The 60,948-nt window shown below is 41.2% G+C and overlaps 1 protein-coding gene across 1 annotated transcript; it reads left to right on the top strand.

The window, feature by feature from the left end:
• Window positions 1–24,620: 24,620 nt before the first annotated feature.
• slc2a15b (solute carrier family 2 member 15b) lies at window positions 24,621–39,367 on the top strand. Its single transcript, XM_044029173.1, has 12 exons — window positions 24,621–24,716; window positions 26,022–26,120; window positions 29,616–29,776; window positions 29,860–29,984; window positions 30,155–30,300; window positions 30,583–30,715; window positions 31,335–31,522; window positions 33,511–33,621; window positions 34,785–34,886; window positions 35,533–35,608; window positions 36,954–37,081; window positions 38,129–39,367. Exons 1-12 carry the CDS (start codon window positions 24,672–24,674, stop codon window positions 38,366–38,368), a joined length of 1,554 nt encoding a protein of 517 aa, XP_043885108.1. The 5' UTR covers window positions 24,621–24,671; the 3' UTR covers window positions 38,369–39,367.
• The last annotated feature ends 21,581 nt before the right edge of the window (window positions 39,368–60,948 follow it).

Here is a 60,948-nt window from a genome sequence, read left to right as displayed (position 1 = left end):
GTGATATTACCGTAATAACCACACGTTGGCTTTGACGTGCAACTTCTCAGCTTTCACACACGGCAAAGTGAGTCATCTGCGATACGCTCGGTGTGAAAGGGTTAAGTCTGCGCATACGACACAGCAGCACGTCACAAAGTACGAAAAACAAGTGCAGAGAAAAGTAAAACTGTTAATAATATTTACAGCTCATATTTCCGGTCCCTGTTCTCCCCCAGATTTGCATGCGTTTGAGCTCCACATTTGTCTTTGCCAGTGAACACAATTTAATATTAGTATAAATTACAAATGGAAGACTGATGTCCGGGACAGATTTTTCTTGCGGGAAGTTCAGACTCCGCCAACATTAATGTCCCCTGCCACTGTTGGAGGCATAAATCTCTTTTTCCCTCTTTTTGCCTTGAATCATATAGGGATATTGAATTACTCCCCTGCTCCGCACACATAGAGGCATTGTGCATTACATTGACTGATAAGCTGTCACCAGCAGTTTAACTTAGAGACATTCAAAGAGTAATACACCAGTTGAGGATAAACTAACCCCAGTCCCCTTAGAGTAAGCTATGGTGCTGTCACCGTGAAAAATACGACGGGGGCATTTCATATAACATGCAGCATCTGGCATCTGAAAATTGAGGAAAATACCTCTGAACAATGCTTGGTTTATGGCCGTTTTCACACCAGACGACAGTTTTACCCTTGATCATCAGGGGAACCCGGGGATCAGAGAACCACGGCACCATAAAACGCTGACATACAGTACAAGCGTCACTGTAATCTTTTAGCTGTGGAAACTTAAGTCATTAATGTATTTTGTTTTATTGTCAACACTAATTCTGCGCACACGTGATGGATGACATCCTTGCCATATTTACGAGAGCAGCTAAAGGGGCTCTTTTCAAGCTACAATCTGGGGGACGACCATTAACGGTCGAAGTTGGACCAATGGAAGCGGGCTGTCGCTCACTTGTCGTAGTTGGCCGGGGAGCGCGCCGATCCATCACAGCAGGTTTGGCAGCAGTGTGGCTCGTGGTGCTGTGAGCCACAGCGCTTCAGGGTGGTCTGTCCAATACAACATCTGCATGAGACACTCGGGCAGAGCAGCTGTGCACGGGCCTGCCTCTGTTTGTGTGTTAAAGTGCTGCATTGTTATTGTCTGGCCTCTGAATGAGACTGGAGACAATATTGCCCCATTAATAAAGCATTGCTTAGATTAAAGCACGAGGGGGGGAGAAAGTATAGTGAACACTTATGTGGGGATCGAAAATTCTCTTATCATTTTTTTATTCAAGTATCTTCCAATTTTCTTTTTGTCCTCTTGGAACTTGATGGTTGCATAAGAGCAAAGGCTTCTGAAGCCTGCGTGAATATATTTCCAAGCTGTGCCAACTTAACTCGCGCGGCACAGACACATCCTGCAAAGGATGGAGAACATTTAGAAGAAGTTATGTAAAAACAAGACTGCTCGAATTTGCCCCGTGTGTGATTTTATTTGCACAAACAGGGTCTCGATCTTCCGCGGCAAGCGGGGGTGGGAGCGACAAACCTTGACAAAGGTTGACAACTGTGCATATTAAGCAGAGATAGCAGGTTTTTGTCACGACGTCAGTGATAAGTCATGCACGTGGAGGACTTATCTTTTGAATATTTCTGCAAAGGATGAATTTGGTGTCCTTAAATCCAAGGCACAGTGTGACAAAGAGCCGCTTAAAGGTACGGCCATAAAAATGTGATATAGCAAAGGACTGCCACTGACTGAGAGGCTGAGGGAGGACATAAACAAGACGGATGCCCGTCCCCTTTAATATAACATAAAGACTGAGCTGGAGAAAATAAAACACCCCATTGTAATGAAATGCATTTACTGCAGCGCAGGCTTGAAATCAGGCAGAAGTGAGCGCAAACGTCAAAAGAGCTCTCCTGTTGAGCAGAGCGGCAGAATTAAGAGGCCTGATATCTAATCCATTTCCTGTGAAACCGGCGGTGTAGGGGACATCAAAGAGAGTTAAAGGGGATTCAGTGAGAGCTATTGGAGTGGCAAGACGGTGAAATATGGCACATTTGGTTTCTTCTCTCCCCCGGCACTGGGCCTTTGGAATAATTAGAGCCTAATTCTGTCTAATTAACGGACTCAATTACTCCTGAAGAAAGCTCATCAAAAAGATGGCGGGAAAGCAGAGAGGAGAATGGTAGTGTTTTTTCTTTAATTAATGAACTGAGTTGAATAACGGCCATGGAATTAAACATTTCCCCCAATGTGTATGAATTGCAAATTGGAGCATCGTTTTTTTTTTCCCCGAGACAGGAGCCCAGGGGCTAACGCTGCTGTCAAGTAGCTCTGTAAAAAGTCAAAGCGCCGATGCAGCACTAACAAATTACTTAGGATTACCATCTTTAGCACATGCGGAGGTCCTAACGAATAGCGATGAATTAATATGCCGTCTGTGTTCCGGGGCTCCCATTGGCTGCGAGTTTCACTGATCCTGAAAGAGCCAATAAAGCAGGCACCAGCGTGAACTTTATGGAACACTTTTCTTCCTGTACAATTGGTTGTCTGTCGATTGCATATTTCACGTCCTTGAGACGTTGATGTAAGTCTTGTTAAATTGCTCAGCTGAGATGGAGCTGTGCATACACAACTGTTTTCAGGGGTTGAAAACTTTTTATGTGCTATCAGGGCCGTGTGTCTTGTGTGTGCGTGAGTGTGTGTGCTGTGCTGTGCTGTGCTCAGCAGCTTTAAAGGCCCAAGGGTCGGCTAAGCTAACTCACTGCCTCAGCACTCTTCAGCTCAGCTCCTCAACACATTCGCTGAGGCACCGGGAAACAAACTTAAAGGCCCAACATTATCGCCCATATGTAGACAAGGAGAGAAACACAACAGCACAGGAGACATTTGTTTTCATCCTTAATGTCTAATTGAGAGGATCTTCGTCTACACATTAGGTAGAAACGTACATCTGGCCAGGACAGTATTTTCAACATGTCATGCTTTTAAAAATATACATAGAATGTTTGTGTTGCTCTTTCGTGTCTGTATTCCTTTTTTCTTTTTTTTTGCTGAAATTGCCCGGAGAAACCTCTGTAGTTTAATTGTTCCCATAACTCAAGAAATGGAGGTAGTTGAGCCGAGTTGAATTTCTGCTGAATTTAAAAATGTATTCACGTCGACGCAAGCGTTTTAAACTCTGTTACAGTACAATCGAATCCCAGTCATCTTTCTTTGATTCTTGGCTGTTGTGCATAAAACTGAAGAGATTGAAGAAAATAAAAAAAAGGGAACCTCAGCAAATACACACAAAGAGCCAGAGTCTCAAACTATAATATAATATTGCTCATAATGTTGCCCACCTGGTAGTAAACTGATTAACTTTAAGTAACAGTTGGTATGAGTGGGATCCATAAAAGATTAAAGAATACTCTTTATTGTGTTGTGCGTTTAATGTAAATAGGATTAATTAACAAAGAGCAGAATATACAAATTCCCTTTTTTTTTATCTGTTAGTATAAAAAGTAAAATTTCAGTATAAGACTGCAGAAAACCAAACACAGACCTGTTACCGGTTCATCACCAGAAAGTCCCCAATAACAATGTGTGAAATAATTTAATTGCACAAAATAACAGAAAATTATTGTAAATTCATAATATGATGAGGTAGACTAAGTATGATCAGTATATCACCCTGTATAAATGTCACTATACATTCATATTTTTTACATTACACTTGGAGACACAATATGAGTAGATTTATAATTATTTACTTCAGTAAAAATAGTCACAGAATTGGTCGGTTGCTATTTATCTACCACAGTTATTACTATTATTCATTCACTAGTGTTAACACATTAAGTCAATTATTGAGTGAAACGTGTGTCACTTCCTTTTTACTTTAATATCACATATCTATTTATTTCTGAATTAAAAGTCCAAAGGAAATTACAGATATCACAAAAAAAGGAATTCTTGCATTGCATGCTTTCCCTTGTTTCTTTTATCCCAGAAAGATAAAATCTAACGCCTGAAATATTTATGACTTTAGAGTAACACTTAGCTCAGGATCTGAATAACAGAGTGAGGGGGTCCTGCCTCAGGATACTCTTTGCTCTACCACTTTCCAAACAAAATGAAACATAAATAGAGAGAAGGGAGAGAAAAAAAAAATGAAAAGCTGCCGTTAAACTTCTGAGAGGCATTTTCTTCATTTGGTGTTAGATGTGCCATGACATGCCTTGTTTACATTTGGAATTGGGAAAAGAGGACTTTCAGATCATCCAATTAAAGTTGTACCCCTCCAGAGACCCAATGCCCTTCCTCTCCTCAGCTTATTGGGCAGCACCCACTGAGAAAAAGCATTTGAGTGCATTAACAGTAAATGAGGCCAACTTTGTTTTGTTCATTAAAGCTCCATTCTGAAGATGGCAAAATTGATAATAGGCAGCCGTAAGTATTACCAAATTTGCACTCTTAATTTGAAATGTTTCATATTTTGGGGGGCGATTGGTGGTGGTAATTGAATACATCCATAAGAAGAAAAACAGATATTGTTACGGTTCGACTGGCAATATAAAAAAGACGTATGATAGCCTGCTATTTCAGCACTGTCTCCAATGATCATCGTTTAGGAGCACCTACTGTGTTTTTAATATCCTGTAAATCTAATTAAGAAGCAATACTGTGGTTTTGGGGTTGTGTGCAAACATGTATCGGCCCGAAACACAATTGTGAAGAAGAACTGAAATTAGAAAGAAACTAAAAACCAACATCTAAGCCCTCATAATTGTTAATGTCGAGATGATAAAATCAATAACAAGAGTGTTTATTCGTTTAATCACCTTCCGCTCACTTTGTTTGAAGTATGGACATCCCTCACGCCATTTTAAGGCAGCTGATGAATAGTTAGCAGGTAGATGGAGTATTCCTCAACCTAAACACATTTAATACACTTGAGACAATGCAGATGGCTCGGGCTTCCCATCTGTTAAAGAAATGGTGCAATCTCAATCCTGAGGGTTGTTTCACTTTTAGACTGAATAGCATGTGGCAGGGCATAAACAGTATCCTAGCTTATAAAAGGCTTCGCTGGTTTTACCATTTGTAATTAGCAAAAAATAAACACCAGTAATTCGCCCCCTTGTAATAGCCTACAAGAAGTCATTAGTTCATCACATTAGTTTGTAAAGTTCAACGATAATTCTGGACGGTGGAGAGAGCCAAACATAGCTCTGACTGATAATGAGGCTCAAGTTAACCGTGTGCGTGCGTGTGTCTGTGTGTGTGTGTGTGTGCACGTGCACGTGTGTGCAACTGTTGCCACTGAAAAATGTTATGACGTAGGAAGCGGTTTGTTGGCAAAAGTGCTTTAAGAAACTTTTTTTTTCTCCCCCTACCTTATTTACACTCGACGACACAGAAGCAAAGACACACTAACAAGCTCACAGATACTCACAAAAAACACAAACACACTCGTACACAAAAGGGGCAGGTTCCACTGGGGGGCATCCATCTTATGGTAAGCACAGCTGAACCATTAACCTCATTAGTATAATGGTCACACATGAGTGGAATGCAGCCTCCATGCTTCATGATGGCAAATTGATGCTGATACACTCCTAATGTCGCTTTGATAAATATAGGCAGGAACAGGGAACTCACACAATACTGGTATATATCATTGTTAATGAAAAGAAACAACTGCTGCCATTAAAGTCTCCTGGCTGCTGATGGAGGTCTGTTTACCCACAAAAAAAATTGGTGATTTTTGATCTGTCGAGAAGATAATGTACAAACAGAATGTGATTAAAACGTGCACATAATGTGCTAAAATGTACGTAAACAGTGAATCCTTTAACCCTATAGAGATTCTCTGCTGCATTTACAGCCTTTCAAAGCCAACCGTGGTCCAGAATATTGAGTCAACTAAGAGCCTTAGAAAGACAGTCAGTGTGTCCACGGTGTGGTGCACAGGCCGTCTGCCATGACGGGGAGTGCGTGGCTCAGGCTGCGTCCCAGTGTCCTGCAGGCACCCTGTTAAAAATGTCACTGCAGGGAACGAAATGGCCACCCCAGGGCATCATGGCCCCCTTTTTTTTTTTCACGGAGATGGAACACAAATTGCATCCTGGCAGTCACGATGGCGCTCCAAATGTTAGATTTCAGTATCATTTCCTCGGCGCAGTGGCCTCAGAGAAAATAAATAAAGAATATGTTTATAAATATAAATACATTCAGAGGCGGCAAAACGTGTCCGATAGGGCAGTAAATGATAACACAGCGGGGAGTCATGTGGAATGTGTGTTTATCCCTTTGGAAGGCAATGACCTCTATCCCTTCTGACATTTACCCGTCGCCCATCCCCAGTCAAACCCCAGTGTGTGTGTGTGTGTGTGTGCGTCTTACTACTTTACAAGAAGCTAACACAACATGCCCCCGAGTGGTACCTTTTCCAGCTCGAGCCATAAAAACCACCAGCTTCAGCAGAATTTGGAATCATTCAGGATGAAACATCGGCAGTTCGGTATTAAGTGTTTTTGATAAATCACTTTTATGAGGAATGCTTGGAAAACAAACCGTAGATAAACTGCAGTGGGCAACGGCAAGTGAATTGCAGGAGAAAAATGTCTCCAGCACATTTGGATCGACATGTTCATTAGTCTTGCTTACTAACATATGGCATGAGGAAGAAGCAGCGCTGCTGCTGCTGCTGCTGCTGCTCCAGTGAAATGTGTAGCTTAAAGATGCTAAAGCACTGGCTTCCTATAGGAAACTCAAAGCAGACAAACAAGACAAAACAATAACAGTGGAGCGTGACATGGTACGTTATAGGTACAGGAAGTTGTTGTAGCACATCTCCTATTTGGTCTTTTGCCAAAGCTCCAGTTTGGGTCGGATCCCTGAAGCGCTAGCTTCGCACGTTCAAGCTGTTCCAACAGCCTGAGCGCTAACGGGCTAATGGGCTAATGGCTAATGGAAAGACTGCATCATGGGCTCTGTCTCAACAAACCTGCACAGTAACACGACACATGGCAACATGGCAACACAAACAGCGCCATCATTAATGGATCTGCGGGAAAACCAGAACTGGACAAATAAACCTGTTCTTGCAAACATCTGTCCAGCTCATTTTAATTATGCTCCACACAGTCCATCAGAACGACACGGAAATGTGTCTGAGCTGAATTATTTACTTGTTTACAGTTCCACGGTTGATTTTGTTATCACTTCACAAGGTTCATGAACAACCTGGACACCTGTAAAAGGACCTGAACGCCACCGTTGTGGTGGTGAGAGGAGCTTTTGTGCGGATTTAATGTTTATTTTTGAGCACAAACGACGTTGCACTGTGAAGCACATTTAGAAAACTGGAAATACTGTTATGTTGGGGTTAAATGGAATGATTTCTTCATGATTTATTTCTCCACCATCAGGTTTTGGGCCAGCTTTTCTATAGCCTAAATGATGACACTATAACAGTAGAAAATAATTTACTGTTATCTTAGAAGCCATTACTTGTATGAGCATTTCACTATTTTGTGTCGACAGAGGGGAGACAACTTAAAAAATGTTTGTTATTCATAACCAGCAATGATACATTTACTGCAACTATAACTCCAGCAACACAGATTACCATAACCTAGTTCTAATTCATACATTTTTCATTTATTTAAAGGTAACGGCCGATGTTCGTGAGTAGGTATGACATCTCCTGAAATCTCGTCCAAATTCCTTCACTCATTCATCTTTTTCGTGGACTCAATCATTCACATATTCAGTGGCTCCATGAGATGAACACCGGTTCTCTGCACTCAGTGAGTGAGTGTCCTGGTTAAGTTGTCAGTGGTGTAAACTACTGCTATCTAGTGGTGTGAGGGTCCATTACACTGCAGGTGGAGGGTGTTTCTCCCACAGATGACCAGTCACCAGCGCTTCTCTTTGCTTTGCTTTTATCTTGTGTTGCATGAGTTGGAAAAATATATAGGGTAGAGTGTCTTTATCTTCTTAAAATATATGCTATCTGCTTTCTTTTCTTTTTCCAGTAACAGCTTTTGTCAAGCAATCACATACAGACAGAGGACAAACTGTATTTACATTTACTTGTTTGGGTTTATACCTTTTATCTAAAGAGATGTGTATTTTCATGACATAATAATCATTACTAAAAAAGATCCATTCATGTTTAAGACAGACTTCAGATATATTCTTTAAGTGTTTCACCAGGACAATCATGTTTTCATTCAAACGTTGCTAAAGGCCAGTGCTAATTAGGGCACAGAAATTGTGTTAATTTTTTTCTTCATTTGAGGTTGAAAGCAAAAATCTTTACAGTGAAATTACTAAAGGCTTTTTTTTGTGTTCATATGGATAAGTCATAAGTCAGCACTCTGCAGTGCCATTAAAGCACCAAATAAAGGGAATTTATATATATATATATATATATATATATATACATATATATTTTAAATATATTATTTATCCATTCATCAGATTTCAGATTATTGGAAAAATCCATGCCAAGGACTAGTGAAGCTGTTCCGGTAACTTGTAGCGAACAAACCTTCCTGCAACTCTTTATCTGCCCTTATCTATGTTTCATATCACTGTGGTCTAGTCTTTTTGATGAAACATCTGGGAAAGACACTTGATCCCTGATGTAATTTCACTCGCTCCTAACTCTTTAATCAAACACCGGTGCCAGTTATGCTGCAGGATAAATTAAATACTAGTTAGTTCGCTGGACGGCGGCATGTTTTGGATTTCATTACTCCTCTCATAACGCATGCAAAAAAAGGATTCTTTCAACAAAAACTCTGAAACCACCTCCACTATTTGATACCCTTCCGATCACCCAGGCACCACTACACCCCTCCGCAGGACATCTCTACTGTCGCCCTCCCATCCTGTGTCCCCCCCCCCTGCTCTCTAACTGAAGTGTGGCGGGAATGAGTGATGAGCCAGTGTTTGGGTTAACGACAGGGATGGGGTGTTAAACCTTAAGTGTTTAATTAACCCCACAATAGGCCTGCCTGTCAGCCTGTGCCCATTCCCTTTTGATGAAGACTTCATGTGCGCGCACACACACACACACACACGATCACAGGCAAGTGTGCATGCTTATACAAATTCACATGAACACACTCAGGCACATAGGCCCCCTTGGCAGGTGCACGCAAACACACACACACACATTCATATATATATATATGAATGCACACACCAGCCCGGGAGGGGAGAGGACGAGGGAAGGGGAGTAAAGTGATAATGCTCCGCCACAAACGCAAGATTGCTTTTTTTTTCTCCCTCTCCTTCTCTAAAGTCCATTTTCTGGGTCACTGCATTGCATTCATTACTGTCTTTGAAGACATTGGCCTGGGAAGGAATAATGCTTCCCTTTCACTCGCACTGAGAGAGAGAGAGAGAGAGCAGAGAGTTGTGAGCACCGGAGTCAGGGCCAGAGGCCTGGGAGGGCGGGGAGGAGGGCGGGGATGCGGTAATATGTGACATCTTTATCTGGTTTTAATTTCAGTCATAAATATTGAATGCTTTATTTGCTCATCTGCAGCTGCCTCCACTCAGTTAGTGTTTGTGTCTCTTGTCTTTTCTGCTCTGCCAGCACACGCCATGTTTCTTATACGTTGTAGCTCGGGGCGAGAGCAAAAGGATTAGGTAACGATTTTTCCATTTTCAAATGAACTCCAAAATGGACTTTGGCCGATTGAAACACTAAAAAAAATAAATAAGTAAATCCAGCCTGTGGATCCCCTCCAGAGTGAATGAATATGAATGAACCGTGATCTAAAATACTTTTGTCTCAGATCTACATCAACAGACAGGGAGGGGAAGAGGCTATCGGCCGTTCACTGAGAGGGTGACACTGACATAGCGAACATTATGGGAGTCATCTCATCCCTCGGGTGAATCAATAGGTGCCATATGACACTGGCTCACCCATCAAGTTGTGTGGTGACTGGGGGTCTTGCTGGAAATTTGCTTAAAGCCTAGGCCAATTAACTTCAACATGACAGATTCAGGCAGCCAATGAGTGAGCACTTTGCATTCTGCCGCCTGCCCAACTCTGACAGTACAGAAGGGAAACCTCAGCTGTTAGACGGATGGTGAGCTGCTTTTGTGTGTCGTCCTGCATGAGCACATGCATCAACCCTTGTACATTTGCGTGTGCGTGCCAAGAGGAGTTGTGTGTGTTTGTTGTGTGTGTGTGTGTGGGAAGGGAGGTGGTGGTGGGGAGTAAATCTGCAGTGATTCAGGCCCTGCTCTCGCTCCTTAATGATGATGTCAATCTGTGAAAATGCACGCACACATTGGAGCTGTCAGGGCCTCATCAATCAGAGAGGGGTTTGTCAAAGGAGCGCAGGCCCAGATTAACGAGGCGGGGACAATGACGACGGGCCATTTGCATAGAAAATTACCCTCATCTTTAGGAAAGTAATAGCGCCAAAGAACAGAGGCTGACAATGGGGATGTAAGCGGGCGTTGTCGCAGCAGTTATAACAGAAAGCAAGCACTTTGATCTCTGTTTTTGTATTTAACTCGAGTGCAGGAACATAATTACAACACTGATTATTTCATATTTCACCACGTTCAACTCTTGAATACAAAACAACAAACTTCGCCTTACAGTTCGCCTGAGAGTAAACTGATTTAATCGGCTGCAACAAACTGAGGTGCCTTTGTGCTCTTCACTGCAGACTCCATCCTCAGACCTCTCAACAGAGGTACAACTTTAGCACAGCGCATGCCCCCTGCTGTCCATTTGCTTTCCTGCCCAAATGAGACAGTGATGAATCAAGTGGGTTTTAGCTGCGTTTTTATGAACTCCTCCAAGAATACACGGCGAGTCCATCTTTAGCCGCAGTTCCAGTGAGAGCTCCTCCCCTCCCAGCTTGCTCCATTGTCAGGCAGGGGACACAATGGTTAAGGCTACATATTAACTCGCTCTGTTGTTCACAGCCATTTGACTCTGTAGCCATCTGGCTGAATTGGCTTCGCTCTCTCAGACAAACAGGACAGTAAGGGTCAGGTCACCTGCAGGGACAGGCCAGAGTACATTAAGGCATAATAGCTGCGCTCCAATGTGTGTGTATTGTGAGTGTGCATCAAAAGGAGAATTGTCTCTGTTGATCATGTAGAGAGTTTGTTGTGCGAAGCAGAGACTATGAGTTTGTGTGGGTATGTGTGCGTGCCTCAGTGCCTTTGTGTTTGTCTGTGTGTAAAGGAAGGAAATAAAATGGAGAATTGTCCCACAGAGCAGCTATTTCCAAAGTTGAAGACACTGCGGACAAAATTCCAATTCTGAAAATCTTCTGCAGCCCAACAAGATCTTCAATCACAACTTCAACCTAGATCAACTTTTTTCCTTTTTGCACCTGAAAGCTACGAGCGTTCCATATGATCTCCCACCAACTGTAAGAGATACGTAAGAGCCACAACAGAGCCCTAACAACCCAGAGAAACAGGACTTATACAACCAAGGTTCCGAAGGGTTAAGTAGTAACACAATATTCACTCTAATAACAATTTGGATCACTTTTTTGAAATCACTTGTAACTTATCTATATTTCCAGTAATTTAAGGACCACATGCAGTACCTTCAGGACCCAAAAGGAGACCACGGCCCACACTTTGAGAATCACTGATGTAAAGTCTGTTGTGTGACTCAGAAGTGTGTGTGTGTGTGTGTGTGTCTGTGTTGGCACTGCCCGAGTTTGTGTATAAGTGCACGCTGTAACTTTTGCACCTGTGTAAGAAAAGAAAGTGGCTGCACACAGTTTGTGTCATTGTGTTTGTCCTTTCAGCGCCACAAGAGAAAGTGTATGTGTGTGTGTGGTGGCAGGGGGCCTTCCTCAATGAGCGAGAACAGGACAGTTAAGGTGTCACCGCCATGATGGAGAGGGTCCTCCTTCACAGGAGGCCAGCAGCTGCCAGGTTTTCAGCAGCTTGCACCATGGACTCCACATAAGTTAGTGGTCAGAGGTTTGGGTAATGTGTGAAGGAAAAGGCATGGAAAACATGAGATTTACAGCGGAGGTCAGGGGTTGGAGGTCAAACTGTGGAAGGTCAGAAGGAGCACTTTCTCTCTTTCAGACACACACACGCACACAAACGGAAGCACTAATGAAAGCTCGTGTTGAACAGCGTTTTCGTGCGCGTGCTTCACATTTTCTCTTAATTCAAAATGATTTAGAGAAAATATCTATTTGCTACTTCTCATTTATATATTGCAAACACAATAATATTATTTATTTATATATATTTATATATATATATATATATATACAGAGAGAGAGAGAGATAGAGTCAACGTCAGCTTCAGTTAAATATTATTCATAGGTTTAAAACAAGCGAGTGTCGAGTACGACCACATGACATCAAAATACTAACACAAGGACTACAAGAACATTATCCAATATATACCTATAATTATTATCTGCTGATTATTTTCTTGTTTAGTCAATAAAGTATTTTGTAATTAAAATGCAGAAAATGTAAAATGTCGATTAGAGTTTCTGAAATTTTAATTCAAACTGATTAATAGATCATCAAAAGAGTTAATTAATTAAATAGCTAAGCATGCAATTCAGAAATAACAATTCCACTTTGGAACCCAAGTGCAATACAGCTCACTGGAGAGTGAAGCTAAAAGCCCGGTTCAGAAAACAAAAAGCAGCCACAAGAAAAGTTATCCAAAAAACAACAGACACACGGGTAAATTAAAACTAACAAACAAGGTAATCTGGCAGGGACTGACAGTCTGAAAGTGACCTGAGGAAACAAAGAAAAAAGTGTCACCAGTAAACAAACGGGGAGTAAAGACCGACCGAAAAACAAGACGCATTCACTGAAACGAGGAGGTTAAGTCAACAAAATGCAACGAGTGCAAATCCCAAACGCCAATAAACGCAAGACAAAAACAAATGTCTTGAAACAAATCAGAATAATGAAAGTGCAAATAAATCAAAGAACCAGAAATGAATCAAAAGGATGAGGTTCAGGGTTGTGACAATTGTTGCAGCACCAAATAAAATACAATTAAAAAAAATATCTGAATAAAATATACAACAATTAAATTGTAGCCTTTGAAATTTACTAATTGCATTTTTCCAAATTCTGATTTTGATAAAAAAAAAATTACTTATTCAGTCCCTGTCAGAATGTTTTAATTAAGAAATAAAGTCACCCTATGCTGACTTTATTTCTTAATTAATTAATGACACAGTTTTATTTGTAGTATTAATTTTAGTTTTAACAAAGTTTTAAAGGTAAAACAAACTAGTGTCACTGTTTCACTGAGGTCTGATTAGAAAACGACTCGTATGTAAAATAAAGTGGTCTGTTCCTGATTCAGTAAAATTCTGTATCTGAATCTTTATTTTATTGAGTTTAAAATAGTAGAATCACTTTAGACAAGTGTAACATTTTAAATGAGGATAACTCCAATTTTAGATCACTCCAAAAAGATAAACATTACAGGGAGCAAATCAGTGTCTGCTATTTGTTTTGACTTGTTTTGAAGTAAAAAAAAGTAAATCTAATATACTCCCTGCCACCTTTACAAGCCAAACCAAAAAAGGGCCATGCTACAGATTTCACCTCTGTGACCCTTTTTCTGTTCAAAAAAAAAACAGCAAGAATAGACTCTTGAATCCTTTTGTTCTAAATGTTCATGCTGACCTTTAAATCTACTCAGAGAAAAGTATCTCCACAAACTGTGTTTAAGGCCACTAAATAAATAAAGAGGCTCATTAATCACCTCTAGATCAGAGTAGACACTTTAACACCCTGACAGTCGACTTGGCATCCCTCCTTATTACACTGTCATGGACCAATAAACACCCGTGCCAGCACCACTCCACCAATCAAACATCTGGCATCTGCAGGTCGTTAGGGACGACGACGAATCAGATCCTTCGCTCGCACAAAGCAGGGGGAGTCGGCACAGTGCCCGGACCCTCCTAATCTCACCAATGGGAATGCAGCACTCCTTGTAATCCAATTAAAGGAGCGTAAGCGGTTTGTTAGACACTGTGTGTGTTAATGTAAGCACTATCCAATATACTCTGGGCTGGTAACAGCATGGCTGGGGATACACTTTGGTCCGTGGAACATAGGAGTAGTATACAGCTGCAGGGGCTGCTGTGGTAATATCAGCATCAGCACATTTCCATGGTATTTGCTTTGGCCTTTTGGAGTCTCATTTGTACCATCTCAAACCAGGCTTGTGAACACAGCAGAGGGAGGGGGAGAGAAGGGCCTATAGCTCTCAGAATGATAATACTGCTGACCTTTGGTTGTTCTTTCTCAGGCCTGATGACGAAGACAAAAGAGATGAAGTACGAAAAGGTCATCCCACAAAGTCACTGACCAAACCTGTGGCCGGCCTCCAAATGTGTGTTGTATATATTATCAGTACTTTCTGAAATGAGGATGCAAGTAGTGACCAAGTGGCAAACATTTATCAGACCGCGATCTCGTGTCGAGATTCTCGACTATGCCGATGCCATGTTGAGGTACCATATTGCACCAGCTGTCAGTTACACCGGTGCCCACTCACATGTGTATCATGGGCTATCAAAGAAAACCTATCATTTCCCCTGTGCCTAAATTACAGTATAAGACCTTTTTGCAACTTGTGGAGTAAAACGTTGATTAGAGTTTCTCCAAATTTTAAATTCAAACTGATTAATCGAGCATCAAAATAGTTAATGAATTAAATAGCTAAGCTAATATAAATAATAATAATAATAATAATTGACAAGTGCAAGGTTTAAAATGAGCATAAAGACATTTGCTGCTTTTGCTGTCACTCCAAATAATTTAAAAAATGATTCATTAAAATATGAATAAAAAAAAATACGGGGAGCAAATCAGGATGTGGACTGTGGAGTCGCCCCCTGGTGACTATTCAATAAAGTCTTACTTCCTGATTAGTTTCACCCGGGAAAACGGGAAGATCAGTCTATGGTGATATAAGGACAGTGATTTGATTGTTACTCACTGTGTGACTGTACAGCAATGCGTCTAAATTGCCATTTTACCAAGAGTCATTTAATCACTGTAAATTTGTACCATTTAGATGTAAAGATTAGTTTTTCACCCTCACTGGCACCTCCTATTTCCTCAGATCCAGCAGCTGCACGTGATCACTCTGCATCTGACATGCAGGAACTTAATCATATCTTCTTTTTCCCCCCCCTCTTTCCCAGATGCACTGGATTGAACTTAATTAGATGCTACATCACCTCAGTGAGGGGCTGCATGGCAAATCTTATTAAGAAAAAGCAGTGTGTTTCTCCGACGCTCACTGATTCTTTTACATCTTGGCGTCTGTGGGAGAAAACCCCGCCGAGGCGTATTCTCCAGCCCCTGTAACTAATGACAGCGTTGCCCAGATCTGACAGTGAGCTGTGTCTGTATATTGTGCTTAATATCATAATAATAATGAGAGCAAATTAGAACAATCAATTTCCATGGCCGGTTGTTGATTGGAGGAGGAGGTGGAAGTGACAGGCGGTGATCCATCATCCTATGCCAGTCACATTAAGGAGAGCGCAGAGGAGCAGATGGGCTGGGCCGGAGGCCAGCGGCAGCCAATGGGAACAGACAAGAGGGGAGGAGGGAGATCCATTACACCCAAATCAAGTGTTAATGTAGCTGTGAAGCGGGTAAAACACAGAGCAGAGAGGAGAGGAGAGAGGGGATGACGGGGCGTCGGTGAGACTTATGACTGGTTCAAGCCGACTCCTCAGTGAGTGTGTGTGTGTGTGACTGTATTTCAATGTTGTTTTTTTAGCTTGAATCACTAATGGGGTGGGGGGCGGGCGACCGTCTCACTGACATGCGATGTGCATTCATTTTTCGTGATTGTATCATTTCATTTTGGTTTAAGGAGGAAAAGAAAATCTAATTTATTAACACAATCGCATCACGACACTTGTAGAAGAACTGAAATTGAATTGAGATAAAAGTATATGATCCCAGCCATAATCCCTGATAATCTCATAACCACTAGTATAAACCAAACCTCACGCTAAATGCCCAGCATTTGATCCTTTGTCTCAGTCCATAATCACAGTCATAATCACAGGCATCCTGAAGTGAAGCTCACATCCCACAAGAGGTCGCTGAAATCTCACTTCCCTCTGCTCTTCCACGGGCACCGTCTCTAAAATATTCACCATCACAATGACAAACACTCATGCGTCGCAGTCATGCGACCACAGCGTATGAACCTAAATAAGCATGTGAAGGCGAAGAATCAAAGATTTTCTGCCATCAGCTGCTGACCTCACTGCAAACACAGGGAAGATCATTATCGCCGTGGTAACAATTGTGGAAATAATTAGCACAGAAGTGAGGCTCGTTTGATGAGAGTCACTCCACCTCATGCTTCTTAAATGTGTCGGTGACGCGTGACCTCACACACGTCTACACAGATACACACTTCATTTCCCCTGACATGTGTTCATCACACACACTCACTAACACAGTCATCACTCAGCAGTTAATGTCCCAGGCTCCTGTTGGAGTTGCTCAGCTACACAGCCAACTGTTCAATTATAAAAAATCGGAGGAATCAACACTGAGCACATTTCCGCCTTTTATCAGTTCAAGTTGGACTCTTTCTCTGTAATCCTATTTCTGCTAAACGATGGCATGGGGCGAGTATATTAGATTTCATCAGCAGCCATCAATCATGGCTGCACTTAACACGATCAGCTCCCCAGTTTATTCAGGGCGAACAATGGGGGACAGGCACGTCCCGCCTGCAACCGAGTAAATGAGGAATTTAAATACTGCACAAGAGACTACGGCGGCTCGGAGGGAGCTGACTGATTAAAGGCCACAATATCTGCCTATCTACGCAGATGATCTGTCAACGGGATGCAAGACGAGGCTTATTGAAATAATGGGCTGCTAATGTGAGGTTACTCTGCACGCTGCGCACACACACACACGCGCGAGCTCATGCTCGCTGCCGCAAAATGCCTTTTCCACTCCGTGCACTCACGTGCACACGCACGTGCACACGCACGTGCACACGTTCCCCACCAGACCATCTCCTACTGTTTGGTATTGATGGGTAATTTATCAAAGGACATCTCATTCTCTGCTGAGAGAAGACTTAATCATGTAGTCCCAGATCCTGACGACGATCTTGGTATTTATCCCTCTAGTGAGATCTTTTATTCATTTATTTCAAGTTTTCTTTTTATTGCCAACATTCTGGGTGATTTTTCACCTAACTCTGGTGCTAATTTGCAGGACTCTGTATGAGGTAAGAGATGGACCAACGCAAAGGTCAACACTGCCTGCTGCAGTTAATCTATTTTTAGCAGTGGAGAAAAGAGTTTCTGGTGAGGAAGCGTCCATGTACCAGTCATGGAGTGAATAATAAAGTGTGGGCAATACTTATTTACATTATACAGCCACTTTATTAGGTACACAGCACACCTAATAAAGTGGCAGCAGTGACACTCTGGTCTGCTGCTGCCGTCCATCTGCTTCAATCTTAATGGTCTGCAGAAAGCTTGGTTGTAACAAGTGGATATTCGAGTGCCTTTGACCTCTTTTGACATCAACAGGGCATTTTCTCCCAGAGAATTGCTGCTCACTGGATATTTTCTCTTTTTCTGTAAACCCTAGAGAAGGTTGTGTGTGGAAAACCTCAGTAGAAATGTAGCAAAGCTTGTGAACTACTTCAGGCAGTCATCGAGAGTTGCACCACATTCAGGTGACACGCCTCATTCACCGCAGTACATATCAAACATACCCTTCCAATTTGGTGGTCTATTTGAACTGCTTCACATCCCTCCCTCCCTCTCTCCCTCTCTTTCTCTCGGCCTATCACTTCAATTATCCTCTATTCCACTAGTGCTGCCTGTTTGTCATGATTTACAAAAATTAGGACTCACATGTGCAAAAAAATCAATTATACCAAAAAATAAAAACAAAGTAAAGTAAAACATAAGTGGCAGAAACTAAATGGATCAGAACTCAAATACCAAATACCAAAGAACTCCATGGACTGAACTGAACAAAGTGAACTGAAACAAATGAACCAACAAAAACACTGAGGAGCACGAGAGGCAAGACAGGAAGTCTTTAAATCCGAAGGTCCCCCAATTGGGGACACAGGTGAGCACTCAGTGAATTATAGTGGAATACTGCACTAAACATGAAAGAATGTAGTGATATTGCACATCAAATTAAACAGCAGAGACTGTATAAGCCTATTTGAAATGTGACAAACACACAGCTCAAATAACAACTACATCAATTACTACACCTCTGTGTCAACCCACCTAAAACACTAGGACATGTTATTCGGAACACACAACTCGAATGACAGCAGAGACTCCAAGGATTCTGAAGATATCCGTCAAAGCACTCTACACCACAGCAGCAAGAGAGAAAACGCCAAAGAATAAAGACAACGGAATCCTCCGCCGAACGACGGCTGTAAGAATTGCTCTTACCTTTGATGTTCTCTGTCAAAAGTTGATATTCGACTTCCTGTGTTACACTCAAATCAAACAGGGAGTATTTGGACCCTGTCAAAGTCACATGCTGGCTTTCTGCTGATTCTGATTGGTTGACAGTGCTGTCAATCACATTTTGGCTACGATCCTATTTGCTCTAATTATTCAAATCTCACTCAAATCGGCCAATCCCTCACGGAGATCCAGTCTTGCTACTGGGATACAGCTCAGTGCAGCCACCTTGTGTACATTTTTAGAAATGGGAACTATATGGAAGCCTGATTGAACTTTCAAACGAAGCCATAAACTAGTTTATAGAACACTAGTAATGATATAAAAATGAAATAAGTAGCTTTATACATGAGAAAATACAAATGGCACAGATGGTGCCAAAATACTGTACTAAAACCTTGCTTATTTTGTTTTGTTTTACTTGATCAAAGTCATTCTTCGCAGATATGATGTTCACATATTGTGTACTATGATTGGATGGACGTTAAGAGCTGCAGCTGCATCATTCCAAAGAGATGCTGATCCTCAAAGTGCTTTTTTCTTTTGAAATCTGTTAATTTCCGTTGGGTGCCATCTTCATTTACTCTTCACCAGTAACACATGTACTGATATTTACACATCTTAACAAATCTCACAAGTGTTCCCTTTGACTATGACGCCCAAAGTATTCAAATAGACCTTGTGGTTTTATGATTTTCAAGCAGAGAACTACAAAATCCTGATACAAAAATGAGTGTGTGTTCATTCATGACATTGTTCTTCAGCCCAACACCAGCATCCACCAGTGGGCTCTGACAGGAGGGTTTAAGAGATTTGCTCATCACTCGTGAGTTGTCTGACTGAACTAGAGTTTCTGAAACACCCAGACCAGCCTGTCAAACATCCATGCCACTTCCTCAAAGTCACTTAAAGGACCTTTCTTACAGTTCTGTTAAAGTTAGTTTTTATTAATCCCCGTAGGGAAAGTATTCCTCTGCATTTTGACCCATCCTAGAATTAGGAGCAGTGGGCTGCCACAGTAACACCCAGGGAGCATTGGGTACCTTGCTCAGGGGTACCCCAGCTCTTTTTGGCCGGGTGGGGATTTGAACCGGCGACCCTCCAGTTACAAGTCAAGTTCCCTTTCCACTTGGCCACGGCTGACTCTCAGTCTTAAGGATCATATGACGATTCAGAAAGAATTGTCATATGCAAAAACGTGTTATCTCTGCAATGAAATGATTCCTCCGTGCCACCATACCTGATCACATGCTGAACAAGAAAAGGGAAGAAAATGCAAAAGACACCATCCTGACCGTGTCTACATTCTTAAATGCATTGCGTTGCCAGCATGTCATCGCCTGATAAGTCATTTGTGTTTATGAGCGGTTAATAAAGTGGCTGTGAGTGTACATAATACATGAAAGGAATTCTATAATTCTTTTTTTTTATTGAGTACATCTGTCACAGCATCAAATCCTCATCCTTCATCCTGCAACAAATGAATATGGACCTGACATTGATTTTTGCTCTGTCAGGAGATACAGTTTGCTCTCCTCATTCACTGTCAACAAGTCAGATGAAGTGGTGAAGTGGCTTTCCCTGATGGTGTCAACACAGCATTAAAAACGATGTCCTCATAACACTCTCACTCGTTCACGTCTCATCCCAACATTTGCACGTGTAAATGTAACGTTTGCCATGGTTTGATTGAAAGGAATTTCTTTCTTTGTTGATTCTTATGGTTTAATGAAGCTTGTCATTCTGCGTAATATGCAGTTTGTACATCTTTTTTTGTATGAAAGACATTTTCACGTCATGCAAATTGTCTATTGTTAAGCTTAGTAAAACTGTGACATTCTTGACCATGTAGAGTAGCTCGTGTCCACCATCTTATAAGAAATGTAATAAAACCGCACTAATCAATGTTTTATGTTCATAAGTCAGATGACTGTGTGATGTGAAATGTGTCACTTTATTGCAGTGAACTCACAGGGAGTTCATCCGTCCATCATCACTCTGCAGTTCCCAGTGTTCAGCTCTGCAAAGCTTTTTAACATCTTTTTTGCTGATTGTTTTGGTTCTGGTTCCATCTCAAACCTCTCTCTTCTCTTCTAAATGTAATTTCCATCAGCAGAGAGTCTTTTAGGCTCAGATGAACCAACTGCTCACAAAGCACCCAACAATAGGAAAGTGAGCAGGACAATTTGTGAACATGTTGGAGCGTTCCGTAGCAAATGAAGCTGATATTTCCCACAGATGTTACAGATCGTCATCCAGCGCCGCACCACATTACTTTCACCTGTTTTTTCTCCATCATTATTTCTGCGTTGTTTCTTGAGAAATCCACGATTTTGTCAGTTTAATGTTTTTAATCGTGAGGAAGCACAGACTTGACGATCCAGTCACACACAATTTTATGGGGCAGATTCCAGGGATTTGGGATCTCACAGAAATTTGCTCGACTTAATGTGACTTCACAACATCAACAGACTGTCTTTGTCGTCTGTTAATAGGGTTTTGTGTGTGTGGACGTTTTGTTCTGAGAATTCAGTTAGCGTTCTCAACTAAAGTACGCAACATCCGCTTCCCAGTCAACTCGCTCTCATTGGTTATTGTGATGTGTCACATCAGCAATTGCTGTTCATTCACGGGCTGTTTTAACCCCACTAAAGCCGTGTTTCAACTGAGTGTGGTACAGTATGTATTTTTTTGTGAATGGTAATAGGAATAACTGCCCCCCAACCATTCCATTTTTCACTACCCTCCTCTTGGGGTAAGAGTGTAATGATACGGTACATGTGGAACTAGACCCACGACACTGGGGCGGTGGAAAAGCGTCACTCCCTCGCGACCGTGGCTTCTTCAACGCCCGCAGTCTAAAGCTTTGACGTCTCATTGGGACAAACCAAATCAACAACTTATCGACGTGTGCATGCAGCCCACAGGCGTGTTGTTTAAATTCTGTCATCGCAGTCTTATACGCTGATAATGTGTTTGTTATAAAGTGTTTACATCATGTTGTGCTGCCCCCAAGTCAGAAATATGAGTAAAAAAAGATGATTACAAACACTTTTATATACAGTACAACCTACTTTACTTGGTCTCTGTGACTTTCTCAGTGACCTTGATGCTAATCCAAAATAAACACACACTTTAAGTCCTTAAAGTAATTCATTTGGTTATTTTGGTGGTTAGTGAGTGTTATAAACGAAACACAGAAGGGCAAGAACATGCTATACAAGAGTTTTATTCTTCTGTGTGTAAGACAACAAGAAAACTACGACTAACAACATGAAATATAGACTTTAATCTAAAGTATAGTGTTGTATTCAAACTAATAAACAAATTGCTTTGAAAATAAATCAACAACATTCATGGCAAAGTTGAGTCAGGCCTGATCATGTCTGAGGTCACATGATGTTGAGGGGTGTTACAAAAGACTTTATTAGCGTGTAATTGTGCCGTTTAACAAGATACACCGTCTTTGTCTTCAAACGCTTCACCCGGTGTCACCAAAATATTCAGCAGCGTAGCAGCGTTAGTCCACAGTCTGCTGTGGGTGGAGCCTGTGCTCGCAGCATAATTGATTTTTTACACAAAAGCCCCATGATGCCGCAGACATTTCACAGTGATAGAAGTCATATGACACAGAGGCCATTTGACGTGCGTGATAGTCTCAACTTGGGGCTCAGGTTGTGGAAACCGGAAGAAAATGATACACAGACATTATGGTGATTTTCTTAAAATCATTGAGATCCATGCTCATACTCACAATCATGACATGTATTTGGAGTAACACATACAAAACAAACACAAATCCCATCTTCAGAAGCAATAAGAAAAGAGAAGAAAAAGATTACAATGAATCCTAGAAATGTAAAAGCACAAAGGTTGAACAACAAAATGATTCAGCCATGTGTGTCAGTGGTTATTCCAATAAATGAATGATAACACAATCAAAAAGGAACATCGATGTGCCGTTTAAAAAAAACCCCAACCTTAATTGTATGATAAAATAAAAGGAATTCATCTGTTGAACAATAATACTGAAGAAATGAAAACATGTGGAACATTAAACAAGTTTAAACATATCGCTAAAAATAACATTTAATATATTGGTGGACTTGTCTGGGGTGACTTTTTAACTTTAAATTTTTGTTTGTGGTTTGTTTTTTTTCATTTTTGGAAGGAAAAAAAGGAGAGGTAGGGTGAGAAAAGTTCCATACATTATCCTACACCCTTAAAACACTACAAAGAAATGTTTATTGTAACATTTTACTTCTTTTACTGTGTATTTCATTTGGTTATTTTGTCACGTTTGAGTAAATAAACCAAACATGTACAGCAGAGCAGAGTCATGTGTGTCGGACTTCAAGCAGCAGGTTCATAGATAAACTTCTTTCAGTGCAAATATAGATTTATTCTATATATTGTTGTACTCATGCCTTTATGGGGCCCTAAGCTGAATTTGATTTGATTCGTACACACGTGCACTATATGAGCAGCCCCAAAGTAAAAGCAAATAACTTAAGGTAAACACTATTTAGATCTCTAAATTTATCAAAAGATATCTACATTTCTTTAATGTTGGAATGCTTTTTTCTCCACACACTATGGGGGGGCCCCCTGATCACCAGCTGATCAGGGGGCCCAAAGCAGCTGCTTATTTATTCATTTGTTTATTCCTTGGGTTTTTGTCCTACGTGTGTAGAAAAACTTTTTTTTTACCATGAAATCCTAACAGCGTCGCAGTTTCCAAGTCATGTGTGAAGCAGGAGACACTGTGACCAAAGGCCATTTATGTGAATGAATTCACATTATACACCTGTATAGAATGATCTGGGTTTCTCATGGAGAATAAACACAGAGAAGAGAATTATTTTTTTATTTCCACTAAATTTCTTTTTAAAAGTGTGGGACAACAACTACTTAACTCCTCTTCAGTGTATGTCAGTAATATATATATTAAAGTGCAACCACATACAGGCCTTGCATATGTACGAACCCTTAGATGAGCCTTCAAAATAGTTACATTATCACTCCTAGAGCACCAAAATGTGTTCATAAAAAATGAAGTTCATTTATTTTAAATGTCTTAAACCAACATCAGTTAATTCCATATGTATCAAATATTAATTGTTTTAATTTCTTTAAAAATTCATAAGTTTATACCTTCATTTTATGGTCTAAAAAACACAATAAATAAATTATTTTCAATACACTTCATGAGAACTGTTTTTTTTTTGGTTATTTTTGGTTTATAGACAGCTATATGTGAAATATTAGCAGAAACATTTGTTTATATGCATTATTATTATTTTTGCAATGTCATAATTTATAAAATTAAACTTTTTAACCCTTAAATTGGCAAGTTTTTGTCATGGTGCATCAAATAGTGATGTGAGTGATCTGGTGTGTTTAAAGTTTAAACGGTATTGAAAGATTAGGATATAGGGGAAGTTCAGTTCACTCCACCATGTGGTGGAGTCAAATAGAAATGTTTGTTTGTTTTTTAATTATTTGGAACCAATACTATTATTATTACAGAAGAGGATTAGGGTAAACAAAAATGGAAAATGTTATTTCAAGCAAATACAAATGTAAAAACGGTATTTGCAATCAGTTTTACTTTATACAGAGTATTAGGGCCACATCTAAAAAGATTTTTGAAAGAAAGTAAAAAAAAAAGTCAGAATTCATGCTGTTTTATAATATTTTTACTTCTACATGTGGCCCTAATATTCTTCTGTAAACTTTACACTGTCATTCTCATTGTGTCATAGAAAACCTGCACAGGTGATGATGCTGTATGTGATGTGTGTGTTATGATCTTCCACCTCTGCTCCAGCTTGAAGGTTCTCCTGGACCTCACGCAGCCTTTTGACCCTGAGGGTATGACCACCCCGGGAGAGACGCCCCCTGGACACAGTTCATAGTCTATTTACCCATCGCTGTGCATAATGCATGTAAGATTTGGCTCATGTGACCATGGATGACAAGCAGGAGGGAAACGATCCACCAAGTGTGACTTCCAAATTCCACCCATCCCGCATGACACGCCTCCTCTGTGATATAGAGCGTGGCTGTGGACTACAAATGTGGGATGAGTGAGTGGAGAGTTTGTCAAAAAGTTGTGCACATGAGCTGTTCCTTATCGCAGACAAGCAGGAATTATTTTCTTTTTTTAAATGGCGGAGGAGCTGTTAGTGGAAGGTGATGCAAAGGGCAATGGGGTAAGTTTTGTTTTATTTTTTATTGAAAAATGTGAAATGTGTTCTCTTCGTTTCCTTTTAGTCACCAAAGGTTTGAATTGGTTATTATCAGAAATGTAGTTGTTTTGCCAGGATTTACCTCACAAAACGAGAAGATAAAGCTTCTAAAAAACAGTTGACCAAAGTGCTGCAGTCTCACATGTTCTATGTGCTGCCGTCCGACAGATAATACGTTTAAACTGATGATGACTGGGCAGCATTGTCTGCTACAGTATGAGCTACTTCTACCCCCCCGTGTAATTATCTAACTCTTTCCATCAGGGTGAAATTAGGTTTCTTTAAGGCATCTGTGCTGTCATTGTTCAGAGGGTTCCTGCTCACTGTCTTTATATTAACAACATCCTCCATGTTCACATGAGTGTGTTTCTTTTGACCCAGAATATTAGTGTACAAACACGTGTGTGTGTGTGTGGGGGTGAGGTGAGGACATCCATCTACCTTTGTCTACCTTGGGGAGGGGTGTGATCCAATGGGCCCTGTGTGTGTTGGAATTTAGGATGGCAGCCATGAGAGTAGCTTCAGGCCGTTCCTGGTGAAAATACACAGAGTGTGGCTCATGTGATTTAGGGAAAAGGGGGTTAACGGACGCGTGATGAATTCTAACATTTGTAGGCCACCCCTGTGCCGCGTAGAAACTTTAGTCTGAAGCTAACTTTTCTCAAGATGCCGCACATGATTTGTTAGGGACCTAAAAAGTGACATTATATTTGGACATAGGGTTGGAGGAAAAACTGGAAAAACAGTTTAAGCAGGCTGCATTTTCAATTCAAAAGTTCAAGCCCCTTCCTCCAAAGCTCCGCCTCCAGAGCGCAGGAGAGCGGATACTTGTTCAACACCGATGATGAAAAACAACAAATTCTCTCAAAAGATCACAAAGATGTTCACTCTGGTCTTCGGGCCGTTCACTATGATTGGACGGTGTTTTTACTGACATTTTTCATTTTTGTGCCAAATTTTAAGCCATGCAGTAAAAAAATGATCTCCCACCCCACCTTTAACGTTAATATATACACAAATGTCCATTTGAGTCAAACTGTTGTCAAAGGAATGTCTGCTGACATTTCTGTAAAGCGAGATGACTGCAAACACAAATTATTCACCGGTGTATACACACAATACGCTCCTTCAGTCAGGTCTGATAGTTTTGCCTGACAGAGTCCGAGAAGGACGCCGCACACAAACAATGTGACGTAATTGTTTGTGTTACGCCCCGTAGCTTCAAATGTTTCCCTCACACTGTGTTTTTCTCCTCATCTTTTCCCTCAGCAACTCACAAGGTCACTGCTGGCGGTGGCTTTCCTGTCCTCATTCGGCAGCTCCATGCTCTATGGCTACAATTTGGCGGTGGTCAACTCCCCTGCACAGGTTTGTGTCACTATTACACATCTCATCGTCCCGATAATCAACTCGCTGTCATCATCATCATCAACTCGAGTGAAATAGTTTCTCCATTCTCCAAGTTTGAATGAACAGTGGGGCGAAAATGGGAAAATGGGAAGTTTAAACTGCAATTTAGATGTTAATGGACACAGAGCTTCCCATAAGCACTGCTCTGCCAGCCAAGCAGCCGTCTACTCAATTCAGTCCAGTTAGCTCTATTATTATATTCATTTTATCTGTGGCTGTGGAAGTGCAGCAACACAGAAGAAAGAGAAACTCTTTCTTATAAAAGACAATGGTCACTTCATCAAAACAATACATTCATATGTTACAGTTAAAGTACACGTGTCGCTAATAAGCGATCAATCGTAATTCATTCAGGTTGTCCTGAAATAAGTTTTAAATGTTAATTATTATTTACAGACATGCTGGTTTACGACAGAAACTGAAGAGGAAAAACATTTTTATATATAATAAAGTCGTAATATTAAAAGAGTCATAATTTTATGAGATAAAAGTTGGAATTTTATGAGAATAAGTCTTAATATTGAAGAAGTCGTCATTTTAAGAGAGAACTTTTTTTTACGAGAATAAAGTCAGAATTTGATGAGAATAAAGTCAGAATTTTGCGAGAATAAAGTCGGAATATTATGAGAATAAAGTCAGAATTTTACATGAATAAAGTCAGAATATTACTTTTTTTATCATCATCTATTGTATTATTGTTACGTAGCAACAGAATGCAGACGCTTAGCAGATGCTAAAGATAATCTGGTGCTGATGAGACAAAAGTATTTCTTTATTTGTGAAGCCACAGTCAAAATGTAACTTTGAAATGCTCCGTGTATTTTCATCTTGACACAGGTTGCTGCTGATCCTCTGAGATTTTGTTAGCATAACAATCTTAATCTCATAATATTACAACTTCATTCTTTGAAAGATTACAACTTTGTTCTCATAATATTATGACTTAATTCTTCAGTTTGGCCCTATACGCCATCGTGCTGGCTAAAGCGCTAAATCTAAAATCTAATGCACAACACATTTACAGTCAGGTAAACATGTTGAGGTGTTGGACACTCTCGCAAAGAGATTCTTAATCTCACTGAGTTTCATTTAAGGTTAATTAACGATTTAATGAAGGCAGGAAAATGCATTAAAATGTGCAGCAGTTAAGGCGCCGGCAGCCCACGAAGGTTGGCTACTTTTCCCCCACTGCCACTGCAACTCTCCTTGATCCTTGTAAATCCCAGTTATCATAGTAAGGTCAGACGCTTTGTTCGCAGTCATGTGGAGTCATGTGGCCCCCGTGTATCAGATGTAGAAGCTGCTGCGTGTCTCACCGTGTCATTGATGTTCTGTCGTTTTTACCAATGATGTGCTATGTTCCCTTCCTCCCATGTTGGATTTGTTGCAGTGGCAGTGACTAAGCTCTGCACTCATTCCTGTTTGGCCATGCATGGCTGGAGCATGGGAGCTCTGGTGCCACGTATTACGCTGGTTATTAGGAGATAGCTGCATCTGCTGCAGCTGGTCGAAGCTCGATAGATGAATAGACGAGCCGTGGAAAGATTAGTGTCTCTCGTTTAAAGCTATTAGCTGATGAGTAAAATGATTATCGGATTGGACTGGGAGCTGAAATGTGGATGTTTTGAGGATGGTAATAGGTCACGTATAAGCATTTACTAGTGTTTGCAGATGTGTTGATTTTGTGTGTCACCCTTGACATTTAACATTTCGACCCTTTAGCACCGAGCGTATGGCAGACAACACGTTTGCACACAAAATTCCAACGGTTTCTGAAAGCTGAGAAGTTGCTCGTCAGTGTGGTTATTACGGTAATTTCACTCGCAGTAAATCAGCATCAAGACAACACAAAATCTTGTGCTTGTGTACAACTACAGTGTTGTTTTGTTTTCCATCATTTTGAATTGTTAAAACAGTATTTTAACAAGCAGTAAATTGTAAATAACTGCCAGATATTGAAAGTTATTTTCAAAAAGGGGCAAAAGCACTTACAGGATCATATTTGACAAACGTTCTTCAATGTTGATTAAAAAACTGATACAACTAAGAAAAAAAAGCCAAAAATACAAATACATTCTGAAGTGGTTGATATTTGTGCACAGTCACAGATGTTGACGACAAAAAAAAGCATCTGTCGTTCCATGAATGTCTAGTTTGAGACATGTGAAAGGTTGAAGTGGGAGGAGTCAGGACCATCGAATGTGAATTTCCCATAAATGTGATGTTATGAAAACTTACTGTCATGTGTTTCACCATGTAAAGAACTGCATTGATTTGTCATGTTCCCACATGGAAAAATGGACAAATCCTGCAAATGATCCACCAGCCTGACTGATTTTCTCTCAACATCATTAAAACACTTATATCTGGTACTAGAATCTCTAAACCTTAACACATAAACAGCTGAACATCAAAAAATAGCACATCATCACATGAGGAAGGTGTGACCAACATTAAGTGTCTCCACGGCTAATGAACAATGAGTGAAACAGAAAATTGATTTATTAATTCATTATTACTGTTTACTATTATAATGTGAGAGGATCAGTTATGCCTCATCCACTTAATAAGATTGATATTCCTGCCAATACTGCGCTGCTGCATATTGGATCTGTGTTTCCCTCAGTCCAGCAGCACACTTTGATCCTTTCATAATTGTGTGTTGCATCAGCACCAAACTCTCCAAGATAACACTTTTCATATATCATGGAGCAATGTGTACATGCAGCTCATTAAGGAATTGATGAATTAAAACTTTGCTCTTCTTTTTCCATCATTCATCTGTCAGAATCAGTCATTCCTTTAGATTATCTTTTTCGGGGTTTTTTTTTTTAAAGAAAGAAAACAAATGAATTAGATTCACTTCACTGGCGTCTTCACTGTCAGATAAACCTGAATGAAATCTGATGCCGGCCCGGCTACTGTTGTTGACTCTCTTTGATTTGAGCCAATATATGGCCTCTTTCTTTCTCAGCAAATCAGTTTGACTTCCGCAGTGGACTCTAATTGAACTTCATCCATCCATCCATTTTGTACCGCTTCATACTCCCCATGAGGGTCGCGGGGGGCGCTGTGCCAATCTCAGCTGACATAGAGCGATATGTGGGGTCACACCCTGGACATGTAGAGAGACAAACAACCGTTCACTCTCACACCTATGGTCAATTAAGAGTGTCCAATTCACCTAATCCCCAAATCTGCACGTCTTGGGAGGAGAACCCGGAGAAAACACACACACACACACACACAATGCAAGTGCTAACCACTACACCAACCGTGTGGCCCCTGATTGAAGTTCATGTCTATTAAAAATATATAAATAAATAAACAACATGAATAAGATGCATGACAATGACTCTGCACCGCTTTCCCCACTGCAGTTTAATTTCTCTGTGTAATATACTTGGACAATCTTTAAAATGCATTTAAATCCTTTATTGTGTCTTCCAACAGTACATCAAAGCATTCTACAATGAGTCGATTACAGAATCCTACCACTGGACTCCAGATGAGAAGTTCATCACCATCCTGTACTCCCTCACTGTGTCGGTGTTTGCCATCGGCGGCATGGTGGGGGCTCTGCTGGTGGCCAAACTAGTCACCAGATATGGAAGGTCAGTGTGTGTCTGTGTTTGTCAATGTCGTCGCCCTGTGTCTCTGCAAGAAAGTTGAGTAAAAGCTGAGTGTGTCCAAACAGGAGGGGGACAGTGGTGAGGTCCAGCATGCTGGTGTTTATAGGCGGAGCTCTGATGGCCTTCAGCAGAGGGTGCGGGTCACCTGCCATGGTCATCATTGGCCGCTTCATCACAGGAGTACACTCAGGTAGGTCAAGTGTGTCACGCTCGTCCTCAAACCAATTAAACCATAAATCAGTGTTGATAGTATGATAATATGTCAACAATCTCTTTAGTGTGTTACCATTAGAAAACATTGATAATAATTACAAGTAAAACATAATAATAAACATTGTTATCGCATGTGTCTTTCAACAGGTATTTCGCTCAGCGTGGTGCCAATGTACCTCGGTGAGATTGCGCCAAAGACACTACGAGGTTTCCTGGGCCTCATTCCCAGCATCCACATTTGTCTCGGGGTCTTCATTGCTCAGGTCCTGGGGCTCCATGAACTGCTGGGAAAGGTACTTTGACCTGTGGCAGTTATTTTTAGCTCAAAGGACTTTAAACTCTGATGCGTTCTATCTCAGCTTGAATCTCCTCACAGAAGTGAGCTTCACATTCTGTATGTTATTGAACTTGATCAGGTGATGCTCTTGACATCCAACCACCTATAATACATCTGATCAAGGAAGGACTTCTTTGCTGCCATGACGTTAACATATTTTACTCAGACCCTGAACCTCTCACGGCACAGTTCAAGCAGCTGATGGTGTAGTAAGGTGTCTTGTCTTCTCTCCATACAGGAAGAGAATTGGCCTCTGCTTCTGTCCCTCGTGGTGTTCCCTGCCACTGTCCAGGTGATGCTGTTGCCATGGTTCCCAGAGAGTCCACGCTACCTGTTGATAGACAAGGGAAATGTGCACGCCGCCATCGCAGGTCAGAGAGTGGATCCTACTTCTTTCTCTCTCTCTCTGATTACATGGAGTAAAGAATGTGTCACGATGCTTTTTTCTCCTGTTCCACTTAAGATCTAATATGCGACATTCTTCATCACGACATATTGAGAAAACAAATAACTGCCTGAAAGTGACGTCACACTCCTGTGTGTTGCCATCAGGGTTTCTGTTTTGGGAGCTGATCCGACCATTGCCTTTGATTCCCACAGGGAACACTAAACCCTTTAAATAAATATGCTGCATTCAATTGTTTCGTTTACGATGTTTAGGAGATGGAATCGTTTGAACACTCCCTACGTCAACAAAGCCATAGACACAGAGAGTAATGAGACGCTCGGTCGTGGCAGAAAGTAGGTCGAAGCGTCATCCCATAGCTAAATTGGACTTCCAGAGAAAGTTTATTTTATCGTTGGTTTTAGACGATCATGGAGAACTCTACAAGAGACAATATTGGTCAAAGCTTGCCTCTTTTTGCCCCTGGACATGTAAATACTGCAAATGTTACATGCCTTACATGTTGGACCTTGAAGTTCCATGTTGTTGTTACCTTTATATCTTCATCATCACCTCTGAAAAGCACTTGTTTTTATTTTCCTCAGCCCTAAAGTGGTACCGCACTAAAGGAAACATCCAGGCGCAAATCGAGGAGATGCAGGAGGAGCAGCGCTCTTTGTCCTCCGTCCAGAGCGTCTCTGTCTGGGGCCTGATCAGGGACCGCTGCGTCCGCTGGCAGGTCATCAGCATTATTGTGGTCAACGTCGGCATGCAGCTGTCCGGCATCGATGCGGTATGTGGAAGAAAACATTTTTGGGCCTGTTGTCTTTTGTGTTGTGGCGTGTGTTACCTCTTCAGGGCCAGCTGTCCACAGAGAGACCAAAACCCGGTCCTGATGAGGTGGAACCTAATTTTTAATGATGATTATGGTGAAATTTTGGTGAATAACATTTTGTTGACGCTGTCCAAATGAATGGCAGCGCAGTGTCCGAAGAAGAATAGCTCCACAAACTTGTGTGTGTGTGCAGTTATTATAAGAGAGTGAGAGTTCCCAGAGTCCCCAGCTGTGTATGCATTTGCATCTCTTCCTGTTCATACATTACAATCCCACATGCAGTCACTGAGCGACTAAGCAGGGAGCAACAGGACCACGCCTCATTATCTCCTGGTGCTCACTCTCTCTCTCAGTGTTTCCTCCACATAAGGAGGGCCATCCACACTCCCTCAAACACAAAGTCAAACACATCTTTGTACTCATTGCTCCATGTGGATGGAAGCTCTAGGCATGCTGGCTCACATGCTAGCTTCATTTCCCAGCAGGGTTACACCCTGCCGAGTACCACGGCCGCAGATGTTCCACACAGAAACACTGGAAGGCTTCATGCAGAAGAACCAGAAAAATCTGTGTGTAATAGAGCGGTGTTTCCCAAACTTTCTGAAGACGTCGCGACCCGAGTCGCTGTATTGATCGTGACAGAGAGCAGATTATGTGCAACATTTCTGACTATTTCTACACTGACTATTCCCTTGAATAGAAAACCCATCAATTTCCAAGAGATGTATGTCATTTTATGCAAGTTTGATTGAATAATTCTTCAGCAAATCAGCAAATTGATTTAGCGCCAGCAGCTAGACTGCCATATCGGACCTAACTTAACATTTACAGGGGCACTCATTGAAATTTGGAGGATTGGTCGATAATTGGAGGATACAGAAATCTAAAATGTATTATTTTTATGTAGAAAATCAAGGTCCATGAAGATGCCATACATGGTTCCTTCCCCTTGAAAAGAGTATATATTAGAATATAGAAGTAAAACACAAGTAAAGCTAAAGGAACACTATTTAACAACAGTTGTTCCCAATCCTGGTCCTTGGGGACCCCTGTCCTGCACGTTTTAGATGTCACCTGACCATAATTAGCTTCTGAGATATACATAACCACGGATGTAGGAGAAGCCTGAGCAGTATGACCGTTCTTTTTGCCTTTTGGAAATGCTTTAGAGCTGTTTTGGATGTCTGCGTAAGTTACCAAATAGTTTTACTGGTGGCTAAACTCAAGAGTTGAGCTGTGTTGCTGTGGAGAGGAGCATCTTTCTGCTCTGTTTATCCTACTGCCACCATGGATGGATGGAAGCAGATAAGTTGGCTTAAACAGGAGCAGAATGCCTTTAAGGTGCCTCCCTCTGACTGTGTATTGGGAATATAATGATTAAATATGCATACGTGATGAGATTAGCAGGAACTAATGCATCCATGTACTGCATACACGCAATGCAATAATCCAATTAGTATGAATTCGTACTCTCAAGAAAAAGTCATAATCTCCACAGCTGATGATGTTTTCCAATTGTTCTTCTAAGTTTCCAGTTTAAAGACAGACCAGTGTGTATGTAACACACACACACACACACACACACACGGTCACTAAATCAACAAGACAACATTTAACCACGCCGATCACGATCTCGTCCACACCTCATCAATGATGGATGTTGCATCAGCAAAGTGTGATTAATGAGCGTACGCAAATTAATTTCAAGGGGAGAAGTTGTCAGGAGTTCATACTGATGGAGCGCTCCGTCTCAAATGCATGAATGATGGTCGGCCTGATGATGATGATCACTCATGATCATCATCATGTGTGCGACTTTTTTAGCTGCTTAAGAAAAGAAGAAGAAGAAGAAAGACAAAGCATCTGTGTATTTGTGCGTGTGTGTGTGTGTGTGTGTGTGTGAGGCATTCACGTCACATTAATGAAATGATCATTGTCAATTTCAGATCTGGTACTACACAAATGAGATATTTAAAAACGCCGGGATCCCAGAGCCTCACATTCAGTACACAACAGTGGGAACTGGTGCCATCGAGGTCATCTCTGGAGTTCTGGGGGTGAGTTCATGATATTATATTACTCCACTTCAAACAGACTAAAAAACACACACTTGTGTTTCACGCTGTGCTTGAAAAGGAAAAAAAAAATACTCTTTTTTATATATTGTAATAAAGGATTCTTTAAACTTATATGGGTAAAGATTCCTTTGGCCAAGTTTCCAAAAGGTGCTGGCTGATTTTTATATCACTGTGAATTTAATATTTTTTTGAGTTTAAGAGAGAAAACGGTGAACACAATTTGATAACAGTGTCAGAGGCGCTTTTTTAAAACAGATGATCATAAATAATCACTTATTTTTCTGTTAATTTTGCGTCACAATAAGTGGTTTCTGTTGTGTTGTATTTGTATTCAGGCTCATGAAGGGAGGGGTGTTTTCAATGACAGCAGTTTATTAATCAGGGGTTCAGACGTGTCCTTGAAATCCTTGAAAGTTTGTGAATTTGGAGAAAAAAAAGCATAGACATGGGTCATTGAAAGTGTTTTTGTGAAGAAAGAAGTTAAGTTGATATTTACTTAAATGAGTTAGTCGCTCTTGTTTGTTACGACGCCACCTACTGTTTCATGTCCTGCATTGCTTGATGTACGAAGACTTTACGCAGAACAAGTGGTTGTGATGTTATTACCAGCAGTGTTGTGGTGGACACTGTCCAATGCCTGTCTCCACTGTTGACGTGAGATTCCACATAGGAACAACGAGCGAGTAACGTTAACCAGAGAGAGAGAGAGAGAGAGAGAGAGAGAGACAATTATGTGATTATGTCTGGAAAATGCAAATTCCAAGGACAAGCACTTGTTTTACAAGTTGCCGTCCCATCTTAAGCTGTGTCAGCAAATTCAGTCTTTGAATTTGAGGAAATCGATTCTGGAAAGTCATTGAAAAGTCCTTGAATTTGATGTCAAGCAATGTGTGGGAACCTGGATTAACGTCTTGGTATCTGGCACTGGTCCCTACATCAATAAACACTGAATAAAAAAATAAAGATTATACTAATCTAACTTCAAAAAGATCTTAATACTCGATATTTTTCTTTGTTTGACTTTGTGAAATTATCGGGGACATTCATTAACATCATTATAATGAGGCTTACAAGATCACAACAGATACTAATGTGTATGCTGAGAGGATTAAAAAAGAACTCACGACTCTTTGTCCTTTCAGTGTTTCATGATCGATCGTCTGGGCAGGAAACCTCTGATGATTGGCGGCTTCCTCTTCATGGGTATCTGCTGTGCAGGGATCACTGTGTCTGTCCTCTTCCAGGTACAGTGTCGTCCTATATGTCCAAAAATATGACCTTCATTTGCATACAGTTCAATGCTTTTTAAGGGAATAATAGTAATGCACAGCATTGGTTTCTCTCTCAGTCCGTGTTTCAGTTCATTTTCAGTGACATTTTTTACATCGTCTTTAAAGATTAGTTTCCCTGAATCAGAGATGTTTGAAAGTTAGTTAAATGTCTTATTTTCATTGCTGGCTTTCACCTCTTGACACTTGAAGTGAGAGCATTACACTGTGTTCAAGAACATACCCACATATTTAAAGTGTAAAACTCGGTTGTGTGTTATTGTTATCAGTTTTTAATTTAACATTTTTCCTTAATCTCTGATGACATATCATGGACATTTTATGACTTATGAAATAATACATTTCTTACATATAGCCCCTTAAAAGCAATTATGCACCTATACAAACACACTTATGGGTCGTCTGTAAAGCCATTTCTGCCAAATAAACCCTCCTCAATGTTACACACTGGGCCTTTAAGGATATGGATGTAAGAGTAGAATATTTACTGTATGTGTAATTAGCCCCACGTGCCGTTAATTAATTAATCACTCACGTTACGTATGTATCCATAATGATAAAATGAACATTAATGATTAACCGTGTTGTTCTCTTCTCACAGACGGAGCTGGCGTTCATGCGCTACATCAGTGTGGGCTGCGTTGTTGGAATAATCGCCGGCTTCTGCATAGGCCCAGGTACATGTCTTTGCTCAATCCAACCTCTCAGTAGTAGTAGTGGTAGCAATAGTCGTAGTGTGTTCATTGTTATTTTAGCAACATAAAACACACTGCAAACTATGCATAAAATGCACATTTAAACCGTAAAGAGCAACATGAAGTGCTAATTCAAACTTTTCCACTTCCACATCTCCATGACAGCAACATTCCAGTGTGTGAGGTCACACTGCTCTCTGCTGGATGCCAGCACAATAGCAGGCACCCAAACCTAAAATCCCCCCCCTCCCCCCTCACTGTAAAGAGATATTGTTTTTCATTAGTCTTGTAAATTAGGACATTGGAAATGCCACACTACATCTATTCCCACCGCTGTTTGTACGTGTGTGTAAGTTGAGGAGGAGTGAATTAACCGGCGATAGTTTACAATGTTGGAGCCATGTTGACTGGACCTGTGAGGATGATGAATTAGAACAAATCTAGTTTATATTACATCATCCGTCAAGGCGGCAAAATCCATACTTTGGCACGCGGACAAGTTTCTCTTGCCGCAATTAGACTTTTAATGGCTCATTGTTCATAAGCTAGCCGTGATGAATATGATTTGCCTCGCACGAAACCTTGCATGCACAATGAAGCCCCTCCATACGTAGCGCGGATGTTGACAAATTATGGCCTCGTTATTGGTTTGATGATATTAAACCTTCCGCCACGCAATTATCATGCAGAGATAATGAGGGCATCACTCCAGAGCTCGTCATCACAGCTTTTTACTAATGTATATTTCTCCTTCACAGCTTTCACTTCTAACAATGAAGAATTGTGTGTTTAGGGCTGAGACAAAACCTCATGGATCCTACATAATGTCAAACTAATGAATTGCACTGGTCTGAGCGACTATTGTGCTTCTTGTGGTTCGTGGCGGTGGAGTTTTGCCAGCTTGACAAAACGCCTTCCTCTCTTGTCAATCTTTGATTGCTAAATAATAATGAACACATAATGAAATGCATACGGAGAAAAGGAGCGCGATATAACAGCGCTGGGGCTTGAGGATTGTTTATCATTTCCGTTTGTGTTGTGTTTAGTTTGAATGACTGCCAAAGAATAGTCCTGCGTGGGATTATTGATAAACTAATTGATGAATGAAGACTCTGAAGTTAATTTCACAGCACCCAATAGATTCATGCAACTGTACAGAGTGATTAAATGTGATTTGTATTGCAGCGCCTTGATAGGCTGTCTCGTTAGATCAAACCAATGGAAGAATTGAATGCAGAGTGAACCAGGATCATGTTTTCTTTTGTCACAATGTGTCCTCATAAATAATAAAAGTTGTTGTTTTTTCCCGCCCCTCACCTCTGCGTAGCTGGCGTGCCGTTCCTGATCACGGCCGAGCTGTTTAAACAGTCACACAGACCGGCTGCCTACACCGTGGCTGGATGCCTCAACTGGTTGTCCAACTTCACCATCGGCTTCGTCTTCCCCTTCCTAGAGGTCAGAGCAAACTTCAGTTCTCCTCTTATATTTAGTGACAGTAAAATTAACAAGCAAAACAGTCTTTAGCTTAGTTATCGCTCTGGTTTCCTCCCGCAGTCCAAAAACATGCAGATTTGGGGATTTAGGCGAATTTGTTACAATTTCTTAACAAACTTAACATGTGGTGGCTCCACTTGCAGTGTCATACACAGTGCACACAGGCTTTGTTGTTCAGTCTGAGTAGAGGTGACTCTCCAAACGCCAATAAAATAACCAAATAAAACCACAGCTTTGCTGCCCTTCATTATCCTCAGTGTCAGAGACAAACAGACCCTCAGATCGAGCGTCTGTCCGATGATGTAAACCCACATAAACTCTGGCCATGGATCTTTATAAAATAATAATTTTACAGAGAACACAGATCATGTTTTTTAAAAAGGTAATGCAGAGGTTATACGTCTTAGGGAAATTAAAAGGTGAGCCAGAACCTGGTACAAAGCACTGTTTTGTTATGATGGACTCATCACGTGTAAAGCTGAACATATCCAGAAACCACAGATGCAGCTCAATGGCAAGTATTTGCTGTGTATCAAAAAGAAAGCTCTTGACAGAACACATAATCTCTCTCATTTATTACACGCGGTCTCCTAGAGGAATCCACAAAGAAATGTCTATAAGAAAGCTTTTGTACAAAGTGCAATTAAATTGTTCAAAATGATAATAAATAATAATAGTGTTTTTATGTGAAGCTATAGACAAAAATAAATTTAAACCATAAGGTGTTTGCTATTTAAAAACTGAAATTGACAACTGTTTGGCTCAGGTTTGTCATTATGTCAAATGTGATTACACTCACTTTGATCCTCGTTTAGAAGAGATAGACTTAGAGATTAATATCTTGGCATCGGCCATTTGATAGTAACAGCCTCACTATGGTGACATCAGGACGGTTTATTTTGTTGTCATTTCGCTTCCCTTAGACTTTTCCCTCTTACTTATTGTTACTTTGATCAAGCGTTGGTGTTCTTTTTAATCACCGCTGTGCTGCATCTGCTTCCTCTTTAGCTCGCTACAGGCCCTTACTGTTACCTGATCTTCTGCGTGATCTGCTTGGGAGTGGCCATCTACACCATCTTCATCATTCCCGAGACCAAGAACAAAACCTTTATGGAGATCAGTCAAATGTTCGCCTCCAGGAACAACATACTTGAGGAGGAGTTGACGTCCAACGGTCATTTGAAAATGGCTATGATGAACGGATACGGGACCCTTTCCCAGTATGATGAGAAGTACGAGATAGAGTGAAGGAAAGAAGAGATGGACCAACATGTTAATGATGGTTTCTTCAACCACTGTGTCCCAGGTAAAAGGGGCCACAAGTGGATCTGCTGCTTCAGATGAAATCTTTGTCATTTAAGACTTAGATATTTAAGTTATTCCTGTTTTTAACAGTACATTCCCAGTCAGAGAATCTCCTGCAGTCCTGCATTGTAAACCAACAGTAACACTGTCATCTGTTCCTGGGCAGTCTCAGTTTGAAGAGAAAATCAGCTTTCACTGGTCTTGAACAAAACAGGTTTCCACAAAAAGCACAAGGCAACAAAAAGATACAAAAGTGGTCAAAAGGCAACTAGTAAGCAATCTTAAATAATGTCAGCAGACACAGGAAACACACAGGCTAAATACACAGGTGGAGGGATAACGATGAACAGGTGAAACACATCAGGGCGGGGCAGCTAATCACAGAGGAGGGAAACTTTACAGGAAGCAGACACTGAAACGAGAGGCAATGGTAATTATTTCAAAATAAAACAGGAAACAGCCATTATCCCGCTGTAAACTCCCTCTTCTTCAGCCGGGTCATTTTGCCCTGGATTACTGATAATCGTATTGCAAAAGGAAGGACAACAATATATCATCAAATCCATATTTTAACCCACCCCGAGAATAAAATGTACAGAAACTGATTCTCTTTCTTGTTGTTGCATGTTTACACGGTTCAATCTAAGGTAAATGTTGAATGTTCTTTTCTTGCCTTCTATTCTTTCCGTGAGTTTTGTCTCTCTTTTTTTTTACATAAGAGCGATAAATAATGTGGCTACTGTCGTAGTCTTGACCAAGCACGTGTGCATACATGTTTAAAGCTTGTGATAATTTATCAATATTTCACATCAAATTTGGCTTTACGTTAAGTTTATGCAGGTGTTTTTAAGCGACCCTGTTTTACAAAACCACTTTGTATAATATATGGTGACAATAAGAGGTGTAATGTGAAATTAAGACTATTAAAAAACGTGAAAATCATTTTTTTGGGTTTTGGTTTGTTCTGTTTTTCTGCTGTAATAGGCGATGACCTGCTTGTAATTACACGCCCACACACTTCAGCACCAACAATTACAAAACCGCCACAACAATTTAATGTTTACATTCACTTCTCTGTGGATATGCCAATAACTGGATGTCGTCTCCATAGATGGAGAAGCAGAAAAAGCACCATCATCATTGCCTCTCTCACCAAAAACAACTAATAGTCATTCGTCATCAAACTAATACACAAATGAAGTCATTCCCCTTCATCAATGCAACAGAAAACAATGAAAATAATAATTTAATAACATTTTTATTCCACGTGAACTACAACTGAAGTCTGACACAAAGGCGCCGCTGTCTAATACTTTATAACTGCTTTATACATCGTATCTAATGGCTCTATTAATGATTAATGTGGATAATTATGGTTGATAAATAATATGCAGTCTTAAAAAAGAAACAGGTCTCACCATGAGGTCCGTTTAGCAGCTGTTCTAAGGCTTTCAGTAATATTACATAGTCGATATAAGCTATTAATTAAAACAATTCACCAAATTTACAAAACAATGTATCGAGTGTTTCGCTCTTCTCTTGATAACAATGTGATCATAATTATTTTTCTGTAAAACGTCATCAAGTGGTCTCATGCTCTGCAGCTCTGATACAGGAAGTCTCTTTCTGAAGCGTTTATTAACATGAATAAAATATTTTTTATTCTAAGGATGTGACGCTGATACCTCCTGATGTGACCGTTTGATAGCCCGTGGGTAAAAACCTTAATGTTTCACACTGTTATTGTGAGAAACTACAAAACAGTGAGCACAGCAGCAACTCTCCATTATATTGATCTAATTTATATAATTGTTTATTAAACATAGTCTTTTCTCTTCTTATTATTCGCACTTTTGCTCTCAATATTCTGTCTAAGGTGTAACATTATAGACGATTTATTGGCAGAAATTGAATATACTTTCAGTTAAGTACGTTTGTTTAAGTGTATAGCTGCTTTTTTAAGGTTTTCATAGCTTTTAGAATAAACCTTAAAAACCACCAAAAGGCCACAATGTTTCTACGGCAGCCCATTATGGACAAACCAGCCAGAGCGTGTGTTTTTTGAGTTTTTAAAGTGGAAGCTTACCATTCAAACAAAGAAAAGCAACATTATTTCTGGTGTATGAAGGCCACCATAGTTTCTCAATGCCAACTGGTCATCGTGATTTTTTGCAAGAGTTTGTGGGATAGATAGATTTGTTGCCTGGCCAATGTGACTAGCGCATATGTGCATTGACTTTGTATGTGCATTGACTTTGTATGTACACAGCATTAGAAGTGACTAATAGCACTTTTCCATACAGTTGTAGTAGTGCCCGGCTCGACTTGAGTTTTCCATCAGGGACAGTACCTGGTGCTTTTTTTGGTACCTGCTTCGGTGACGTCAACAGACTGATGGCCACTTATTGGTCAGAGAGTGTTGTCACTGGGATAGTCATGAGCGCGACGTCCGACACAAAAATGAAACCGAACAGTCCTGAACTGTATCTCAGTTAAAAAGACATACAAATCCTGAAAACATGCGTTAATCTCCAATATTTAGCCAGGAAATATCTAAGACCTCAGAATCTGGTATATTTAGCGACAGCACTCCATTGGCCGAATCACAACCCATTCAGTCGTATTTTAGTTCAGCGACTGTGTCAGACGGATTCTGTGCTCCGGTCATTCAGGTGGTCCAATAGTCATGGAAAACGGCGTGCCTCGTACCAAACCGAGCACAGCGAGAGTCTCCCACATTTCACCTTTGAATTTTTCCCTCGTCACTCCAACTGTAAAGTGTTTGCATCATATTAGCTGACTGCACTTCTCTGCCACTGTTGTCTGGCAAATTTGGGAGTCGTACAGTGTTGAAGTGTTGAAGGATGGGAAAGTGCCGCTGTGCCTTTAGGCTGGCTGGTGCATCTGTCAGCCCCTGCAGAAGAGCCCGGCAAACCCCCCATCTCCAACTGAAGCAGAAAGGATAAATGTTGTCACTTCTCTGCTTGTCCTCACACCACAGAGGAAGAATGTTGATCAGGCCAGTGTTGGAAACATAAGCACATCACGTCGTGATTGTTTGGCGCAGTAAACGTGAGCAAACTGGTCGATGGAGGGGTCAACCTTTCGTGCTGGCGATAAGCCGGTGAATGACAAATGTGTAGACAGGGAGGGCCACAAACAGTGACTGTGTGCCTGTTCATATGTATCATCACTCCCCAACAAAGGGCTCCTTATCACTGAGACTACAGTATATTTCTGTGGATAATGCCACAGTAGTGTGCACATGTGAAAACACACGCAGGCTCACTCCGCCTCGGGCAGGCAGAGGCTATAAATCAAACAAATAGCATCACAGTCTGGCGGAGGAAGCATTCCAACAGATAAAATGCTCTCCCACACAACAAAGCCACACTCACCGCGTAATTAATTGCAACAAATTACCTCTTCCTCTCCCTGTCGGCCCCCACCTCGCCTCGACAAGCGCACTACACGCTCCTGAGCGCGTGTGTATGTGCGCGCGCGCCACCCTGGCACCAGTGCGCACACACAAACACACGCTGGCGCACACGCAGGGCCCCGCGTGCGCGTGCCTCTGCACCCTTCATAAGTGCTTTAATGTGGCTTATTGCAGTGTGCGGTCCCCTTAGCCGTGGAAATATTCGCTTGACGGATGTGCTTTGTCGCCGGCGCTCCCCGGCGGAGGGCGGCTGTCAGGGAGGAGATGATAACATTAACAGGGAGGCAAGGCGATGACAAATGCCTGTTATCAGCGAACGAGGCCGGTGACAAATCGAACGGCAGCGCCCAGGCAGCCCCGGCGCGGCGTAATAAAAAAGAAGATGGATGGCACACGCAGGCAGGGCCTGCGTTAATGCGATTTCCACTGCTCTCCCTGACTCCCAATTAAGGCTGGGAGGGGATGGGAGGGAGGGAGGAGGAGGGAGGATGGAGGCAGGAAAGAGATGGTGTGTCTTTTCAGAGCGGTAACAGCTAAGAGATGAAGATGAGGGGAGGAGAGGATTGTGGGTGCCAGGAGCAACACAGAAAAAAAGAGATTGAGCCAGATGTAGTGGTATGAGAAGACGATAGATGTCGGGAGTAAAGATGAAGCAAGTGACAGGAACAAAGTAGAGAAGTTAAGACAGAAACATGCAGCTTTAAAGGTTCAGTGTGTGTGTAATGGCAGGACTGCAGAGTGCAACACATCAAGGACTCCTCTGCTCACTCTCCGTTTGTGTAGTGTAGTGTACACTTCTGCCTGAATGTGGCTGCTGTGTTTGTTTGGGCTTCTGTAGGAACAAGATGGCGGAATCCATAAAGCAAGGCCCCTGCCTAAAGTGCATTTAAGGCTATGGATGCTAAACAGTTTTTATTTGAAAGCAATTATAAACAACAAATGTATGGATAGTATATTGAATTTCTGCCAATAGACCTTCCTAAATGTTATACACTGGGCCTTTAATTGTCTGCAGAGCCCGTCTGCCTCCCCCCTCCTCTCCTGCACCCGCTCTTACTCACATCTCAATCAGGGCCACGTCTCAGAGGTGTAGGGTTGTTATTTGCTTCTGCGGCCAGGTGGAACATCATTAGAGTCTGTCTAACAAAGAGTATGGTGGTGCATTTAAAAAAAAGAATCCTCTCTTTTTTACCCTTTGATTATAAAATGTCACGGGCAGAGACTTTGTCCCCGACAGTTTGCAGCAGCTTAGTTAGCAGTAGCAGGTGCATCAGCGCTGGTCTGGTCCTGTCTGCTCCTGGGGTTTTCTTCAAGGGCTCCTCCCTAAATCAGCTCCTATAAAAACAGAGCTGACAGACAGCCTATGGCTTATAGGCAGACAGAGCTATAGAGATGAGCTACGACTCTGTCTAAGACGGCTGTTCTGACTCATCCTGTCCAAGGACCCAGATGTTTTCTCGTTGCTAAAAGGATCAGCGCAGGATATTGAGAGATTGCCTTTGGGATGAGGGGGCATCTGTGCCCCCGAATACCCAAGGGCCACTGTTTTGTCACTCTGACAGTGTTTTATAAAAGGCTGAGGAAGCTCAGAAGGCCACAGAAGCAGAGGCCCATATATCTTTTGCTATTACATCCAGGCTAGGAAGAGAGGGTTGAAATGACAATGAAATATGGCCACAGCTCAAAGGGAGAAAAAGAACAGGGTCTAAAGAGGGACGCCTGAGACTCCTCGGGAGCCTGCAGGGGCTGTGCTCCAAATCGGAGACAGATGCACAGCAGTCCCAGACACTAACCCTCTGCTATACTGCAAGCATTCAGAGGTGAAAGGAGGAAGATGTGTGGTTCAAGAGGGAAGGCCTTGGAGAGAACAGCCTCTCTGTGCCTGTGCTGATATTAGTCTGAAAGAACAAGGAGAAATTAGAGCCCTGCAGGGGAAGGAGCAGTAGAAAAAAGAAAGGAGGAGGAGGAGGCAGCAGCGATGAAAGTCCAAACTCGGCAAGGACCCTTGCATCATTAAGTTGTCAAGTGGACGGGAGGCCCCGAAATATGACTTGGAGTTATTGCCGGGGCCGGGGCTGATGATATAAGAATTACAGTACATGGATCATAGCCGGATCGATAAGTAGACAAAGTCATTATGGAGGGGCTAGAGTTCAATGCCTCCCTGGGGCTGCGAGCGAGGACAGAGGGCTTATATTTATCACCGTGGCAATGTGTAACACACACAACACACAGGTGGGTAGCTATATTTTGCTTGTTGCTCTTACTTCCAAAGCTATCTGTTCCGGCTGTATCGATTGTTGAAGTCATCTGTGGGTGCAGCAGAAAGACAAAAAAAAAAAAAAGAACTCCTGTACATGCTTCTTGACCTGGCATTTTCCTATATCTGTCAGCATGTTTGTGCTCCTGTGAGGGATGTGCGCACACGTGTGTTTACAGGTAAGCTAAAAGGCTGCGGTGCGTGCACATCAGTCAGCAGTGAACGTTTGTCCTTCTCCGCGTCTCTGTCTTTGCAGCAGAGGGAAGCAGAGGGATAGGGAGCACAGGCAGGGCAGCATCGATTCTCTCTGTGCCGAGAGAAATTAGGCATGAAATTAAAGCTCCCATCAAAGGCCAGGGCTGGCACTGTCACCTGATCCAGCACTATTTATAATCCCGGGAGATGATGATGATGATGTCTCCATCACACTGATGATAACAGGACAGAGAGAGAGAGAGGGAGTGAGAGATGAAAGTGGAGAGAGAGAGAGAGACTCTCTTCCCCTCCATCCACAGTGCCACTGACCTGCCATCATTTATACTGCCAGGGCCCAAGTGCAAGGTTAGCGCCAGCCTGAGCCCCCATAAATCACTGCTCTGCTGGACGGAGAGAGGCTGGGGTCGAAGCCTCTTGCAGCCAACCTCTGCTGATGAGAGAGTATTTATAGATCAGCAGGAAGAGAGCGAGGGGGGGGGGCACGGGGAGAGGAAGTGTGAAGATACAAGGAGCAGGATGTGTGCGTGTAGAAACACAGAAAATGTTTAATCCAAGAGTCTTTATTTTTGTGCGTTGTGTTAATCACACATTGGCTGCAGTTATGCAGAGTCATTTACAGAGAGCTGACGGAGGCTGCAGTCTACAGTAGGGGGAGCCACTTAACCACACAACAGAGCCGTGTGGCTCCACTTTACTGCTTCTCTCACATTAATACTGTAAGTACACCTTGACTGAACTGAAAAAATGACTGAATTACCTTCTCACATAACAAACAAAGACGGACACACATCCTGCAGGTGGGTGCTTAAAGGTCCAGGGTGTGAGATTTAGGTGGAATTATTTCCATTTGGCAGAAATGGAATGAAAAGCAAATGTCAGATGTCTGTGTTTTGTCTACGAACATCGAGTTTTAATGATTTCTTTGTTATATGAGGCACAGAAAATATTCGCATTTAAGAAGCGGGAAAATTTCAAAGCTTCTTTCTAATTATTAAAAAAAAAACCTTAGAAGAAGAAGATTATTCCAATTATCACAATTGTTGACGATTAATTTAATATTCGATGAACCCTTAGTGCTCACGCAGCACAGATCTGTGCCGAAGGTGCACACATGGTAAATTACTGTGGGAATAACACACAATTCCTTATATGGACATCCTGGGGGGTGCATTTTTTTCATCTTCTTATGTGTTGTTGATTCAAAGTTATGACTCATTTTGTGTCACATTTTCGTAGTGCTATAAAGTAGCAATAATTGTGCAGAAGTCACAAAATAAACCATTTTCCCTTTTCTTTTTGTTCATAAACTGTGACGTATTTCCAAAATTCACAAATTCAATCTGATTTTACTTTTTGCTCAAGTGTGTTTATATAGTTGATGAAAATGAAAAAAAAAGTTTCATCAGATTGCCTAGGTTGTGTTGAAAAAAAGGATATAAGACAATCTTTATTGCACATTCTTATAGCCTCTGTATAAACTGTACGTTTAAGCAAAATTCTGTGTTCTAATGGTTAATAATAAACACCTTTTGAGCTTTAATGATAATTAAAGACTTTCAGAAGTCCTCCACACTTGAGAGATAATGAACTGCTACACACAACTTCACCAGTAGATGTTGCTAAATCCTACACACTGTACCTTTAATCTCCATGATCAAAAGATTAAAAAAAAAAACAAAGTGTCCAGTCACATTCACTTACATGCCGTGCCTGTGTTTTGACAGCAGTACTGCGAGTCCAGCATGGTGCTCTAATGACCAGTGGACAAAGATTGTCCAGGATAAACACTGGCTTTGGTCAACCACAAGATGACTGGGTGTCCCTGTGTCTCACGTCTTCTCTCTCCTCTCCTCAGTCCTTTGCATGCTGGTTGCACGGCTGACGACGTCTCCAGTGAAAATCAACTGTGATGCTGCACCAGAATGACTTCAATCCTGTCAGTGCTCTTGTGATTGTAGATTAAATGCCGAGAGTTAAAGTTTAGTGCAGTGGTGAGCAAACGCAAAATAATTAAACTCACAAGAACAGGCTTGTGATTGGTTTAAACCAAAACAGACAAGGTTCAGGGAAAGAAGGCCTACAATCTTATCATTGATTACTAAACACTTTCAATATTGAAATATTGAGCATTTACTTATTCTGGTAAAAATGAGAGAAACTAAGTTACACTGATTTCCCAAGTGTAAGTTGCAGCCCCCTAGTGAGTTGTCCAGGTACTACAGGCAGACCAAGAGAGGTCGGTAAAGATGTAAGTTATGTAATTAAATTTAAAATAACTTAGATTCAATAACTGAATTTAATAATCAATTTTCAAGATTTTTCTTTTGCTATTTTTCGCAACGTTCAAGCTCCGCTAACCCTCTGTGGAAGAAGTCTGCAGAAAGTCCTCAGCAGCGCGGGTGACTTCATCCTCAGGTGTCAGGTCGGACAAGTTCAGGGCACGAGGCAACAGTTCAGAGCGACATCTGGCCTCTTCTGCCACCATCTTGAGCCTTTTTTCAGTTCCCTGATTTTCAAAGGATGTCATATGGTGGCAAACGTTTAAGTTTAAGTTTTTTTTCGATTTTTTTTAGCTTTATAATACACAGTCATATGTTCCATAAGAGGAGTTACACCCTTGTTTGTGGGTGAAACCGAGCCTTTTTTTGAGGGACACCTCGATATCTCTTGTAAGTGGTGATTATTCACATTTTAAATTGTTTTATTAAGTTTGGAAATGGCACAACATATGATTTGCAACATTCCTGGATTGAAATATCTAAAAACAAGAAGACTTTCCGTTACATATTTTGTTGAGTAGGGAACTTACACTCTTTAAATCTCTTATTTAAGGAATATTTTGGTCACCTTTTAATGACATCATTGATTTAACCCAGGGGTCTGTGAGCTTTAGGATTAATGGGCCAAATAAAATTAATGTGGAGCCGCAAAACCTATTTGACCCAATGAAAATGAAGATAATAATATGTTTAAAGTTTTTTTACAGATATACTATATATACTACTATACTAACAGTTTGTTGCATTTATGAAATTAAGGAACTACAAAAAGAAACCTGTTGATATTTCATTGCTATTTATACCCAACTTCTTATAAAGTGGAGAAAAAAATATAAAACACAGAATTATATAGACCTTGTCCTTCCATTGTTTGTGGCAAATGAATGGAATTAAAATCCACCCGCTTTGAAATACATGAAGCAATATTTGGACTGTATGTCGTTCATGCAGATAAAATCTGCCTGGCATAAACAGGTATATGGATCCAGAGTCGAACAGGACTCCACATGTGTTTGTCAATGTTAATATTGCATTTTGATGTGGATTGAATGTGACATACAACATAGTACTACATAAACTACTAGGAGCCACCATAGACGGGCTGAAGGGCCACAGGTTGCAGACCCCTGGCTTAACCCATATGAAAGAAATCAGAGTGAGGGAGGAAGTATTCAGTACTACTAGTTAGTTTTTTGTGTGTTAATGAATTGCGGCCCCCCCCACGCTCCCTGTGAATCTCAAACGCACAGCACAACAATCCCCGTGATCCCACCGCTGCTTCCAGACACGATCAAACTAAATGTGTTGCTATTGTTCCGACTTTAGAGACCTATAGTGTGAGAGATTACGTACTCTGAGCTTAAAGTGCATGCAAAGGCCTCAACCACACGTGTCTAAAGTCACAACCTGTCCCCCCGAACCCCCCCCCCACAGGACATGAAGGTCACTGTGGCAGATAAGAGGAGTGTTTGATCGATAAGCACCGCCCGCCCCTCAGCTCACTGACAGCTCCTGTCAAGTATTCAGCGGGGCGTGTATCAAATGGATCAACGCTTTACCCCGACATCACCACCACTGCCATCAACACTGCTGACACCACACACACACACACACACACACTTGAGAGGAGAACTGTCACTAACTGCCACTGTCACATACCAGTCAGGTGCTGTCAACACACTGATAATGTGCCAAGGAATTTCACCAGGACTGTTATCCCAACTGTATGGGGGAGGGTGTGTGTGTGTGTGTGTGTGTGTGAGACTGCCCACTGTGACCCAATTTTATGGTCATCATTTCAGATGAAGCTACAGTTACAGCTGCACACGTTTTGATTGATTTTGCAATACTCTGTATCTTTGGTGTGGACAAAGGTGCCAGAAGGTTAAGAGTCTGGAACCGAAGCCGCATGCAATCATCGTATGTGGAAAGAACCTTAGCATAGCAGAGTTATGGGGGCTGGAAACCTATAGTTTCAGTTTTCTTTTTCAGACGCTCATTGTTAAAAGAGACTCCGCTACTCTGCGTATATGTCACCGGAGGAGAGGTGCTCCTCGGTGACCCGCGTCGCAGATGTTGGAAGACGGAAGAGTCTTTTGTGTGAAGTCTGAGAAAACTATGTTTGTGTTGTCCTACGCTCGGCACAAGGCCTGCATTCTTAGGTTCTTAACACATCGACGACTGTGTCCTCAAAGTGAGACGCAGCAAAGCGGGCCACAGGCTCCAGGAGCCGGTGTTTGTGTGTCTTAGAGCCGGGGGGTTTAAAGGGGGTGACAAGGAGATAGTGTCGCTGATTGACACGTGAAGAGCAACCGAAAAACGCTCTCCCTTTGGAATGTGACAATCTCCCAGCGTCCCGTGTTGCTCCGTCGTGGAATCGTTAAAAGCATTCCTGGCCGTTGGGGTGAGGGTGGAAAAGAGGGTAAAAGGAGACGGTCTGGTGGCAAAAGAGGACTTTGTTTACAGCTGACATGCAACACTGCGACTCTAAAAGATAAAGATGGAGAACTATAAGAAATGCTAACAGCGAATTCACAATATCACAGTCCAACCTTCCATTTGATGGCCTTTTTTGCTCTTTTATAACAAGTCAACTCAAGAGAGTTCTGTGGTCACACCACTACACTACACTCCCTCCACCAACGGCAGCTCAAACCCACCCACTGAGGCAGCCAAGGTGCTGGTGGTGGTCGCGCTATCGTCCGAGGTCTTTCTGGAGCAGCAGGTTAAACCGACCACACGACAAGGGCAAAAGGCCCCTGCTTACAAGCTCTAATTGGTTCCACAGGTTGCAGAGTACAGAGGAAAGAGGGGAGCGGAGGAGAGGAGGAGGGGGAGGAGGGGGAGCGTAACAGCAGGGAGTGAGGGACAGATAAATGGTAGGAGAAGAAAGAGAAAGGGAGAGAGGAGGGTACAGGAAGGAGGGATTGGGCGGCGGCGGCGGTGGTGGTGGTGGTGGTGCGGAGCAAAGAGGACAGAAATAGAACCAGAGATGGAAAAGACAGGAAAGTCACAAAGAGATAGACAGATAGATAGATAGATAGACAGATAGATAAGTGAGTAAGTGTCAGATTTTTTATCTTGCTTGTAATCCTGATGCAGTCTATGTCGCGGTCGCGACGTGTACTTTTCCCTCCGTCTTATCTTTTGTCTTCTTTTGTCTGACCCTTTGTTTTTGTGAAGCACTTTGGCTCAACGCCTGTTGTTTGAATGTGTTATATAAATAAACTTGACTTCACGTTTACGATGTTGTGGTGCAGTGTGGAGAGCACAGTCTGTTCAAAAGTGTCCATGCGATCGATGCAACAGTTTGTCTCGAGACGTTTCGCTCCAAAAAGTGACCCGTCGTTCATTAAGAACGAAACCGTGAATAGAAACGTCTTCTCAGTCTCAGTGTGTCCAACACAAAGGGGACAGTGCTGATTCTTCTTACGATGTTCACAAATCTTTTTAAAGACTGTTTGTTAAAGCAGCATCTGTGTTTGTATTTATTATGATGCTCGGCAGAAAATGCGTATGCTGTCTGCTCACAAGTGATGAAGTGAGGAGGTCCCCCTCCCCCCACCGCCCCCCCAGCCTTGTGATCACGTGTCCATCCCTAAAGGGGAAATAGTTCAGAGAGCTTGAAGGGTCAGGAACAGAGCAGCAGCATCAGCAGCTGGAAGACCTTGATCAGAGTTATTGTTATTCAGGGAATCTTAAACCTGGACCTCTGGATTAAAAGTGACACTGTCAGCAAATTCGATTTGACTAATTAGACTTGGACATGTGCGAGGTTCCGCTTACTCAGAGCAAACTTCTGATAGGAAAACAAAACTGGGAAAGGTGACTGCAGGGCACGCTTTGGTTAAGAAGTGAATATAAGAAGGGAATTAATATTTCACGCATTCTACAATAAAAATCTAAACATCACGTAAGGTTTTTTTATTGACATTATTTGTTTGCACGGATACGCTCAGCCCGGCGGCTGGTATACAACACACAGCACCAGGCCGAAAGCTGTGATGGCATACAGAGGTAAAATCTGGAACTGTTCAACAGATGAAGGAGTGACTTTGTGAGTCCCCCGAGTATTTATCGCTTTTTATACCCCGATGAGCTCTCGTCTGTATTATTGGTAGTTATGAAGCAGAAAATGGTATTCCCAGAAAAATCACCCTGGGTGCTGTCACACTGCAGGAAATCTTACAAGTCATTTAATCTTGTTAGGACTCTTAAAATATATGTTTTTGAAAAAGTTGAAAAGAGGAAAAAAAAACTTCAGATGGGGGGGGTTAACTAATATCTATTTGCAAAATACAGATATTTAATATTTACTGGTGTATTTTTGTTTGATACAACAATGAATTAACTTTTACACTTAACCCTTCATCACTAAACGCACTTTGCATTAACATAGTTACGTGACGGTCTGTGCTCTCGGAAGAATTCCAATAGTTTCTGAAAGCTGAGAAGTTGCACGTCAAAGCCAACGCGTGGTTATTACGGTAATTTCACTCGTGCTGTCTCAGGAAGCCGGAGAGGAGAGAGTGGGAAGAACACCTGTACATAGTTTCCATTTCTTGGCCTGTTTTTTTTTTGCACGCTGAGAGACAAAGACTCAAAGAAATGTTGTTGTAAATATGTTTCATGTTCAAATTCCACACGCAATATTTGTTGTTCACTTACAACTGCAGTGTTGTTAAATTGTTAATTGTTAAAAAAGTATTTTAACATGCAGTAAATTGTAAATAACTGCCAGATCCTGGAAGTTATGCTGGAAAAATGGACAAAAGCTTTTATGGTTAAATTAAGCAAAAAAGTCTCTTATTTCAGCTGCGTTTCAAAGAAGGTGAATAAGAACAAAGTGACTCTAGATTTCAATAATTTGAGACACAAAATAGTATTTCCTTGTTCATATAAACTCCCCCTCACCTCACCTCCCCTCACCCACCCACCCACCCCAACCTCGCCATCATGCATAGTTCATTCTTTTATGGAGCAGGTCCAATTTTACATCTCCATGACATCTGTCCTAGACTGTCTAGACCACAGCAATAATACATATAAATTCCTAAAAGTGAGTGGCATTCCCATTCGATGTAAATTGATCTGCTGTGCGCCGGGCCAGGGCAGAGTGAACACGATCATTGTCATTACTCTTGTTATATTTGAGGGAAGTTTTAATGTTAAAAACAAAGTTCTTTGTACATGACACTGCAGCAGCGAAATATTAGGTGAAAAGTACCAATTTACAATTTAAATATATACCTATTCCACATTTCATCCACAAAAAGATCACCAGAAAACAAAAATAAAAATCATTTTCACTTTCCAGAATGTAAACACCCTCGCCGCCGTTGCTGTACAGCTGTAATGTCTCAGCTATCATCGTCCAGACGTACCGAAGAGTTTGTATTACAGATATTAAAATGGTTGTGTTCATAAATGTGTCAAATACGAGCAGGCGTTTACCATGTCCTTTGAATTAAAAAAAGAGCCTGGTAAAAGTTCCTCCACGGACTTTAAATGTTTTATTGAACTCACTTGTGACATATTTATAGAGCCCACACCATGCAGTGATTACTACACGTGGTAATGAGAGCAACGCTGCTCGCAGGACAGTCAGCAAACAGCTGGGAAAGTCATGTGACCACAGAATTCAACAACAGTGACTTTGATGTGGGTGTGTGTGTGTGTGTGCAATATGGCATGCTGTAATCAGAAGAAACTTCCATATTTAAATGTGTGAAAACTGACAGAGAAATTACAGTTTTTAAAACACACTTGTCTTAATTAGTTTTTTAAAACTCCACAGCTTTTAACATTTGAGTCAATAAGAGGTTTGACCAGAACTCTCTGCACTTTAGGTGCTTTTAGGTAAAAAAGTCACATGAAAGTGAAAAAACACAGTTAGACAACAACCATAGCAACGTTTCTATGTAAAAAAGTGTCTGCGTAGGTTGGAAATTGTGCACAGGTGAAGAGTTTGTTTAGAGATTTCTGTGGTTATTTTCATGGTGCCACTCTATCGGTGCAATACACACTCGTTATGAAATCTGAAAACGTCCAAAAGAAAGTACAAAACTTAAACTGTGATTGTTTCAAAACCGCAATAGGTATCAAAACTTTGAATCAGGTGTAAAAAGTTTAAAAACCCGTATGAAGTTTCAACCATGTCTTTACGTTAGAGTATGACGACACTGCGGCGCTCCAAAGTGGGCTGGGTTTTGATCTTATTTTCGCCAATTTTCCATTCACTCTAGGGAGTTCTCATTGCTTTGTATTGCTAAGCAGGCACTCACTGTTTATTAAGCAGGAGTAAAAGTTGTTAGACATATAAATAACAAAGTAAAGTACAAATACTTGGATTTTGTACTTCAGTACATAACAGAGTATTTGTACTTCATTACATTACAACACTATGGTTTAACTGCTTGTTACTTGCTGCTGAATGCATTTACAGTAGGCCTATACTAAAGATGTCGTCCACATGACCTGCTGATGTTCAAACTGAGCATCAGACCCGGGAAGTCGTGATTACTTCAAGTGTGGCATGAGAAGCCGGACTGAATATTACAGAAACTGCTGATTCACTGGGATATTCATGCACAAAACCATCTCTAGGGTTTACAGAGAATTTAATTATCCAAAATATCCAGTGAGTGGCAGTTCTCTGGGCAAAAAAAAATATGAAGAAAGAAAAGAAAATAGCAAAACTGTGACTGTGTCTGAATCCACAGAAGAGCACACCAGGTGACAACATTATTGTGTTCTCTGTACCTTCTTAAGCGGTGGGGTTTGTTATTTACACAGCGACTTGCATCTATGTTTTTTTTTTGTTTTTTTTTAAACCAACATGGCCTTTTTAAACTGAATTGCTTGCACGGAGCTATTAAACAAAATATAATGTGTGTTAGCCTGTTCCCTGACTTGCTGTCGGCTGCAGCTTCATATTTAGTGGTATTGATCTCCTCACATTTCTCTGGGCAAGAGTAGCAAATGAGCATATTTCTCAAAATGTCAGACTATTCTTTGAATGTCAAAATTTGCTTCTGTATTCATTTTCTACTTTGACATACGGTGACACTGTTACTGACCTGTACATGCTGGAGCCACTGGTGAAAAGACTATTGAGTGTCGGCAGAAGACGTTGCCAGAAATGGAAAATGTATTAAATGAGAAGCAAGGATGGGGCAATGCATTCTCTGTACACTGTGTAGAAGGCTGTATATTTGTTGGGGATTGTAACAATGTCATTTCATAATGTTACATTTAAAGTAATTTATATTATATAACGCACTCTCGCCTTTGCAGCAAGAAGACACGGGTTCGCGACCCGGTTGGATTGGACACTCTCAATTGACTTTAGGTTGTTTGTCTCTATATGTGACTCCTCATGTGGAGGATAAAGTGGTAAAAGATGGCTGGTGATGGTGATGATGGGTCTATGGACAAACGCACCTTCACTCACCTCATTTTCAGAGGTGAGTGAGTGTTATTATCTCATTAGACAATCTAAATGCTTTATTTGTGTTGCTATTGTTACTGGTTGCCAAGAGTAATTAAGATTTATTGCTGTACAAATACTGTGACATCATTCTCATGACATGATGTGTCCAGATAACCTTCAATTCTTATTCATTATAGTTCTGTGTACCTCGCAAAAGCCCTTAATTCAGAGGGCAGGCAAAGGTTATACACAACAACATATATATATAATCATAAATGCATCAAACTACCATATTTGTAGTATATCTGTATAAAAGCCATGTTATTATCTTCATTCTATAGGATTTGAGAGGCAAAAATGGCTCTTTTCTTCCTAAAGGTTGCAGACCCATTCACTAGAGTAACAAACATGTGGTGAATGCTGGACTCTCTCTATATATATATATACACAGGTTGACCAGGTGAGAACAACAGGGACATGGAGTGGGCGTGGTCAAGAAAATGGCGGGAAAAACCGAACAAAGACAGAAAGGAACAGAGAGTGGGGAAACAGGTGAGTACCAAAACAAAGCAGGAACACACGATTAAAACATCTATGATATTACATATCTGATTTTAAAATATGTGTAGCTTAGTATTCTTGTTTGTTTGTTTGTTAAATGAGAACCAGAAGTACTTAGAGAACGGCTTGTTTCCTGCCATGTACATGAGTGTAACACATGAAGCTGACTTCCTGTGTCAGTGTTGTGCTGCCTTAATTCTAACCTATACACACAAATACATTTTTTAAATCATAATTTACATCCATCTGTCCATTTTCTACCTCTTTATTCTCCACGTGAGAATCCTCACTGACATAGAATGATTATAATACTAATTTTAAGCAGCGATATATTTAATTTTTTTTTGTTTTATTAGCAAGAGAGAGAGAGAGATGAGTAAACACAATACCTCTTGGCTCCTGGCTGTGCCAACATGCAGTATAATTAAGAAAAAAGTGATGTTTTGATGATATATTTTACCTTTTTGTCCTCTGGAATGTGACCATGTGAGGTATTTTTATGGGAGACAAAGGGTTAAGCCCTCTGTTGGTTGGAAGAGATAGAGGCTGAGAGCAGCCCATGAATCCTGCAGTCTCTGAAGGCACAGCATGGTAAAATAATTAAGCTCGCCTTTGAAGGGGACTAAACAAACACAACAGCACTCAACACCAGCCCTGTACTCTCTCTCTCTCTCTCTCTCTCCCTTTACTTCTTTACTTCCCTCCTTTAAAGTGGACTTTCCTTCTCTGCTTTCTCACTCTGTTGTGTGCCACACTCGGCCTCATGTGTTAACCAGCCACCCCCACCAAACCCCCTACACTTCTCATCCCTTCATCTTTCCCTTTTTTTCTCGTTTCACATTCAGCGCTCTCTCTCGCTCTCTGTGTGGATTCTCCTGAGAAGGGAGGGTGGGGGAGTAGAGAGCGAGAGAGCGAGAGAGAGAAGGGCCAGGTGATTCACAGGTCGGTTTTTTACATCTTCTACAGTTGGCTTTAAACCGAGGGAGGAAACAGTGCTGCTGGAATACTTAGCTATTAATCCATAAGTGTTATGATACTATTAAAGTCCCCTCTGTTAAGTGGCCTTTAAAAATAAAAAAAAAATAAAAAAAACTTGACAGTCAGGGAATGGAAACTGAATGATTAGATTTTTCCTGGTATTCTAACTCCTTTTGACGTTGTTTTAATAAGGACAGATTTGGAAATTATCTGTCAACACTCGAACGTTTTGAGAGTATTTGGATGCGTTACATGAAAAAAGCAGCAGACTGACGTGAATATATTACTGTGTTGTATTTCATGTGTTTATTTAAAAAAGGAGGGAGACGACTTTGATGAACATTTATGAAACTGAATATCTGGTTGACTCACTTTTAAAGCAGTATGACGTACAGTTATAGAGCAGAGGTCTCAAACTCGCGGTCCGCGGGCCACACACAGCCCCCCCGAACCAATTTCACGCAGCCCGCCACTTATTATCAAGTTATAATGAGTTATTTCTGTAGGTTTTTTTCATTTTACATCATAAATAAGTTTATATTATGAACTATTTATCAGTCCAAACACTCATTTGAAATTAGGTGACATATCCTCATAAATATAACATTTTAGTGTCATTTTTTTCTAAAAGTTGGATTTTTTTAACGCGCTCCCTACTGATCAAACTAGACACTTGATGGCCCCCAGGTCATTTGAGTTTGAGACCCCTGCTATAGAGCATGTACCTCCACCAAAGCCCAACAGTCCCCAATCAACCCATACAGCAAATCCAATGTCTGAATCAGTGCCAAAATGTTATGGGTTCTTCCCAGGCCCCGTCCTATCCAAAGTTTGGTTAAAATCTGTACAGGTTTTACATAGTCCTGCCAGTAAATATGGGTTGAAACATAACCTCCATTGTTGGAGTTTAAGGGTGCATTCATACCAGTTCTTCTGACTCGGACCTTAATTCGTTTGCACAGAAAGTTTGGTTTGTTTGCGGAGGTGTGAATGTGCAACCGAACTCTGGTCCACCCAAAAACGTAGGTCTCGGTTTCTTATAAACAAAAGTTGCATTAACCGACAGGGTTTTCTTGTTCATTATTGTCTTGTCTTCTCCTTCTTCAGTAAATCTTGGTGCAGCGCCGCCTCAGGCGAGGAGGGGAATACGTTATTCAAAAGGTGAGTGTGAAAGCAAACTCGGACCGGCTGAAGGTTGCAACCGAGTCAGTGTGAAAACAACCTTTAAGTTAAGTACTCAATACAAGCACCAGTTTGGCTAGATGAGAAAATCAACTCCACCGTAATGATGAAGCTTGTAAAGACTAGAAACAAGGATGTGAAGGAAGGAAGTGATTTGGAGCCATATAAAGGCTCCAGCATAGATAACCTCCTCTGCCTGTTCACCAAGTGACTGAGACCCTTGAAAGTTGAACATATTGTGTATAAAACACACATTGTTCGCACATTTTAACTGGAATAAATGTCCATCAGTGATGTAACCATAAAAGCCACGTACACTTGTTGAGGGATCAGCGCGCCGATGAACGCGAGGAACGTCAATTACGTAAAATTCATCTAAACCAATCAAACTAATATACGCCGTGCACGGCGTGGCTGGTTTGTACAGATGTGCGACGATCGAGAGCCTAACAATGAACAGTTAATAAAACAGGGTCAATATTTAAACAGCACCCACGGGGATGGTATAGATTCTCACCATTTTTTATTATATCCCACGACTCGGGAGAAGTGTGAGGAATTTTTAAAACAAGGACAGTGATCTCACCGCAGAGCGGAGCGACGGTGACGATGCATGAGGGACATTACGTTCAGCTGCAAGACTCCACGTCCTCTTTTTCTCACCTTTCACAAACCGGTGGTAAAATGCGCTAACGCCGCAGATGAGAAAGCTGTTCTTCGCTGAGCGCTGCTTTTAATGTGCACGCTGGAGCCTGAAATTTCGTGTCGGTGTTGTCACACTAACATGTGTCCGGGTCGTAGCCCAACTCTTGCTCAACGTGAGCTGGAACCACGTCCTCAAAGTGAGGCTTTTTTGGATGGAAATTGACTTTACTACTCTCAAGTACTTTCTTGTATAACTGTGTAGTCACGGTATTTAGTTTTTGCAGCATAGGCTAATCTTAGCTACAGAATAGTCTAAGTTTATTCAGTTTATATGTACTTTAAGGGCCTTAACTTTTATCCCATTTGTCCACACTTGGAGAAATTTGGCGATCAAGAAATTAGCCAGAAAAGGTTGATTAGTTTACCCCTGTTGGAATTCTAATTGGAGCATTTATAAGTTTATAAGAGTGTTTATAAGTATATAGGTGAAGTATAATTTCACTTCACTTGTGTTTTAATTGTTATTATAAATTGAAGGCAAATCACTTAGTTTGGCTAAAACCTTGTTAATTAACTTGAATCCTAGGAAGGAAATCTTTCTGTCATACCCGATCTGACCAAAAAAAGAAAAGAAACTCATCCTTGGAATTTCTTGTTCTTGTCAGGTACTATAACACTTAAAAAGATTCATTTCCTGAATTACATATCTCACATGTGAGGCCCCTGGATTTCATCTTACAGCTCATTTTGTCCTTTTGCAGTCTGATAATTGAGTGGAAAGAGAAAATCTGCAGCACAGTATGAAACGTAACCCCGGGTCATTTTAGGTTTGGGAGTTAAAAACTGTGAGAAAACTGTAAGAAACTAAAGAATCAGGACAGAACAACACACTGACGGGGAAATGTCTCATATCGTGAGCAAGCCAGAGATCAAGAAAATGAGAGGAAGATTAAGACAGAGAGAGAGAAGGAGGGAAAGAGCAAGAGAGAGAAGCACGGGGAGGTACATTTTTCCCGGGGGACCATTGAATTTCCTTTCTTTCTTCTCTGCGTTTTTCATGGTCCTCTCACTCCCAGGTCCACACAGCTGTTTCAGGGCCGGGGGCTTCTTTCTCCAGAGCCCAGATGAAAGAGCCGCCCTAAGCAGCACTGCAGGTAGGTCTGTTAAAGCCATTGCTCCGACTGTCCACTGCCCAGCACATGAAATAAAAAAGGCAGCAAGAGAGAGAAAGAGGGAGTTTGGAGGAGGGAGCATGTAGGAGGGCGAGGAGGATGATATGAAAACAGGGATAAATAGAAACGTGAAAGAGAAGGAAGAGAGGACACAGATGACAGACAAGGAGTAAAGATGACGATGGAGAGATGAATGAGTGAGGGGGGGGAGGGTGGGGGATACCTGCCCTCATCCACCCCAGACTCCCCCTCACCACCCCCCTGATACCAGGAATGATGTCTGCTTTTATTGACTTTGTTAAACCATTTTCAATGCTACTTCCTATGTGTTTACAAGACAGTAAATCACACTCCATTCGGGGTGGGGGGTTACGGGTTGAAATACGGAGGAAACATTCAAGACGCTGGGAAAGAAGAGCACTTGGACTGAGCCAACAACAACTTTGCAGGTTTCTACTTCATTGCCAGTGCTTTGCTTTGCGCCACACACAAACACACACACACACACACACTTACATGCAAACACACCTTTCCTCACGGGGAATTGATGGGGATGCCACTGCGGGGCCCTTTGTCTTCATCACCTTCACTTTCATCTGCTCTGACGAGGGCAAATGAGTCATTTAAGACTCACCGAATGATAAAATTATCGTTGAGACACTTAAATACAGGCCCGTCAAGAAAAATAGTAAAACAGAACAGCTACTCTCCGCTGTTGTTAAAAGCTTCACCAGAGAGCTTTACACTATTTAATATCACTCGGAACAGCACTCGTATAGTCATTATGAAAACACATTTGGATTATGGCAAAAATGGGTCCCCCTTAATCACTTCTACACGCCGGGGTCATTCCCAGACAGTCGTTTCATCCAGTTAAAGAGTAATTCAAGCGCTCTGCTCTGCTGAACCCGAGTAAGTGTGCTACTCCCAGCGTCGTTCAGTGGCAAAAAACCTTGACTTGATTATCCAAATGCTCTCACTGTAACAATTTTCTCAGGCGCTGGCGTTGTGACACCGCCACATATACACATACATACACTCAGCTAATAATCACTATGCAACTGAACTGATCTAAGGGACCGAAGGGTAGACAGACTGCCCGCCCCCATGCATGCACCCCGCCCTGATGACCTGATTCTATTGGCACAGCACAGGACAGTTAACGTCCCTCTTGCACTGTAACAGAGACATCATTCATGACACCAGCCATAGTAAATATGCTACAAACAGCTTTACATGTGAAATAAATGAAAAATGATGAAAGATATTCACATTCAAGAACTGCGATTGTGATGGAATACAACGATAATTTGTTATATCAGATTATAGCAAATATAGACCACAGTGTGAAAGCTTCACGTTAACGAAACAACGTTTGTTACTGACAAAGAAATTGCATTTTGTAAAGCCTGAAGATGTGACCTATAAACACACACACATAATAATAATAATAATAACAATGTCCATATAAGGAGTTGTGTATTATTCCCATGGCAATTTACCAAGTGTGCGCCTGCTGCGTATGAGCACTAACGGTTAATAAGCTCAAGAAACTAAGAAAGTGCCAGTAGTCTTATTCATATTTTTCCAGTCTAGTGATGCATATTAATAAGTGATTAACAAAGTGTAATAGATAATGAAGTTCTCTGTGAGAAACATAAGTAAGTCACTGATAAATGATCATAAACCATCAGGTATTTAATAATTATATTTAATCGTAAGCGGCTGCAGTCTACTGGTGTTGTTATGGAGTGTTTCCACCAAGTGGAACGGTACAGTTTGGTATAGTACGGTACATTTTTTGTCTCACCATTTGCAGTAGTACCAAAGTGAACTGTACCATGATGGAAACACGCCATAAGTAATCTTGATTCAGTTAAATTTACTAAAAAACTAAAATACTATAGCCCCACGTCATATAGTTATGGCACACCCTGTGTCCATGACGTCTTGTCTTGCGGATAAACCTTGGGTTATGAAAGTTGTATTGGTGTACGCATTTATGTTACACATGAGATGTGTGCATTGAAAATTGTAATCTAGAGGTAACAGGCTACAGTACTGTGTGGTAGGATAGTGGATTTCTTTCCAAGACTTCTTCTATGTAGCTTATTCCTCTTTTGTAAGTTATTTAGAATAAAATCATCTGATAAATGCTTAAATGTAAATTTCTCAGCAAAGGTCATGTGGCTCATATGAGGGTTTTCCCTGTAAAAAAAATCCTGTCTGTAATTGTAAATTTAACTATGTTGTTAACAAACTCACGCAGCCTTTTCCCAGGAGGTCAGCCCCATAAAAATAATGAGAGTGGGATCCATTTTATTAACTGTTATCATTGTCAGTTCAATTTTCATAATGT

The sequence above is a fragment of the Solea senegalensis genome, linkage group LG6 (genome assembly GCF_019176455.1).
Source record: "Solea senegalensis isolate Sse05_10M linkage group LG6, IFAPA_SoseM_1, whole genome shotgun sequence".
In the NCBI taxonomy this organism is placed as follows: Eukaryota; Metazoa; Chordata; class Actinopteri; order Pleuronectiformes; family Soleidae; genus Solea; species Solea senegalensis.
The sequence above is the reverse complement of the archived record's forward strand: the minus strand, read 5'-3'. Positions and strand labels throughout refer to the sequence as shown.

Coding starts and splice junctions, on each gene's coding strand:
- slc2a15b (XM_044029173.1), top strand. CDS start 24,672: ATGGCGGAGGAGCTGTTAGTGGAAGGTGATGCAAAGGGCAATGGG. Junction 30,716..31,334: donor TGTGCACGCCGCCATCGCAG/GTCAGAGAGTGG, acceptor TATTTTCCTCAG/CCCTAAAGTGGTACCGCACT. Junction 37,082..38,128: donor TCGTCTTCCCCTTCCTAGAG/GTCAGAGCAAAC, acceptor CTTCCTCTTTAG/CTCGCTACAGGCCCTTACTG.